Consider the following 72089-nt stretch of genomic DNA (forward strand, 5'->3'; position numbering starts at 1 on the left):
CACTGATGTAACTGGACAACCTTTTCGTGGAACTCACATCTGTGGAACATCTGGGTATAGATGTCTGCCTTCACCGTCAGGGCTTTAACATACGAACATACGAATTAAGAGCAGGCTATTCGGCCCCTCGAGCCTGCTCTGCCATTTGATAAGATCTTGGATGATCTGATTGTGACCTCAACCCTACTTTTCCGTCAACCGACTGTAACCTTTGACTCCCTTGTAAATCAGGAATCTGTCTAACTTAGCCTTAAAAATATTCAATTACCCTGCCTCCACCGCTCTCTGGTGAAGGGAGTTCCACAGACTCACGATCCTCTGATAGAAATGGTTTCTCCTCATCTCCTTCTTCATTGGGAGACCCCTAGTTCTAGTCTCTCCCACCAGGGAAAACATCCACTCAGCATCCACCACATCTAGTCCCCTCAGGATCTTATATGTTTCAATAAGATCACCTCGCATTCTTCAAAATTCCTCGAGAACGGAAAACGGACCGATAATCTGGCGGGCGAATCCAGGCAGGGAAAAGAGCCCAGCTGATTGACCTTCCCTTTAATTTAATGGAAGGAAAATCGGGAAGGTTCTATAACCAGCGCCTTATTCTCACTGCTAAAATTCCCTGTCTGCTCTCCGCCCAGGCAGAAAATCCAGAAATTTCCCCCTGACCAACATCATCTTTTCTTCTCGCAAATATCTTAAGGTTTATACGACCAAACCTTGTTGTTTGGTTCCCATTTACCTCACGTTCTTCCTTTCTCTTTGTAACTTGGACGGTGTCCCGCAGTTTGGGTCATATTCTAAATGTCTCTATAAAGTGTTGATGTAGATTGGTCACATTCCTGCTTTGTTTTACAGGCCAGGACAATCGTGCTGTCAGCGTCAGCTGAAAGAACGAGAAAAATGTCATCCATCTGGACATGGCACCAAACTCTGCAGCTTACATATTCACCCAGAGTCCGGAATCGGATGAAATCGCCATTAACTACATCCAGGCAGAGAGAAATAGAAGTCAAAAGTTTGATGAAGTTTGGAAGATTGCAGAAAAAAACATGAAATGCAAAGTACCGAGTGGACTGAAAAGAGAGCACATGTTAGCGGTTTATGCCTATACTCTGCAGGACCCGAAGGGAAACGGGTTCCACAGCATGTTCAATGAAGCCGTTAGGCGGTACGGAGCTACCGACTCAATCTACGATAAGAGTTTCAACTTCAAAAGTTTTCATTATCTTCTATCCACTGCCCTCCAAAAACTAAGAGTCGTTTCCGGCAATACAACATATCACACTTACAGAGGGATTGGCAAGCTGGTTAAGTCTATAAAGGGAGCAACGGTCCGATTTGGATACTTTGCTTCTTCTTCTCTTGATGAACAGGTTGCTCTTGGCTTCATTGACAAGAGCAAAAACATTAACACGATATTTGAGATAACCACAGATTACGGTACCCCAATCTATAACTGCTCGAGTGAACCTCATGAAAAGGAGATTCTGATTCTACCTTACGAGATGTTTCGAGTCGGAAGGATATCTCAAATGGAACATGGCACTAAGATTGAACTCACGGGGGACGGGTTGCAGGGAACCAATGTTAAGGTGGAATTGGGCGAATATGGGAAGCTAGTGTTGGTGCGGAGTGGGGTGCGGGGGGGGGGGGGGGGCTCGTATTTCAGCATTAGGGGGATTGTGGATTCTGGCAGCGCTGGTTTCCATCTCGGTGTAAAATGTTAGTAAATTCCTGCACCTCGCTGTAACTTGCACTAAACTTTCGTAACAAAGGGTAAAATGGTTTGTTGATGAATAACTGTCGCTTCAGCCCGCAACTAATAATTCTACAATGGTCACAGCACAGAAGGAGGCCATTCGGCCCTTTGAGTCCGTGCCGGCTCTCTGCAAGAGCAAACCTGCTTGTCCCACTCCTCCGCCCTGCAATTATTTTTTTTCAAGTCTTTATCCAATTATATTTCGAAAGCCACGATTGAATCTGCCACCACCACCCCCGCGGACAGTGCATTCCAGATCATAACAATTCGCTGTGTAAAAAAGTTTTTCCTCATGCCGCCTTTGGTTCTTTTCCCAATCACCTTAAACCTGTATCATCTGGGTCTTGACCCTTCCGCCAATGGGAACAGTTTTTCTCCAGCGACTCTGTCTGAACCCTTCATGATTTTGAACACCTCTATGAAATCTCCTCTCAAACTTCTCTGCTCGAAGGAGAACAACTCCTTCTTCTCCAGTCTATCCACGTAACTAAAGTCTCTGAGATCTTGACATCCTTCCAAAAGTGCGGTGCCCAGAATTGGACACAATAGACAGTTGGGGCTGAACCAGTGTTTTATAAAGGTTCAACATAACCTCCTTGCCTTTGTACTCGATGCCTCTATTGATAAAACCCATCATTCCGAATGCTTTCTTAACCGTTTTCTCAACTTGCCCTGCAACCTTCAAAGATTTGTGCACATATACCCCTGGTCCCATTGTTCCTGTACGCCTTTAGAGTTGTGCCCTTTAGTTTATATTGCCCCTCCTCATTCTTCCTACCAAAATGCATCAGTTCACACTTCTCTGCGTTAAATTTCATCTGCCACGTGTCCACCCATTCCACCAGCATGTCTATATCCTCTTGAAGTCTGCTATTATCCGCCTCACTGTTCTCTGCATCTCCAAGTTTTGTTTCATCTGCAAATTTAGTAATTGTGCCCTGTACACCCAAGTCCAAATCCTTAATACATATCAAGAAAAGCAGTGGTCCTAGTTCTGACCCCTGGGAAACACTACTCTGTACCTTCCTCAAATAAGAAAAATAACAGTTCACCATTACACTCTGTTTCCTGTCACTTGGCCAATTCTGTATCCATGCTGCCACTGTCCCTTTTATTCCGTGGGCTTCAACTTTGCTGACTAGCCTATTATGAGGCACTTTATCAAACACCTTTTCGAAGTCCATATGCACCGCATCAACCGTGTTGCCCTCTCTGTTACCTCGTCAAAAATCTCAATCAACTTAGTTCAACACGATTTGACTTTACCAAATCCGTGCTGATTTTCCTTAATTAATCCCCACTTGTCCAAGTCACTGTTAATTTTGTTGCGGAGTATTGTTTCTAAAAGTTTCCCAACCACCGAGGTGAAACTGACTGCCCTGTAGTTGCTCGGTTTATCGTTACACCCTTTTTTGAACAAGTGCGTAACATTTGTAATTCTCCAGTCCTCCGGCACCACCCCCTTATGTATGTTTGTTTGGAAGATTATGGCCAGTACCTCCACAATTTCCACCCTTAATTCCCTCAGCAATCTAAGATGCATCCCATTCGGACCGGGTGATTTATCTACTTTAAGTACAGCTAGCCTTTCTCGTACGTCCACTTTATCAATTTTTAGCCTATCCAGTACCTCAACTACCTCCTCTTTTACTGTGAATTTGGCAGTATCTTCTTCCTTGGTAAAGACAGGTGCAAAGAACTCATTTAGTACCTCAGCCATGCTCTCTGCCTTCATGAGTAGGTCTCCAATTTGGTTCTTAATCGGTCCCACCTCTCCTCTTGCTCTGAATTTCAAAGAGTTTGTTCCTTAGGCCGAATCTCAATGTTTGATTATTAACTGTAAGTCACATGTATGGACTGTTCAGAAACAACAGAGGACATATCAGCACAGCAATTAATAACTGACTGAAAATGTCAATTAATTCTCAGTGATATCCAAAATTGTACAGCTGAAACAGTCGAATAAAATTAACACGGAACAAATTTATAATATCGAATAAACATGAATGTTTGAAAGTTGAACACCAATGTGCCATTTCCGTGTTCTTAATATTTAACTGAATTAATCAAAATGTATCAAAATTGTTGTAAATTTTACATAAGAACATAAGAACATAAGAAATAGGAGCAGGAGTAGGCCAATCGGCCCCTCGAGCCTGCTCCGCCATTCATTAACATCATGGCTAATCTGATCCTAACCTCAAATCTAAATTCATGTTCAATTTCCTGCCCGCTTCCCATAACCCCTAATTCCCTTTACTTCTAGGAAACTGTCGATTTCTGTTTTAAATTTATTTAATGATGTAGCTTCCACAGCTTCCTGGGGCAGCAAATTCCACAGACCAACTACCCTCTGAGTGAAGAAGTTTCTCCTCATCTCAGTTTTGAAAGAGCAGCCCCTTATTCTAAGATTATGCCCCCAAGTTCTAGTTTCACCCATCCTTGGGAACATCATTACCGCATCCACCCGATCAAACCCCTTCACAATCTTATATGTTTCAATAAGATCGCCTCTCATTCTTCTGAACTACAATGAGTAGAGTCCCAATCTACTCAACCTCTCCTCATACGTCCGCCCCCTCATCCCCGGGATTAACCGAGTGAACCTTTTTTGCACTGCCTCGAGAGCAAGTATCTCTTAATTATGAACACCAAAACTGTATGCAGTATTCCAGGTGCGGTCTCACCAATACCTTATATAACTGCAGCAATACCTCCCTGTTATTATATTATATCCCCCTAGCAATAAAAGCCAACATTCCGTTGGCCTTCTTGATCACCTGCTGCACCTGCATACTAACTTTTTTATTTTCTGGCACTAGGACCCCAAGATCCCTTTGTACTGCAGTAAATTTATTATTGTCACTTTCACAATCGTTACTATATCCCTTATATTCAGATTATTGGCGATTTTGCACGCATGACGGTAAGTGCTTATGGACATGTGAAGCAATGAATGCTCTTTTCTATCTCTCTTACTCCAGATCCCTCGGTTTCTGCACTTCACATTTTTGCCTAACGTGAGTTTTAGCTCCTTCCAGTCTCGGTGTTATCTTCACACAGTGTTACCTGGGTAAGTTTCTGATACTCGTCCAGAAACTGAAACTGATCTGCTTTGCCAAAAGTGCTTCCTTCCCCGGATCTGACAGGTATCTCCACAAAAACGTTCTGCCATCTTCAAGATGCAGATATGGATCACAGAATTAAAGCTGGTTTACGAAACGTCCTCCCTTTAAGGTCCAATGTGTTGATATAATTTATGGACCCCATTTTACAGGAGGTGAATACTATTCCTCCCTATGTCACTTCTGATATGAACACCGTTCCTTTCCAAGACCTTCTGCATTTGGTCCATTTTGCCCATCACAGTGACACCTGGGAGAAAACACACTATTCAAGGGTTGCCTTTCATGGTTTTGAATCAGTCTGTCCAATCTTCTCGTTATTAAATCGCCCACTCCTTCTGATATCTTGCTCATAGCTCTCGCCCAGCTTGTGTAATCCCCCTGCCAGGGAATTTCGTGGCTGCCCTGTCCGATTCATCATTCTTGGAACAAGTAGTCTTTTATCAAACGGATTTGCTAAGAAAATGTCCCCGGGCGCCTGCACGTTTTTGCTGCTCCTCTCCCACCTTTATAGCAGGTCTGCCGTGTCCAGTCCTTCTTCTCCATCGCTGTATCTGCTATGAAGTGACCTCCTCTGTGAACATGTCAAGCAGTGAATGCTGTTTCACAAGAAATATCTGAGGCAAATACCATTGTATATTTTAAGAAAAGAGTTGGTAAACATTTGAAGCAGAGAAAGAACTAGGACTTTTGGGAGCGAGCAGGGAGGTGAGATTAGTTTGAATTCTTATGGGTTATATGTAAATAGTGTCTATGGAATGGGGATCTATGAAGTGAGCAAACCATGGTCTTGCAATGAACTTTAACAATGGAGTTCGATTGTACTGTACCTAATGATAACGATGAAGACAAGGGAATGAGGGACGAGCCTGTTTACTGGCAGAGGATATTGCGTTATCCAGCTTTTGGGAACAGGGACATTTTACATTGCAAGGTCACATGTGTAGCTCGTATTCCTATTGAAACCACATGAATAGCGATTTAGTCAGCAGCTTTATTTCAGCAGATGTACGTTTATCAATGTAGGCGAGGTAAATGTTCACTTTAATCAGTGCCTTTATAACAAACTTATATAAAAACACCGATAACTTCTACTTAGATGTGCTCTGGGAGGAGTGATAACCGGGCTGGTTTTTTTCTAATAAGACTGGGTGGATTGGATGATCTGCAGGATAAAAATCGGGCGGACTCTGAAATGAATGTGTGGTTCTCACCGCCCGATTTTCCTCTGTGTGCGCAGCGCACAGACTACCTGGTTTACAATAACAAGAAAATCGGCCCCTTGGTCTCTCCAAACAAGACTCGCCGTCAAAGGTCAGTTTATGATTAGAGCAAAACAATCCTTAACCGACCTTGGCTCCCAACACGTCGTGGGTGAATAGCGAAATAATTTAACTTTGTGTTCTGTTTCAAAGGCACTCATCGCAAACGCTTTTGGTGAAGTATCGATCCGCTCAGTGTCCAGTGGGTACGGAGAGATTAGACTTTTATATTAAGGGGTGCTGGTCAGATATTGGGATTCATGCACGAAATGGTTATTGGTTTCAGTCTGCATTTAAACTTACTGTGCTTAATTCGGAAGCTATAATGTGGAGAGGCATTGTAAGGAGAATGTCGAGAGAGCTCTGAAATATATTTGACACGTGCTGTAGCTGAGCTGGGAGTGCTGGATGTGGAAGTGCAGAGGGAGCTTTACTCTCTATCTAACCCTGTACCTGCCCTGGGAGTGTTTGATGGGACAGTGACGAGGGAGCTTTACTCTGTATCTAACCCGTAGTGTACCTGCCCTGGGAGTGTTTTATGGGACAGTGTAGAGGGAGCTTTAGTCTGCATCTAACCATGTACCTGCCCTAGGAGTGTTTGATGGGACAATGTGGAAGGTCTAAGATTTTATGTCCAGTTGTCGGTAATTGACATGACTCCAATTTAGTAAAAAGGTGCTTTATTTAAATTCATGAAAGGACCAACACACGCAGTGGTTTAGAACTCAGAGCAAGCGATGTCACCAATTCCTCAATGCGTCGAGTCGTGTCTGCCCAGGAGTCTTGAAGAAAGCGCGCTTTCCAAACCTGCCTGGGGTATCTTCGTCGATTCACACGTCTTCTGCCCCGCCTGGGGTGACCTCTTGGATACCTCTTCTTCAGTCCTGCTCCGCCTGGAGCCTCTTCTATTCATCCGGATCGTTTGTCAAAGTTACGTTACTCCTACTAAGTCTCTACAATCTGATATCAAGGCAGGGTGCTCTTTTTATATCCCTTTTTGGGGGTGGACACAATGTTAGCTATTTCCATGGGCCCTTGTCCTATTGTAGTCTATCATAAAAGTCAAGGTGTCCAATGGTGCCTCGAGTTATTTGCTTGCCCACTATCTTCCACCTTTCAGGGGTCTGCACAAACAAATTGTGTCCCACCTCTGGCCTGAACCAAACATCACCTTACACGGGGGCTTAAGACTGTTTTGCCTCATCTTATCTGATCCTGCCTTTGCGTCAAAGCTGGGAATCCATGGTCCCCCAGACCTTCTTTGACTCCTCCAAATTCCAGGCCAGGTGTCCTGGACCAGCCTTTGAGGTTTCATTGTTTTCCGACGTCCCAGCATCGGATAAGAGTCCCATCCCTAACTAAGTCAAGATTGTTTGGTCTTTCATCTTTTAGATTTTTCATATAATCCGGTCAGAAGGTCGAATTCTAAGGCTGCCTCTCCTGCAAGTTCATGGTTTTAAGAGCTTACTGCCCTGATATCCGTCCTGCTCTATTTAAACATTCAGCACCAAAGGATTTAACTACACAAAATCATATCTATATCTATCCATATATCTATCTCTCTCTCTATATAAAGAGATATAAATACACACACCATTGTAGCTATTGCACGTGTCCACTATACTAATGAGCAAGGGAACAATATCACAGGGTGAATGTTGCCTGATTCGGTTATCGAACTGTCTTGCGTTTAACCCAGTTTGGATCAAAATAAATGTAATTTACTAACCCTCGATTAGGTTATCCTCAAACTCTTTCTTCCCAAACCATCAAGGAAGAAGCCAGGTCAAAGTCATACACTAAACACTATTTCACTGTAACAAATCACAACTTACAGTAAAATTTGGGCACATGGACGATTAATAGACATAAACACATGTCATCAGAGTTATGTAGCAATTGAGTAGCAAATAACTACGGGCAGAGTTACATAACAAGGTTAAGTAGCAACGGTTGAAAAAGCATTTCCATGTATCGCAGTAAATCAACACCAAAGGATGATGAGCATTGACTACAACATCGACCAGAGTCTGTGGTTATAAATTGGTGTGATTAGTTTAAGAGTACTTCCTAAGATAGTTAAAGTTAATAACTTTGAATAACCCGTTTACTATAAAGCTCAAGACCACGTGTGAATAATTACATTCAGAGCTTACAGGACCTTGTCTTTACCAACGGCGTCATAGATTCAACCTCCTTCCATCCCTGGGGCGCAGCTTTTAGCCTCTGGAGTGATGATTCGATGAGCCACCTTTCAGCAGAGGGGTTATCCATTTACACTTGGATCTCTACTCTTCACGGGCCCTTACCTTTCAATTTCCCATTAAAGCTACTGGTTGGACTCCTACATACATCCGATAGATGCAAGGCACTGCGATAAAAATACAATCCTGCTGTTCAAAATAAAACTCATTGCAAGCCAATAAATGCAGAATAAATTTAAACCAACAGAACAATCAATATCTGTGGTGCTCATCAATCACAGAAAGCGTGTCCAGATCGAGCGGACTTAACGCTGTCTGTATTCTAGGTGTAACACGGTGTTGTGAAGAGTAAAGTGGACACATTCAAAGATATCTGATGATATTACACATGCTGCAGTGTGAACAGCGGATTTGACCCGTCCCGGGAGCAGCCTCCCCTCAACATCTTCCAATCTGTAACCATACACTGCAGGATAAATTGGGAACGAATTTGATCCGAGGTACAGCAACTGGCAGGTGACAAAGTTTTATTAAATTATCTCAAGTTTTCACCTGATGCCTTTGCACCGAGCAACGTTCTCAAACCCAGGTCTCCAGTGGTACCAGACGGAGCTCCGATACACAGCCTCGCACTGCGGATGCCCCGTAAAAATAACAGTTGGTAAAAGGGCAGAGGTTATTGCATGTTACTGTCTGTACACAAAAACACAGAGCGGATTATTCAATCTCAATATCTGAGAGTGTTGATTGCAGGTCCTGGCCAGCAATATCCCGAATATTAAGGTTATTATAAATTCTTACCAGTTTCACCGTTCGCTGATTCAGATTACTAGCAGTCAGATTCCCCATGATGCATTCAGTGACAACAAAGAACAGCTTGATTTAAAGTTGCTGAGCAGCCTGCAGCTATTTCTCATTAACGAGATATCAGAAAAAGAAGGTAAAACCACGCAACGACAGTTAACACTCAAAGATGGTGAAACCCTGGAGAATAATCATCGTGTTCATCAAATCTCCGAGGAAAAAGTAAATTGACCAGGAGTCCTAAACGATCGAATCTTTCCCTAAAACGGGTGGATTTTCCTGTCAATTACACGGTAGAATTGAATTCCCGCCCTCGCACAGTGATATTAAACTCGTTGATCAAATATTCTATTCCAATATTAAAGTTCACTTCATCACTGACACGTTTCTTACTTAAGGGGGAATGTCCTTATTTGTCAGGAGTCACTCGGCCAATGAACTTTCGAAACTGTCGAAACCCACGGTCAATGTTGGCGTTAAATGCCACAAAGGGCATGAAATATCGTCGCCGACCTGTGAGTTTTTACAAGAACCATCTTTATGTAGCGGTAAGGAGAGGGAACCTCAGTCTAAACTGGAATAGGGGCTGAAAGTGAAATCTAATGTCCCAAAGGGAGCTCTAGTTCGCATTTCGTTCATTTTTAACCAATCTTAGAATCAGTGTCCAGGGTGATTTCAGCAGCTTCTGCAGCTCTTCTCCGAATTTTCTCTTGGTAGCTGCCAATGGTAAACATGTGTTTGGACCGGAACTCAAATGCTTCAGTGGCGATATATCCTGGGTTTGTGCGGTCGCCTCGGTAATAATTGGTGTTTGTCAGTCTCGTAGTTGCAAAACTGACGACAGCTGCCAGCCTCAATAGTATAAAACTGACCGATCTCGCCCCAATTCACTTTGTTAATGATTTGCTGAGGTTCGTATACAAACAAAATGGGGATGCCCTTTTAAAAAAATCGGACCAGAGAACGTTTTTATACCCGGGCCGCACTGCTCTCGATGCAATACCTCGTTTTAAACTGCTGGTCGCAGAAACTCCAATTCGGTCTAATGTGAAGGAAACGATGAACGAAGTAACTGATTTAAAAATAAATAAATAAATGAATAAATAGTGTTTTACCAGAATATTTAAATTGGGTGAGAAATAAAAACAGCTGTCAAATCAGTAAGTGCGAAGTTGGGGATAGTTCCCGCGAAACAGAGAAAATAGGACAAAGAATCGGCCATTCGGCCCTTCGGGACTGCTCCGCCATTCAAAATGACGATGGCTGATCGTCTCAATCCTTTTTCCCCATATCACTTGATCCCTTGAGCATTAAGAAATATATCTAGCTCCTTCTTGAATACATCTAATGACTTGGCCTCCACTGCCTTCTGTGGTAGAAAAATCCACAGGTTCACCACTCTCTGAGTGAAGAAATTTTTCCTCTTATCAGTTCTAAATGGCATACCCCCTATCCTGAGGCAGTGACCCCTGGTTCTTGACTTCCCAGTCATCGGGAACATCCTCCCTGCATACAGTCTGTCTAGTCCTGTTAGAATTGTATATGTTTCGATGAGATTACCTCTCATTCTTCCAAACTCGAGTGAATATCGGCCGAGTCGACGCAATCTCTCCTCATACGAGAGTCCTGCCATCCCAGGAAACAATCTGGTAAACTGTCGTTGCACTCCATCCATGGCAAGGACATCCTTCCTCAGATCAGGAGACGAAAACTGCACACAATACTCCAGATGTGATCTCAACAAGGCCCTGTATAACTGCACTAAGACATCCCTGATCCTGTACTCAAATCCTCTTGGAATGAAGGCCAACAGACGGTAGCATAGTGGTTGTGTTACTGGAACAGTAATCCTGAAGCCTGGACTAATAATCCGGAGTCACGAGTTCAAATCTCTGCCACGCCAGCTGGGGAATTTAAATTCAATTAATTAAAATTCAATTAATTAAAATAAAATCTGGAATTCAAATGCTAGTATCAGTAATGGTGGCCATGAAACTCCCGGATTGTCGTAAAAACCCATCTGGTTCACGAATGCCCTTTAGGGAAGGAAACCTGCCGTCCTTACCCGGTCTGGCCGAGATGTGACTCCAAGCCAACAGCAATGTGATTGATTCTTAATTGCCCTCTGAAATGGCCGAACAAGCCAATCAGTTGTAAAATCTCGCTACGAAAAGTCATAATAAGAATAAAACCGGACGGACCACCTGGCATCGGACCACGAGGCACCGGTACATGACGACGGCAAACCTGGCCCAGTCGACCCTGCAAAGTCCCCCTCACTAACATCTGGGAAATTGTGCTAAAATTTGGAGAGCTGTCCCTCAGACTAGTCAAGCAACAGCCTGGCATAGCCATACTCACAGAATCATACATTTCAGCCAACGTCCCAGAATCTTCCATCACCATCCCTGGTATGTCATGTCGCACGGGCAGGACAGACAGAGCAGAGGTGGCGGTACAGTGATATACAGTCAGGAGGGAATGGCCCTGGGAGTCCTCAACATTGAGTCCGGAACCCATGAAATCTCATGGCATCAGGTCAAACATGGGCAAGGAAGCCTCCTGCTGATTACCACCTACCGCCTCTCTCAGCTGATGAATCAGTCCTCCACCATGATTGAGCACCACTTGGAGGAAGCACTGCGGGAAGCAAGGGCACAGAATGTATTCTGGGTGGGGGACTTCAATGCCCATCACTAAAAGTTGCTTGGTAGCACCACTACTGACCAAGGTGGCCGAGCCCTGAAGGACATAGCTGCCAGACTGGGCCTACGGGAGGTGGTGAGCGAACCAGCACGAGGGAAAAACCGACTTGAACTCATCCTAACCAATCTACCTGTCTCAGATGCATCTGTCCATGACAGTATTGGGAGGAGTGACCACCGCACAGTCCTCGTGGAGACGAGGTTCCATCTTAGCACAGAGAACACACACCATCCAACGTGTTGTGTGGCACTATCACCGTGCGAAAAGGGATAGATGCAGAACAGTTCTCGCAGCTAAAAATGGGCACACACGAGGCGCTGTGGGCCATCAGCAGCAGCAGAATTGTATTCCAGCACAATCTGTAACCTCATGGCCCGGCATATTCCTCACTCTACGGTGACCAACAAGCCAGGGGATCAACCCTGGTTCAATGACGAGTGCAGAAGAGCATGCCCGGAGCAGCAACAGCCGTAATTAAATTGAGGTGCCAACCTGGTGAAGCTACAACTCGGGACTACATGGGTGCTAAACAGAGGAAGCAACATGCTATGGACAGAGCTAAGCGATTCCACAACCAACGGATCAGATAAAAGCTCTGCAGTCCTGCAACATCCAGTCGTGAATGGTGGTGGACAATTAAACAACTAACGGGAGGAGGAGGTTCTGTAAACATCCCAATTCTCAACGATGGCAGAGTCCAGCACGTGAGCGCAACAGATAAGGCAGAAGCGTTTGCAACCATCTTCAGCCAGAAGTGCCGAGTGGATGATCCATCTGGGCCTCCTCCCGATGTCCCAACCATCACAGAAGCCAATCTTCAGCCAATTCAATTCACTGCACCTCAGATCTAAAAGCGCCTGAGTGCACTGGATGCAGCAAAGGCTCTGGGCCCCGACAACATCCCGGCTGTAGTGCTGAAGACTTGTGCTCCAGAACTAGCCGCACCTCTCGCCAAACTGTTCAAGTACAGCTACAACACTGGCATCTACTCGACAATGTGGAAAATTGCCCAGGTATGTCCTGTCCACGTAAAGCAAGACAAATCAAATCCGGCCAATTATCGTCCCAGCAGTCGACTCTCAATCATCAGCAAAGTGATGGAAGGCGTCATCGACAGTGCTATCAAGCGGCACTTACTCACCAACAACCTGCTCACCGATGCTCAGTTTGGGTTCCGCCATGACCACTCGGCTCCAGACCTCATTACAGCCTTGGTCCAAACATGGACAAAAGAGCTGAATTCCAGAGGTGAGGTGAGAGTGACTGCCCTTGACATCAAGGCAGCATTTCACCGAGTATTTCACCAAGGAGCCCGAGTAAAATTTACGTCAATGTGAATCAGGGGGAAAACTCTCCAGTGGCTGGTGTCATACCTAGCAAAAAGGAAGTTGGCAGTGGTCGTTGGAGGCCGATCATCTCACCCCCAACAGATTGCTGCAGGACTTCGTCAGGGCAGTGTCCTCGGCCCAACCATCTTCAGCTGCTTCTTCAATGGCCTTTCCTCCATCATAAGGACAGAAATGGGTATGTTCGCTGTTGATTTCACAGTGTTCAGTTCCATTCGAAACCCCTCAGATAATGAGGCAGTCCGTGCCCGCATGCAGCAAGACCTGGACAACAACCAGGTTTGGGATGATAAATGGCAAGTACCATTCGCGCCAGACAAGTGGCAGACAATGACCATCTCCAACAAGAGAGAGTCTAACCACCTCCCCTTGATATTCAAGGGCATTACCATCGCCGAATCCCAAACCATTCTATGATTCTATCAGATGCATGGGTAAGATGGGTATAGAGGGATATGGGCCAAGTGCAGGCAATTGGGACGAGCTTAGTGGTATAAATTGGGCGACATGGACATGTTGGGCCGAAGGGCCTGTTTCCATGTTGTAAACTTCTGTGATTCTATGATTCTATGATTCATCATAATTCTGGGGGTCACCATTGACCGGAAGCTTAACTGGACCAGCCATATAAATACTGTGGCTACATGAGCAGTTCAGAGGATGGGTATTCTACGGCGAGTGACTCACTTCCTTACTCCGCAAAGCCTTTCCACCATCTACAAGGCACAAGTCACGAGTGTGCTGGAATACTGTCCACTTGACTGGATGAGTGCAGCTCCAACAACACCCCAGAAGCTCGAAACCATCCCAGACAATGCAGCCGGCTTGATTGGCACCCAATCGACCACCCGAAACATTCACTCGCTTCACCACCGCCGTAATGTGGCTGCAGTATGTACCATCCACAGGATGCACTGCAGCAACTCGCCAAGGCTTCTTCGACAGCACCTCCCAAACCCGCGACCTCCACCACCTAGAAGGACAAGGGCACGTTCCACTCCAAGTCACACACCATCCCGACTTGGAAATATATCGCCGTTTCTTCGTCGCTTGGTCAAAATCCTGTAACTCCCTACCGAGCAGCACTGTGGGAGAAACTTCACTAAACGGACTGCAGCCGTTTAACAAAGCGGCTCACCACCACCTTCGAAAAGAAAATTAGGGATGGGCAATTCATGCTGGTCTCGCCAGCGTCGCCCGCATCCAATTAAAAAAAAAACACCAGTGAACTGTTGATATGCTCACCACCAGTGTAGTGATTATAGGTCACCACTAGTGAAGTTAGTATAGGGTCACCACCAGTAATGTTAGAGTAGGATCAACATCAGAAATGTTGGAGTAGGGTCCCCACCAGTAATGTTAGACTACGATCACCACCACTAATGTTGGAATAGAGTCACCACCAATAATGTTAGAGTCGGGTAATACCAGTAATGTTAGAGTAGGATCACTATCAGTAATGTTATAGTGGAGTCACCCCCAGTTATGTTAGAGTTGGATCACCACCAGTAAGGTTATAGTAGGGTCACCACCAGTCATATTAGAGTAGGATCACCACCAGTAATGTTAGAGTAGGATCACCACCAGTAATGTTAGAGTAGGATCACCACCAGTAATGTTAGAGTAAGATCACCACCAGTAATATTAGAGTAGGATCACCACCAGTAATATTAGAGTAGGATGACCACCGGTAATGTTTGAGTAGGGTCACCACCAGTCATATTAGAGTAAGATCACCACCAGTAATATTAGAGTAAGATCACCACCAGTAATATTAGAGTAGGATCACCACCAGTAATGTTAGAATAGGGTCACCACCAATAATGTTAGTGCAGGGTGACCACCAGTAATATTAGAGCAGGATCAGCACCATTAATTTTCCAGTAGGATCACCACCAGTAATATTAGAGTAGGATCACCACCAGTAATGTTATAGTAGGTTTACCATCAGTAATGTTCGATTAGGTTCACCATTTGTAATGTTAGAGTAGGGTCACCATCAATAATGTTAGTGTAGGTTCACCATAATTAATGTTATAGTAGGGTCACCCCGATTAATGTTGGGCTCGGTTCACCACCAGCAATGTTAGACCAGGGTCACCACCAGTAATGTTCGAATAGGATCACTACCAGTAATATTAGAGTACGTTCACCACCAGTAATGTTAGAGTAGGGTCACTAACAGTAATGTTAGAGTAGGATCACCACCAGTAACTTCAGATTAGGATCACCACTAGTTATGTTGTAGTAGGTTTACCATCAGTAATGTTAGAATAGGATTACCATTAGTAATGTTTGAGTAGGATCACCACCAGTAATGTTAGAGTCGGATCACTACCAGTAATGTGAGACTAGGATCACCACAAGTAATGTTAGAATACGATCACCACCAGTAATGTTGGAATAGAATCACCAACAATAATGTTAGAGTCGGGTTATACCAGTAATGTTAGAGTAGGATCACCACCGGTAATGTTGGAGTGGGGTCACCACCAGTAATGTGAGACTAGGGTCATCATCAGTAATGTGAGACTAGGGTCACCACCGGTAATGTTAGAGTAGGGTCACCAACAATCATGATAGAGTCCGATCACCAACAATAATGTGAGAATAGGATCACCATCAGTAATGTTAGAGTAGGGTCACGGCCAGTTATGTTAGAGTAGGGTCCCCACCAGTAATGTGAGAATAGGCCATCCACCATTAATGTAAGAGTAGGGTCTCCACCAGTAATGTTAGACTCGGGTCACTACCAGTAATGTTAGACTAGTGTCACCACCAGTCATGTGAGAATAGGGTCAGCATCGGTAATGTGAGAGTAGCGTCACTACCAGTAATGTGAGAATAGGGTCACCTCCAGCAATGTTATTGTCGGTTCATCAACGCTAATCGTACACTATGTTTAGCAAAAGTAACATTACTCGTAGTGAACGGAAAATATTTACACCGCTTAGGGGAAAGGGCTGTGGAGTTGGAATCGTTGGGCAGCATTTTCAAAGAGGCAGCATATGCAGGATGGGCCGTAAAGCCTCCTGTGATGATAATGTTGGAATCATGTCACGAGCCGCATTTTTAGAGTAGGATCACCAAAAGAAATGTAAGCGCTGAGTCAACACAAGTAGTTTGGAATGGGGTCACCACCAATAATGTTAGAATAGGGCGTCCACCAGTAATATTAGAGTAGGATCACCGCCAGTAATGTTAGAGTAGGATCACCGCCAGTAATATTAGAGTAGGATCACCACCAGTCATGTTAGAGTAGGGTCACCGCCAGTAATATTAGAGTAGGATCACCGCCAGTAATGTTAGAGTAGGATCACCGCCAGTAATATTAGAGTAGGATCACCACCAGTAATGTTAGAGTAGGATCACCGCCAGTAATATTAGAGTAGGATCACCGCCAGTAATGTTAGAGTAGGATCACCACCAGTCATCTTAGAGTAGGATCTAGGATCACCAACAGCAATATTAGAGTAGGATCACCAACAGTAATATTAGAGTAGGGTCACCACCAGTAATATTAGAGTAGGATCACCACCAGTCATCTTAGAGTAGGATCACCACCAGTAATGTGAGAATGGGATCACCACCAGTCATATTAGAGTAGGGTCACCACTAGTAATGTGAGAATAGGGTCACCATCAGTAATGTGAGAGTAGGGTGACTACCAGTAATGTGAGAATAGGGTCATCGCCAGTAAAGTTATTGTCGGTTCATCACCGAAAAGTAACATTACTCGTAGTGAACGGAAAATATTTACACCGCTTAGGGGAAAGGGCTGTGGAGTTGGATTCGTTGGGCGGCATTTTCAAAGGTGCAGCTTTTGCAGCATTGGCCGTAAGGCATCCTGTGATGATAATGTTGGAATCATGTCAAGAGCCGCATTTTTAGAGTCGGGTCACCAACAGTAATGTTAGCGCTGAGTCACCACCATTAATTTTGAATTGGGTCACCACCAATAATATTAGAGTAGGATCACCACCAGTAATGTTAGAGTAGGATCACCACCAGTAATATTAGAGTAGGATCACCACCAGTAATGATATAGTAGGTTTACCATCAGTAATGTTAGATTAGGTTCATCATTTTTAATGTTAGAGTCGGGACACCACCAGTAATGTTAGAGTAAGGTCACCATCAATAATGTTAGTGTAGGCTCACCATCAGTAACGTTAGAGTAGGGTCACCACCATTAATGTTACACTCGGGTCACCACCAGCAATGTGAGAATATGGTCACCATCAGTAATGTGAGAGTCGGGTCACCATCAACAAAGTTATTGACGGTTTATCACCACTAATCGTACAGTATGTTTAGGAAAAGTAACAGTACTCGTAGTGAACGGAAAATAGTTACACCGCTTAGGGGAAAGGGCTGAGGAGTTGTATTCGTTGGGCAGCATTTTCAACGAGGCAGCATATGCAGGATGGGCCGAAAAGCATCCTGTGATGATAATATTTGAATCATGTCGCGAGCCGCATTTTTAGAGTCGGTTCACCAACTGTAATGTTAGCGCTGAGTCACCACAATTAATTTTGAATTGGGTCACCACCAATAATGGTAGAGTTGGTCCACCACCAGTAATGTTAGAGTACGGTTTCCACCAATAATGTTAGAGTAGGGTCACCACCAGTAATATTACAGTCGGATCACCACCAGTAATATTAGTGTAGGTTCACCACCAGTAATGTTAGTGTAGGGTCACTAACAGTAATGATAGACTTGGGTCACCACCAGTAATGTTAGAGTAGGGTCACTAACAGTAATGATAGAGTTGGGTCACCACGAGTAATGTTAGAGTCGGGTCACCACTAGTAATGTTAGAATGGGGTCACCACCAATAATGTTGAGCAGAGACACCACCAGTAAAGTTCGATTAGGGTCACCACCAGTAATGTTAGAGTAGGATCACCACCAGTAATCTTAGAAAAGGGTCACCACTAGTAATGTTAGAGTAGGGTCACCACTAGTCATTTTGAATAGGTTCACCACCAGTAATGGTACAATGTGGTCACCACCAATAATGTAAGAGCAGTGTCACCACCAGTTATGTTAGAGTCAGGTCACCATCAGACAATGACTGCAAGATGTCAAAGGCTGGAACCTAAATATTCCAGGGTACTAGACATTTCGGACGGACAGGAAGCTAGTAAAAGGTGGAGCGGTAGCTCTGTTAATTAGGGATGACATCAGTATAATTGAGAAAAATCACCTTAGTTCTAAAGACCAAGATGTAGAATCAGTTTGGGTGGAGATAAGTAATAGCAAAGGCAAGAAGTCACGTGTGGGTGTTGTTTATAGCCCCCCTAGCAGTAACCACTCTGCAGGACAGGGTGTACAGGGAGAAATATTTTTTGCTTGTGAGAAAGGAACAGCGATAATCATGAGTGATTTTTATCTGCATATAGATTGGAAGAATCTGATTTGCAAAGGTAGCCAGGAATATGAGTTCATTGAGTGCTTTCGGGTTGTTTCTTGTAGCAGCACGTTCCAGAGCCAACCGCAGAGCAGGCTATTCGAGATTTGACAATGTGTAATGAGACAGGATTAATTAATAACCTCATTGTAGGTAACAGAGATCAAAATATGATTTAATTTCAGGTTCAGTTTGAAGGAGAGAAGAGTAAGTCTGAGACTAGTGTTTTAAACTTAAATCAGGGCAATTACGAAGCCATGAAGACAGAGCTGGCTGAAGTGAACTGGGAAATTAGTTTAAGGGATAGGTCAGTAGAGATGCAGTGGCAGACTTTTAATGAGATATTTCATAACACGCAGCAAAGATACATTCTAGTGAGAAAGAAAGACTCTAGGGAAAGGAAGTACCATCCGTGGATATCTAAGGAAGTTATATATAGCATCAAATTGACAGAAAAAGCATACAATTCAACGAAGATAAGTGGCAGGTCAGAAGATTGGACAGAATATAAAAAAAACAGCAAATAATGACAAAAAGAATAATAAGGAGGGAGAAATTAGAGTACGAGAGAAAGCTAGCTAGACATATAAAAACAGACAGTAAGAGTTTAGACAGGTAGTTAAAAAGGAAAAGAGTAACTAAAGTAAGCGTTGGTCCACTAGAGACTGAGTCTGGGAATTAATCATGGAGAATAAGGAAATGGCAGATGAATTGAACAGATATTTTGCGTCCGTCTTACCTGTCGAGGATACAAATAACATGGCAGAAATAATTGTGAATCAAGAGATGACACGGAGGGAGGAACTTAAAACATTTACAATCACCAGGGAAAGGATTCTGAAAAAAATTTAGAACTAAAAGCTGACAGGTCTCCAGGTCCTGACGGACTTCATCCTAGGATCTTAAAATAAGTGGCTGCAGAGATAGTCGATGCCTTCGTTTTAATTTTCCAAAATACCCTAGATTCTGGAAGGGTTCAATTAGATTGGAAAAAAAAAACAACTATAACTCCTCTAATCAAGAAAGGAGGGAGACAGAAAGCAGGAAACTACAGGCCAGTTAACTTAATATCTGTCATGGGAAAATGCTCGAATCTATTGTTAAGGAGGTAATAGTAGGGCATGTAGAAAATCTCAATGCAATCAGAGTCAACGCGGCTTTGTGAAAGGGAAATCGTGTTTGACTAATTTATTAGAGTTATTTGAGGAAGTGACAAGCAACGTGGATAAAGGAGGCCCTGTGGATGTGGTGTACTTGGATTTCCAGAAGGATTTTGACAGGTTGCCACATCAAAGGCTACTACAGAAAGTAAGAGCTCATGGTGCAGGGGTAACATATTAGCATGGATAAAGGATTGGTTTACTTACAGGAAACAGAGAGTAGGCATAAATGGGTCATTTTCAGGTTGGCAAGATGGAATGAGTGGAGTGCCGCAGGAATCATTTCATGGGACTCAACTGTTTACAATCTATATCAATGTCTTGGTTGAAGGGACCGAATATATGGTTGCTAAATTTGCTGATGGCACAAATATAGGTAGGAAAGTAAGTTGTGAAGAGGACAGAAGTGTCTGCAAAGGGATATAGATAGGTTAAGTGAATGGCAAAAATTTGACAGATGGATTATAATTTGGGAAAATGTGAACTTGTCCACTTTGGCAGGAGGAATAGAAAAGCAGTATATTACTTAAATGGAGAGAGATTGCAGAGCTCTGAGGTACAGCGGGATCTGGGTGTCCGAGTACATGAATCACAAAAAGATAGTTTGAAGGTACAGCAAGTAATTAGGAATGCAAATGGAATGTTGTCATTTATTGCAAGGGGAATGGAATATAAAAGTAGAGATGTATTGCTGCAGTTGTACAGGGCATTGATGATGCCACATTTAGAATACTGCGAGCAGTTTCGATCTCCTTATTTAAGATAGGATATAATTGCTTTGGAAGTGGTTTAGCGAAGGTTCACTTGACTGATTCCTGGAATGAGGCGGTAATCTTATGATTAAAGGTTGGACAAGTTGGGCCTGTATACAATGGAGTTTAGAAGAATGAGAGGTGATCTTATTGAAACATATAAGATCGTGAGGGGACTTGAAGGGGTAGATGCTGACAGGATGTTTGCCCTTGTGGGAGAGACGAGAACTAGGGGCACAGTTTAAAAATAAGGGGTCTCCCATTTAAGACGGAGATGAGGAGATTTTTTTTCTCTCAGAGTGTTGTGAGTCTCTGGAACTCCCTTCCTCAGAGAGCCGTGGAGGCAGGGTCATTGATTATTTTTAAGGCTGAGTTAGATAGATTCCTAATTAACAAGGAAGTCAAAGGTTATAATAGGTCGTCGGGAAAGTAGGTTTGAGATCACAATCAGATCTGCCATGATCTTATCATATGGCAGAGCAGGCTCGAGGGGCCGAATGGCATACTCCAGCTCCTAATTCGTATGTTCGTATGTTCATATCAATAATGTTGGAGGAGCGTCACCACCATTAATGTTAGAGTACTGTCACCACCAGTAATGTTAGAGTAGGGTCACCACCAGTAATGTTAGAGTAGGGTCAACACCACTAGTGTTACTGTCGGTTCACCACCAGTAATGTTGGAGTAAGGACGCCATCAGTAATGTTACAGCAGGGTCGCCATCACCAATGTCACGGTCGGGTCACCACCAATAATGTTAGAGTAAGGTCACCTTCAGTAATGTTAGAGTAGGGTCACCACCAGTAATGTAAAGGTGGGGTCACAATCAGTAATGTGAGAGTAGTCTCATAACCAGTAATCTTATTGTGGGATCACCACCAGTAATGTTAGAGTAAGATCACCATCAGTAATGTTAGAGTAGGGTCACCACCTGTAATGTTAGTTGAGGGTCATCACCATTAACGTTAGAGTGGAGGGTCCATCAGTAATGTTATTGTAGTGTCACCATCAGTAATGTTAGGGTGGGGTCACCATCAGTAATGTTACAGTACGATCATCACCAGTAATATTAGAGCCGAGTCATCACCAGTCATCATCAGGGTACAAAACAAATTGCAATATGCAATGAATGATCGAAGACTTCACCGAATTATTGGATGCCTCAAGAACCGAACGTCGAGTCTGGAAGGGATGCTCACTTTAGGTATCACTGAGCATGCGCACAGGTCATTTTCTCTTGGATTCCTTTCTGCTCATTGTTTTTATTCGACGGAGTTTCACAGACTGATGTGTACAATTTCCCCAATGACTTCCCAACGGACAGAAGGGAAAATCGTGCCTTGTTTGTTAAGTGACTGTAACAAATGCCAATTATTGTGTAACCTGATTTTCTCACCGGACACCGATTCTTCCATAAAGGGGGAATATTTACGGATCTCAGATACACTCCAATCGGAACTGTAAAGCCGGACAGAATTCACCCATTATTCTATAAAATGGAACTGCCAATAATTTTACAGATAAAAGATACCTACTACCCTATTCTCGCGGCCTTTGGTGTTCCCGGTAAGTCAATGAGTCCTGATGTTTAATAGCTGTTGACTGTCTCACTGTTAATGAAACAGATTCCGAGATTGTTCTCATTGTAGAGTCACTTATCGGGATAAGTTGGTGAATATCAGCAGGAATCTTACCGGTCCTCAAGGCCGGCGAGGCGCTGTTCTGGTCGATAGATTGTGGGCAACGAGCGATCAACTTTCTTCATCATACCGAGGGAGGGCGAGACTGATTCCCCGGCCCAATTAACAATACATCGATTATTAAAACGTGTTGCTTAGTGTCCATGGACACCATTTTATTTGTACCTTTGTTCCCGGTCCAGTTTAATTTGATAATTCCTCGGTCTGCAGCCACCTGCACCCAACAAGGGCCTTTGAAAGATAATTTCAGAAATAATTTCTTTCACGGAGCTGCTCTCCTCCCCTCGGCTGCAAAAAAACCTTCGCTGTTCCACTAGCTCCCGCTCTGGTACCGAGCAGCTCCCCCGGGGCGAATATAAATAGAAAAAACTCAGTCTCGACCTGAATTGAATGCATTTGCCTCAGCGGAATGTTTTATTTGAATTCATATTTTTCCAGTAATTGCTATGAAATGATATTTAGTACTTGACGATGTCTGACTGAAGGATACTGGAAGGACGGCGGTTTTAGTCCCTCTATTGTTCAATGATTGCTTCCTTTTAAACAAACTGTTGTCAATGTTCGCCTATATTAATAAAAAATAATCTGTGCTCAAAGCTTACGCAGGGACACATCTAAATATTTCTCCACAATATGCTCTGAGATTTATCTGAGTGTCCCCGGTAATTTCCTCTTGTTCCTCTTTCTTACAGCGAACCTGGTGACAATCGTGATTCTCTCGAGAGGAAATTGCGGCCTTTCCAAATGTATTTCTGTCTACATGGTGGCCATGGCAACAGCAGATCTACTGGTCATCATCTTCCATGTAATAGTGTATCACATTTTCAGTTATCACTTTCCATATTCATTCCTGTCCTACACTGCCGTTTGTAAGTTCATTCTTTACATGAATCCTGCTACGCTGGATATTTCGGTGTGGTTCACAGTCGTGTTCACATTTGACCGATTTGTAGCTATATGTTGTCATAAGTTTAAAACAAAATATTGCACAGTGAGAACTGCGTCTGCGGTTTTAACAACCGTCACTGCCCTGTTCTGTTTAAAGGACATCCCCTTTTGCTTTGCATATGAACCTGAACGAATAATTAACAATGTTCACTGGGGTTGCCGCTCCAGAGTGGACTTTTTTTCAAAGCCTGCAGGCGTCGTCTACTCTTGGTTACAAAGTATTTTAATTCCATGGCTTCCTTTTGCTTTGATATTACTGTTTAATTGTTCGACAGTCAGACGTATTGTCGTAGCCAGTAGAGCCCGGAGGGGAATCCGCGGTCACAGCACTGAGAATCAGAGCGATCCAGAGATGGAGAACAGAAGGAAATCAATCGTTTTACTCTTCACGGTTTCGGGCTGTTTTATACTGTTGTGGCTGACAGCTGCAGTGAGCTTTTTAGCTACCAAATTGACAAACACCGTGCATTATCTAGGCGATTATGGAACCCCTGCGTTTATCAGCACTGAAACCGGATATCTGCTCATGTATTTGAGTTCCTGCACAAACACGTGTATTTATGCAGCTACCCAAACTAAATTCAGGGAAGAACTGAAGAAGATGATGACATTTCCTTGGACGTTTATTCTGACATTGGTTAAATGAATGAAAAATCTAACCCAAGCTTCCTCTCCTAACTAAAGCTCAAATATAGAATTATAGAATCTTGCAATCCATCGTGACTGTGCCTGTTCTTGAAAGACCGATCCAATTAATTCCACTCCTATGTTCTTTCCCAACTTCTCTTCATTTTTTTACTTTTCAAGTATTTATCCAAATGCCTTTTGAAAGTTACGATTGAATCTCCATCCGCCACCCTTTCAAGCAGTGCATTCCAGATCAGAACAACTCGCTGCTTCAAAAAATCCTCATCTCCCAACTGCTTCTTTTGCAAATGTTCTTAAATCGGTGTCCTCTGGTTATGAATCCTTCTGCCATTGAATCCAGTTTCTGCCAATAAACCCTTTCAAACCCATCATCATTTTGAACACCTCTCTTAAATCCCGCCTCCACCTACTCTGTTCTAAGTAGAACAATCACAGCTTCTCCAGTATCCCCACATAACTGAAGTCCCTCATCCCTGGTAGCATTCAAATAAATCGCCTCTGCACCCTCTCGAAGGCCGTGACATCCTTCCTATAGTGTGGTGCCCAGAATTGGACAGAATACCCCAGCTGAGGCCTAACGAGAAATTTATAAAGGTTCAGCAGAACTTCCTTGTTTTTGTAATCTATGCCTCTTTTTATAAAGTCCAAGGTGCCGAGTGATTTTTTTTAACAGCCTCATCAACTTGTCCCGCAATCTTCAAAGATTTGTGTACGTAAAGCCCCAGTTATCTCTATTCCTGCACGCCATTTAAAATTGTGCCATTCAGTTTATATTGCCACCCCTCATTCTTCCTTCCAAAATACATCCCCTCAGAATTCTCTGCATTAAATTATTTCGGTCACGTGTCTGCCCATTTCACCAGTCTATCAATGCCCTCTCGAAGATTGCCACTATCATTAGAATCACAGAAACGGAGAATCTTAAAGGACAGGAGGAGGCCATACGGCCCATCGTTCCTGTGATTTGGGACGTCCCGAGTTCATGAAAAGCAAGACATAAATGCAAGTCTTTCGTATCTTTCTTTCTTATTCGGTCTCCCCTTAACCTTCTCTGCTCTAAGGAGAACAATCCCAGCTTCTCCAATCTCTCCATATAGGTGAAATCCTTCATCTCTGATATCATCCTGGGATACCTTCTCTGTACGCTCCCCAAGGCCTTGCTATCCTTCCTAAAGTGTGGTGCCCAGAATTGTACAAAATACTCCAGCTGCGACCTAACCAGTGATTTATGAAGGCTTAGCATGAATTCCTTGTTTTTGTATTCAATGTCCCCATTTACAAAGTCAAGTATCCCATACGCTTTCGTAACCACCTTATCAACTTGCCCTGCCATATTCATGAGATTTCTGAACATGCAACCTCAGGGCCCTCTGCTGTTGCAGGTCCCTCCCCTCAAAATTGTACAGTTTATATAATACCGCTTCTCCACGTTATGCCTCCCAAAGTGCATCACTTCAAACTTATCCTCATTAAGGTGTACCTGCCATGTGTCTGCCCATTTCACGAGTCAGCCTTTGTCCTCCTGAGGTCTCCTACTATTCTGCTCACCATTAACTCCGTTGCCAAGTTTTGTATCATCCACAAACTTCGAGATTGTAGTCTCTATACCCAAGTCCAGGTTATTTATATATAACAACAATGCAATGGCCCCAATACCGACCACTGGGGGACCCCGCTGCATACCTCTCTCCAGTCAGAAAAACATCTGTTCACCACTGCTCTTTGCCTTCTATCCCTTAGTCACTGTTTCATAGATTTCCGAGTTTCGTGTCATCTGCAAACTTTGACATTATAACCTGCATGCCCAAGACCAGGTCATTAATATATATCGAAAAGATCAATCGTCGTATGATTGACCCATGAAAAAAAAACAACCGTTCATCAATGTTTGCTTTCTGTATCTTAGTCAAATTCGTATCCATGGTACAATTGCCCAAATAATCCCATAGACTTTAATTTTGCTAACAAGTCAATTTTGTGAGACTTCATTACAAGCCTTTTTGAAAGTCCATGTACACAACGTCAACCGTTCCACCCGTATCTCTATTATTTCATGGAAGAACTAAATCAAGCTTATCAGACAAGATTTGCCTTCAACAATTTTATGTTGGCTGTCATTTATTAACCCATTGCTGTCCATGTACAATTTAGAATTGGCTTATTTCGTTTATGAAGAAAACGGATTGTCCTTGTGAAAATGAACAGGTATCAGAAAACATTTCTTCCATTTTGTGCCATGCTTTTGATGTCTGCTGCTTTCTGCGGGTGAACAGAATCATTTATTCCGGAAACAGCGGAATTTCCGCTTAAGATTCAAAGAGAACATTCATGATTGAGATTCAGCAGTGAAGGGGGCGTCAGCGTTAACTGTCTGAGGCGTGTCAGATTAATCAATAGATAAAGTTTTCTGTAATGTAGAAATCAAAATGTGTTACAATCGTGGTCATTTGTAATTCGTCTGTAATTTTGTTGTGAATATTGCAGCCGCTGGTCTCCCCAACAGACTCCGCCAGCCTCCCCCCATTGTTTCCTGGCCAAATTGAACCCGTCCCGGCCCTCCTGATAAGTTAGTTGGAGGCAATTGGAAGTTAACTCGTCAATCCGACGTTAGGCATCTTAGTTTGCAGATATTTACTTGAAGTGTCAACTGACCATCAAAATATTGGAATATTATACAAGGGGAACAAGTCAATCGACCCAACCAGTCCTTGTTGGCGTTTTCCTTCCAACTGAGAAAATAGTTCCAATTACTTTACCCACTCTACCTCGACATCCCTTCAACCTATTTTTCCTTATCTAACTATCCAATTTAATCTTGTATATTGATCGAATTTCTGCTTCCATGAATTCGGCAACCTCCCGAATCTCCATGTATAGGTTTCTCCGACCCTCAGTTCTAAATCTCTTCAATGTATTCATTCACCTTTGGCCGTTAGTTCTTGATCCCTCAACGAATGGAAGCAGTCTGTTTCTATCAATCCTGCAGCATCCCTTCTTAAACTAAATCACCCGGACACGACTCGCTAATAGATATCAATATGCAGTCCAGTGAAAGTCAGGAAAGTCGGTAAGATAGTTAATTGTTATCTTTCTCTTCGAGATAGTTGAGTCCTTGCTTATATGGGAAAAATACATTTGATGTTTAGCCACTACCCGAAACATCGGGACCGTGCAGGGGGACATTCTAATCAAACACCTCCAGGCCCCACGATCTATTGAGAGAGATCCAGAAAGGGCAGGAATGGCTTGTATCGGATGTCTCGTGCTGCATGATCCTGGGATATCGCTGTGTACAGAAGTGACGTGTTACACATGAAACAGCCAGCTTTCGACATGCATGATGAAAATGCACTGAAGAACGGATCCAAGGCATGGTCAGTCTCCTGATAACAACACTACATGAAATGGGTAATGAGGCTCTGGACACATATGTAAAATCAGTAGGCAGAGACCCGCGCAATACAATAGATCGAGATGGATAAATGATGATGAGATATTGTTCACTGTTGACCTTAAATACAGTAACGTCAACAAAGAGTGTGCTCTATGAAAAGGTGAATCAGACTGTCATGAGATCTGATAATGTTTTACTGTATTGGTTTAAATTAATATTGTAGTATTCTTAATATTTAGCCTTTGCCTGAGAAGCATCGAAGTAAAAGTCAATTTCAAGTCCCACTGGGCTGTTGGGCCAGGGCTGACCCTGCAGCAATGGTCAGTTTCAGGATAAAGTAGTCAGAGATTTAATTAAACACATGCAATTACATGCTGATTGATCAATTTCAGAGAACATTAATGATTTGTTAACAGTGTGGGAAAGTAGGTAGTTCTGCAAATGGAAATAAACTGGGCATTCTTCATTCATTTTAATTCGCACAAATAATACAGAAAGAAAGGCAGACTTATATTTATAGATTTCACTTCGTCGAATTGCAATTAAATAGATCAAGAGTGAAGTTGTTGAAAAGATAACGAACTAAGTGAATTTTCGGAGTGAGACGAACTGGGAAAGAGGTTGTTAGGTAAGGGAAAATATCGTTCTTGAAAAACAACATCAAAAACATCAGCAACAACATGCAATAATATCGCGCCTTTAATATAATAAAACGGCACAAGGCGCTTCACAGGAGCGTTGGCAAACAAAGTTTATCACCGAGTCACATTCGGAGGTATTAGGACAGGTGAGCAAAAGCTTGGTCAAAGATGTAGGTTTGAAGGAGCGTCTTAAAGGAGGAGAGAGTGGTAGAAGGCGGAAAAGTTTAGGTAGAGGATAAAGGAAAAGTCAATTCAATTCTCCATGTGTGGATTTGTATTGTAACTGTTATATGACTATGAAATGCAGAATTGTGTAAATTGACACGCACAGTGAGTCAGAAAATGTATAAAAAGTGGCAAGTTGTGATGAGAATTCTTATTCGTAAAGGCCGAAGAGAATAAGCTCAGAACTGGAACAAGTTTGATCCCCAACCAACAGCTGTCGTTCTAATCACTATGTTTTAATTGTAGGTTTAAGCACTATTGGATGTTCTGTGTGTTCAATAAACCTATGACACCTCACTTCAATTTGAAAGAGCCTTGTCTAAAACCTTATACTAACGATAACCTTTATACTTTAATTATATTGTACTTAATTTACTAATTGTGACTAAGTGCCCAGTTTATCCGTCACTATTTAACCTTCGACAACAACCTGAGATTCTCCAAAAGCCAACTTCACATAGTTACAGGTCCTCGTGTATCCCAGGCTCTGCCAATCCGGCTAGCGTCCAGCTTTGGGAGGAAGTGGTGATGAGTTGCGGGCACTTCTGTGTAATAGGCATATTCTCATTTAACTGCATTCAGACGGCCAACAGTATTTAAGATAGGAGTCCGGCATCAGGCTGAGATTTACATTCCATCAGTCAGCGTAGCATCTGCAACCAGTTATAACCGTGAGAAAGCGATGTGCAAGGAATCAACGATAAATTGGAAAGCAAAGTATTCCCCTGACCCCTACTTCTACATTAATGTTTACTGCGTTCCGCTGCTCCCATTTCTAATTAAACAGTTACTATATTTTCTTAAATTCCCCTCTCCTCTATTCTTAATATAACAGTTGCATTGTCCCTCTAATTTCCCCTCTTTAATTCAGAGACTGGGGTAAGTATCAGACTGTGTGAGATTGTGTTTATAATAATTGGATGTCTAACACTGTACATTATTATTAGTATCAGTAATAGTGTTTTTAATAAACACTATATTGCTATTAGTATCAGTAGTAGTGTTATTAATAAACAATGTACATTATTATTAGTTCCATTCGCAACCACTCAGATAATGAAGCAGTCCGAGCCCGCATGCAGCAAGACCTGGACAATATCCAGGCTTGAGCTCATAAGTGGCAAGTAACATTCGCGCCAGATAAGTGCCAGGCAATGACCATCTCCAACAAGAGAGAGTCTAACCACCTCCCCTTGACATTCAACGGCATTACCATCGCCGAATCCCCCACCATCAACATCCTGGGGATCACCATTGACCAGAACAATAACTGGACCAGCCATATAAATACTGTGGCTACGAGAGCATGTCAGAGGCTGGGTATTCTGCGGCGAGTGACTCACTTCCAGACTCCCCAAAGCCTTTCCACCATCTATAAGGTACAAGTTAGGAGTGTGATGGAATACTCTCCACGTGCTTGGATGAGTGCAGCTCGAACAACACTCAAGAAGCTCGACACCATCCAAGGTAAATCAGCCCGCTGGATTGGCACCCCAACCACCACCCTTAACATTCACTCCCTTCACCACCGGCGCACAGTGGCTGCAGTGTGTACCATCCACAGGATGCACCGCAGCAACTCGCCAAGGCTTCTTCAACAGCACATTCCATACCCGCGACCTTTACCACCGAGAAGGACAAGAGCAGCAGGCACATGGGATCAACACCACCTGCACGCTCCCCTCCAAGTCACGCACCATCCCGACTTGGAAATATATCGCCGGTCCTTCATCGTCGCTGAGTCAAAATCCTGGAACTCCGTTCCGAAAAGCACTGTGGGAGAACCGTGACCAGACGGACTGCAGCGATTGAAGAAGGCGGCTCACCACCGCCTTCTCAAGGGCAATTAGGAATGGGCAATAAATGACGGCCTCGCCAGCGACGCCCACATCCCATGAACGAATAAAAAAATAGCATCAGTAATAGAGTTAATGATAAACACTGCACATTATAATTAGTATCAGTAATAGTGTTATTAATAAACACTGCACATTATTATTAGTATCAGCAATAGTGTTATTAATAAACACTGCACATTACTATTAATATCATTAATAGTGTTATTAATAAACACTGCACATTATTATTAGTATCAGTAATAGTGTTATTAATAAACACTGCACATTATTAATATCATTAATAGTGTTATTAATAAACACTGCACATTATTATTAGTATCAGTAATAGTGTTATTAATAAACACTGCACATTATTAATATCATTAATAGTGTTATTAATAAACACTGCACATTATTATTAGTATCAGTAATAGTGTTATTAATAAACACTGCACATTATTAATATCATTAATAGTGTTATTAATAAACACTGCACATTATTATTAGTATCAGTAATAGTGTTATTAATAAACACTGCACATTATTAATATCATTAATAGTGTTATTAATAAACACTGCACATTATTATTAGTATTAGAAAGAATGTTATCAGTAAACACTGTACATTATTAATAATTTCAGCAATAATGTCATCAATAAACTCTCTGCATTATTATTATCAGCAGTAGTATTATCAATTAACACTGCTTATTATTGTTAATATCGGCATTATTATGAATTAATCTACGCTTTGATTTACGCTAATATCTGTCATTTCTCTCTCTCTCTCTCTCTGATCCCCAGTCTGTATGATAACGATCTTGCAGATTCCTTTGTCAAGGATATCTGCTCCGCTCTCAATACAAACCTGTCACTAACGGTTCTGAACATGGGTAAAAATAAACTGGGAAACTCAGGAGTGAAACTATTATCTGCGGCTCTGAAGAACCCGGATTGTAAAATGCAGAAATTGGAGTAGGTACCAGACTGCGTGTTTTGAATGAGTGGATCTGATCTGAATTCTCTGCCGTCGTATCTGACATAACTTCTCCCTCCATATCAACTCTCCTACCCCGATTCACGGCCGCCCCTCGACCTTCCCATCTCGCATGGCCTCCCCATTCCCATCGTTTCAATCACAGATAAGGCCACAGTATCATCATCGGTAAAACACAGGAGGAGGCGATTCGGCCCATTGTGCCTGTGCCAGTTCTTGGAAAGAGCTATCGAATTAATCGTACTCCCTGCTCTTTCCCGATCGCCCTGTATTTTGTTTTCCCTTCAAGTATTTGTCCAATTCCCTTTTCAAATTTTCCATTGTATCTGCTTCCACCATTCTTTCGGTCAATGCATTGCAGATTATTACACCTCGCTGTGTAAAAACATGTTTCCTCGTGTCGGCTCTGGCTCTTTTGCCAATCACCTTAAATCTGTGTCCTCTGGTTACTGATTCTTCTGCCACTGGGAACAGTTTCTCCTTATTTACTCGATCAAAACCGTTCATGATTTTCAACACCTCTATTAAATCTCCACTTGACCTCCTCTGTTCTAGGGGGAACAATCCAAGCTTGTCCGGTCTCTCCACATAACTGAAGTCCCTCAACCCTGGTACTATTTTAGGAAATCTCCTCTGCACCCTCTCTAAGGTCTTGACTTCCGTCTTAAAGTGCGGTGCCCAGAATTGAAAACAATACTCCAGCTGAGGTCTACCAGTGTTTTATAAATGTTTAGCGATCTCTGGTCGCTTCCTTGTGTCCCTCACCACTCACAAACCCTCCTCTCTCCCAAACCTCAATTCCTTCTGCATCCATCACTGGAAAAAGCTTTTCCCCAAGTCACTAGCAACGACACTTTCAGATTCTGAACTTAGACCTTTGGCCCTCCAGCCACCACGATATTTCTGCTGCTGCCAATCTGCTCAATCGCATCCTCACCTCCACCTGTGATGACGTTGTCCCCGTTAAAACCATTACTCTCTCTGACCCTGGCTGTTCCCTGTGCTCCCCACCACCATCAACGCTCCCTTGTCCAAGGGCCAAAGACTTGAACGCTTATTCCGGACAACTGTTTCAGCCATTCTGGCTGGATCGCATTAAACACTGTCGAGTCCCGCTCTCCTCTGCCAGAACTCCTCACAACTCCAGGATCATCACGGAATGCAAAGATAAAGGGGTGGATAAAGGGGAACCAGTGAACGTAGTGTATTTAGACTTCCAGAAGGCATTCGACAAGGTGCCACATAAAAGATTATTACTTAAGATAAAAAATCACGGGATTGGAGGTAACATTCTGGCATGGGTGGAGGATTGGTTATCGAACAGGAAGCAGAGAGTTGGGATAAATGGTTCATTTTCGGACTGGCAAACAGTAACCAGTGGTGTTCCACAGGGGTCGGTGCTGGGTCCCCAACTTTTTACAATCTATATTAAAGATTTGGAGGAGGGGACCGAGTGCAACATATCAAAATTTGCAGATGATACAAAGATGGGAGGGAAAGTCGAGAGTGAGGAGGACATAAAAAACCTGCAGGGGGATATAGACAAGCTGGGTGAGTGGGCGGAGATTTGGCAGATGCAATATAATATTGGAAAATGTGAGGTTATGCACTTTGGCAGGAAAAATCAGAGAGCAAGTTATTTTCTTAATGGCGAGAGACTAGAAAGTACTGCAGTACAAAGGGATCTGGGGTCCTAGTGCAAGAAAATTAAAAAGTTGGTCTGCAGGTGCAGCAGGTGATCAAGAAAGCCAACGGAATGTTGGCTTTTATTGCTAGGGGGATAGAATATAAAAACAGGGAGGTATTGCTGCAGTTATATAGGGTATTGTTGAGACCGCACCTGGAATACTGCATACAGTTTTGGTCTCCATACTTAAGAAAAGACATACTTGCTCTCGAGGCAGTACAAAGAAGGTTCACTCGGTTAATCCCGGGGATGAGGGGGCGGACATATGAGGAGAGGTTGAGTAGATTGGGACTCTACTCATTGGCGTTCAGAAGAATGAGAGGCGATCTTATTGAAACATATAAGATTGTGAAGGGGCTTGATCGGGTGGATGCAGTAAGGATGTTCCCAAAGATGGGTGAAACTAGAACTAGGGGGCATAATCTTAGACTAAGGGGCTGCTCTTTCAAAACTGAGATGAGGAGAAACTTCTTCACTCAGAGGGTGGTAGGTCTGTGGAATTTGCTGCCCCAGAAAGCTGTGGAAGCTACATCATTAGATAAATTTAAAACAGAAATAGACAGTTTCCTAGAAGTAAAGGGAATTAGGGTTATGGGGAGCGGGCAGGAAATTGGACATGAAGCTGAGTTCGGATCGGTCAATGCCCTGTGGGTGGCGGAGGGGGCCCAGGGGCTGTGTGGCCGGTTCCTGCTCCTACTTCTTGTGTTCTTTAGATTTATGGTTGGGATCAGATCAGCCATGACCTTATTGAATGGCGGAGCAGGCTCGAGGGGCCGATTGGCCTACTCCTGCTCCAATTTCTTATGTTCTTATGTTCTTATAACATCGACTTCTCTTCACTATAAACCAACTATTTAAACCCTTCGCCCCTGTCTCCTCCACCCTTACAACAACAAGACGGACAATTTGCATTTATATAGCGCCTTTAACGCAGGAAAACGTCCCAAGGTGCTTCACAGGAGCGATTATCAAACAAAAATTCTCACCGAGCTACATAAGGAAATATTAGGACCGGTGACCAAAAGCTCGGTCAAAGACGTAGGTTTTGAGGAGCGTCTTAATGCAGGAGGGAGAGGTAGGGAAGAGGAGAGGTTTAGGGAGGGAATTCCAGAGCTTCGGGCCGAGGCAGCTGAAGGTGAGGCCTCCAGTTGTGGAGCGATTAAAGTCAGAGATGCGCAAGAGGCAAGAATTGGAGGAATGCAGAAATATCGGAGATTTGTAGGGCTGAAGAAGTTACGGAGATAGGTCGGGGCGAGGCCATGGAAGGATTTTAAAACAAGGATGAGACATTTAAAGTCGAGATGTTCCAGGATCGGGAGCCATTGCAGGTCACCGAGCATAGGGGGTGATGTGAGAACGGGACTTGGTGCGAGTTAGGATACGGACAGCAGAGTTTTGGATGAACTCTAGTTTATGAGGGTGGAAGATAGGAGGACAGCCAGGAAACTATTGGAATAGTGGAGTCTGGAGGTAACAAAACATGGATCAGTGTTTCAGCAGCAGATGAACTGAGGCAGGGGTGGAAACGGGCAATGTTACTTGGGGGGGAAGCAGGGGTTCTTTGTGATGGAGCGGATGTTTGGTCGGAAGCTCTTCTCAAGGTCAAATAGAACGCCAAAGAGGCGACCGGCCTGGTCCAGCCTAAGACAGTAGCCAGGGAGAGGTATGTAGTCGGCGGCTGGGGAACAGCGTTTACAGCAGGGACCAAAGACAATGGCTTCAGTCCTCCCAATATTTAGTTGGACGACATTTTTGCTCATTCAGTGCTGGACGTCGGAAAAGCAATGTGAGAAATGAGAGACAGTGGAGGGGTCGAGGGTGAGGTAGAGCTGGGTGTCGTCAGTGTACATGTGGAACCTGACTTTGTGTTTTCGGATGTTATCGTTGAGTGGCAGCTTGTAGATGAGAAATAGGAGGGGGACAAGGATACATCCTTCGAGGACACCAGAGGTAACATTGCAGGAGTGGGAATAGATGCCATTGCAGGAGATTCTCTGGTTATAACTGGAGAGAATGGAATTGAACCAGGCAAAAAATCCACCCTTGATCCCTCTGTCCTTGCAAACTACTGTCCATCTCCAACCTCCCTTTCCTCTCCAAAGTCATTGATTGTGTTGTCGCCTCTCAAATCGGTGTCGATCTTTCCCGCAACTCCATGTTTGAATCCTTCCAATCAGGTTTCCGCCCCGATACTGAAAAGGCCCTTATCAAAGTCACAAATGACAGCTTATGTGATTGTGACGATGGTAAATTATCACTCCTCATCCTTCCCGACCTCTCTGCAGCCTTTGAAATGGTTGACCACACCATCCTCCTTCAACCCCTCTCCTCAATCGTCCAGCTGGGTGGGACTGCCCTCGCCTGGGTTCCATTCTTTTCTATCCAGTCGTATCCAGAGAATCACCAGCAACGGCTTCTCTTCACGCTCCCGCACTTTTACCTCAGGAGTCCCCCAAGGATCTATCCTTGAGCTCCTCCAATTTCTCATCTACATGCTGCCCCTCGATGACATCATCCGAAAACATACCGTCAGGTTCCACATGTTTTTTTTTATTCGTTCACGGGATGTGGGCGTCGCTGGCAAGGCCAGCATTTATTGCCCATCCCTAATTGCCCTCGAGAAGGTGGTGGTGAGCCGCCTTCTTGAACCGCTGCAGTCCGTGTGGTGACCGTTCTCCCACAGTGCTGTTAGGAAGGGAGTTCCAGGATTTTGACCCAGCGACAATGAAGGAACGGCGATATATTTCCAAGTCGGGATGGTGTGTGACTTGGAGGGGAACGTGCAGGTGGTGTTGTTCCCATGCGCCTGCTGCTCTTGTCCTTCTAGGTGGTAGAGGTCGCGGGTTTGGGAGGTGCTGTCGAAGAAGCCTTGGCGAGTTGCTGCAGTGCATCCTGTGGATGGTGCACACTGCAGCCACAGTGCGCCGGTGGTGAAGGGAGTGAATGTTTAGGGTGGTGGATGGGTTGCCAATCAAGCGGGCTGCTTTATCTTGGATGGTGTCGAGCTTCTTGAGTGTTGTTGGAGCTGCACTCATCCAGGCAAGTGGAGAGTATGTACGCTGACGACACCCAGCTCTACCTCAGCCCCACCTCTGTCGACCCCTCCACTGCCTCTGATTTATTACACTGCTTGTCCTACAATCAGCAATGGATGAGCAGAATTTTCCTCCAACTAAATATTGTGAAGACTGAACCCATTGCCTTCGGCCCCACCATTAAATCCGTTCCCCAGACACCGACTCCATGCCCTTCCCTGGGGTCTATCATTGGCTGAACCAGACTGTTCGCAACGTCAAGGGCCTATTTGACACTGAGCTGAGCTTTCAACTCAAAATCCATCACCAAGACCGCCTACTCCATCCTGTGGAATAATGTCCGTCTCTGCCCCTGCCTAAACCCATCTGCTGCTGAAACCTACAACCACGCTTTTGTTATTTCCAGAATCGGCTATTCCAATGCTCTCCGTCAACTTGAGCTCATCCAAAACTCTGCTGTCCATATCCGAACTCGCACCAAGTCCCGTTCTCCCATCACCCCTGTGTTTGCGGACCAACATTAGCCCCTGGTCCGTGAAAGCCTCAAATTTAAAATTCTCATCTGCACTGCATGGCCTCACCCATCCGTATCTCTGTAGAATCCTCCGAGATCTCCGCGCTCCTTCAATTCTTGCCGCTTTTGCGTCCACATTTTCCTCACCTCCACCACTGCAGCCGGGCCTTCAGCAGTCCAGACCGTAAGCTCGGGAATTCCCTCCTAAACCTGTGTACCTCTTTCTCCTCCTTAAAGACTCTCCTTAAAACTACCTCTTGTCCTAATATCTCTTTAGGTGGCTCGGTGTCAAATGTTGCCTGATAACTCTCCCGTGACCCACCTGGGGTTGTTTTACTACATTGAACGCCTAGTATAATTGGAAGTTGTCGTCGTTCTTGAATGTCTCACACGGTTCAATAATATCAGTGTAAGTTACAGTGTTTTTAATAATCACGGTACATTAATTTTAGTGTAAGTAATAGTGTTATTAATATCACTGTACAATGTTATTAATAAACACTGTATGTTATTACTAGTGACAGTAACAGTATTGTTAATAAAAACTACATTATTATTAGTGTCATTAATAATTTTATTAATAAGCTCTGTACATTTTATTAGTATCAATGATAGTGTTATAAATAAACACTACATTATTATTAGTGTCATTGATAGTGTGATTAATAAACACTGTACATTATTATTAGTATCAGTAATAGTCTTACTAATAAACACCGTATATTATTAGTCAATAATAATATTATTATTAATAAACACTGTACATTTTATTAGTATCATTCATAATGTCATTAATAAACACTATATTGTTATTACTGTCAGTAATAGTGTTATTAATAAACACTGTACATTATTATTAGTATCAGTAATCGTGTTATTAATAAACACTGTACATTATTATTAGTATCAGTTGTAGTGTTATTAATAAACACTGTACATTGTTATTAGTGTCAGTGATAGTATTATTAATAAAGACTGTAAATTATTATTGGTGTGAGTAATTGTTTTATTAATAAACTCTGTACATTATTATTAGTGTCAGTCATAATTTTATCAATAAACAATATACATTATTATTAGTATCAATAATAGTGATATTAATCAACACTATATTATTTTAGTGTCAGTAATAGTATTATTAATAAACACTGGACATTATTGTTAGTATCAGTAATAGTATTATTAATAAACACTGTATATTATTATTAGTGTCAGTAATAGTTTAATTAATAAACACTGTACACTATTACTAGTATCAGTAATAGTGTTATTAAAGCACTGTACATTATTATTACTATCAGTAGTAGTGTTATTAATAAACACTGTCCATTACTATTCGTATCAGTAATAGTATTATTAATAAACACTGTAAATTATTATTAGTATCAGTAATAGTGTTATTAATAAACACTGGCTATTTACTATGATTCCTGTTATATCTCTGTCTCTGTCTCTCTGATCCCCAGGCTGCATTGTAACGGTTTCACAGATCCTTGTACGGAGGATCTGGTTTCCGCTCTCAGTACAAACCGGTCATTGACGGGTCTGTCCCTCGGGTTAAACTCCTTCACAGACCGATCTGTCCCCGCTCTCCGCAGCCTCATACTGACCTGCAGGAGTCTGGAATGGATCCGGTCAGTGTTTGTGTTAAAGTTTAATGTAATAAATAAAATGTAGATGGGATTCAGTCACTATCATGGGTGATATTTGTCTGTAATTATTATTGAAATATTAAGCCCAGTCTCCCTGTTATTTACACTATTGTTCAATCTGCTTATTTCCTGTTTAATCTTTAATCTGTTTCAGGCTGGAGAAGAATCAGTTCAGTTCAAACGGAAAGAATCAGCTCAAGTCGCTGCAGGACACAAGACGCGGACTGAAAGTGGACTTGTCATCGTTTCAATTTATGAACATTAATGGTCTCATTATTTGGCCGATTTTCTGTCCCTCCCCTTTAAATGGCCGCGCTCCAGGTTTAAATCCGAACGGCCGTTGAACGGTTTCCAGCTCGAGCTGAGCGAGCGCCATCTCCCGTTGTGACGTCATGAGGCCAAGCAACAGGGTCACGAGACTCAGTCACCGAGGTCCCCAGCGCTGATTCTGCAGGATATCCGGGGCTGAATGTTCTCCAATGGGGCAATGGGTAAATGTGGAGAGAGGAAGGGCCGAGGGTGGGGCTCAGTCTGGGCTGCAGTGGGACACAGTGGGTAAATGTACAGACAGGAAGGGCCCAGGGTGGGGCTCAGTCTGGGCTGCAGTGGGACTCACTGGGGAAATGTACAGACAGGAAGGGCCCAGAGTGAGTCTCAGTCTGTGCTGCAGTGGGACTCACTGGGGAAGTGCACAGACAGGAAGGGCCCAGGATGGGACTCAGTCTTCGCTGCAATGGGGCTCACTGGGTCATTTTACAGTGTGTGTGTGTCTCCCAGTGACGTGCAGGACTCTATAACAAGTGTCCCTGTGTACCGTGTGTGTCTACCAGTGAGGAATCCGACTTTGTAACAAGTGCATAGTGTGTGTCTCTCCCAGTGAGGAGTCGGACTCTGTAACAAGTGTCCCAACATTCCTCCGAGATCTCTGCGTTCTTCCAATTCTGGCCTCTTGCCCATCTCCAATTTTAAACGCTCCACCATTGACCGCCATGCCTTCAGCTGCCTAATCCCAAAGCTCTGGAATTCTCTCCCTAAACTTCTCTGTCTCTCTGCCTCTCTCTACTCCTTTAAGATGTTCCTTAAAACCGACCTCCTTGACCAAGTTTTTTGTCACGTGTCCTAATGTTTTCCCAAGTGGCTCACTGTCAAATGTTGTTTAATAATCGCTCCTGTGAAGCGCTTTGAGACATTTTACTATAAAGGTGCGATATAAATGCAACTTGTTATCCTTGTGCTCTGTTAATGAGACTCCACCGATTGCTTCAACTCGGGCTTGATTTTGTCATTATTTTCAATAAACTGGTTTGATTGTTTTAAAATACTGATAAAAACGACATCCCACCTCCTCCAAACAGCATCGCAGATACAACCGATAAGTGTATTGATCCGTGTGGGTGCTGCTCGAGAGGCTGGATCTGCAATTGACACAAAATGTGAGACTGAGCGAAGGAGCTCAGCTGGGACTCAACAAAATGGCCGACATTAACCTGACACAAAATGGCCGACATGAACCTAACACAAAATGGCCGACATAAACCTGACACAAAATGGCCGTCATGAACATGACACAAAATAGCCGACATGAACCTGCCACAAATGGCCGATAGAAACCTGACACAAAATGGCCGTCATGAACCTGACACATAATGGCCGACATTAACCTGCCACAAAATGGCCGACATGAACATGACACAAAATGGCCGACATGAACCTGACAAAAAATGGCCAAGATGAACATGACAAAAAATAATGGAATGATACAGCACAGAATGAGGCCATTCGTGCCATCGTGCCTGTGCCAGCTCTTTGAAAGAGCTATCCAATTAGTCCAACTCCCCCCCCTTTTTCCCCATTGACCTGCATAGTTTCTACATTATTAAATATTTCTTCGATTCCCTTTGCAAAGTTATTATTGAATCTGCTTCCTCCGCCCTTTCAGGCAGCGCATTCCAGATCTGAACTCGATGAGTAAAATTTGGTCCTCTTCAATCCCGTGACATATTTGCCAATTATTTTAACTCTTTTTCCTCTGGTCGCCGGCCCTCCTGCCAGTGGAAACAGTTTCTCCTTATTTAGTCTTAACAAAACCGCTTAAATGGCCGCTGTCTTCCCTCAAGGCATCTCCCCGAAACACCAGCATTGCTCTAAAATTAGAATAAACCCCGAAGCCCATACATCGGTTCACGTTTCCAACTATAATTATCTCTCAGGCCCTGTTTGTGTAACATTGCAGACCGGGCTACTTTCATCACAGGCATTAACCTGTTTAAAACACAAGGGCCCCAGTTAATTTTCAACATTTTAAACCGAAACACCAAAACGAGGGCCCAGAGAGGCAATTAAACCCCGAGGTAATAAACAGACAGAACTCGTGGGTGCAGACTCCGGGGAGGCCCCGGCCCGCCCGCTCTGGGGGAGGCCCCGGCCCGCCGCCTCGAGGGGAGGCCGTTGTCCAAAGATTCCTCTTTGCTAAAACTTTCTCTCTGAATTTTCTTGTCCCAGTTTTTCAAAACAAATTCTCAGGAGCAAGAAAAGAAATTGATTGAAACAAAGTAAAAACATAAAAAAACACAGCAAGAGCCCAGGGCTCCCTCACTCCCTCAGTAACACAGCCAATTTGTCAGCAACACCATTTACAAATAATTCGCAGTTATAAACCAGTTACTCTATAGAGGCTAGAGAGAGATTGAGGACACAAGGCTGATCAAGACTGAGATGTTTTCGCTCCAGAGAGAGGGGAGGGTTTGGATTGGGACTGGGACCCCGCAGTTACCCTCAGGTGAGCAGTTTGTTAACTGTCGGCTGGAGCTCCTCTCCTGAGCCTTTGACCTGTTGGATGTCTCTATCTCTCTCTACCCCTGGCTTTCTGCTGATTGTCATGTTAATCTGGGCTTATCCTTCCCAGGTCAGGCCTAGTTTGCCCAGGAACACCAGGGGGCTGTTTGTTGGGATGTGCGACATTCCGGGGAGCTGTTGAGCTGATTTGAAAGCTTTAACTCGAAGACCTTGTTGGGAACATTACTTCAGATTGAAAATATCTAATACTGATCCCACTCACAGGCCCCACACAGGGCTGGGCAAAGGACAGGCCCGAGTGACACAGATCAATTCTACCCACAGCTCAAACCAAAACCCACAGACAGGGCTGGAAGGAGCAAGAGTGACATGGGGCAGACTGCTTCCCCATCACCTCCCCCCTCGTCTGCTCCAAACCCTCCTGTGTGTATTCCCAGCCTGGGGTCATCCCGTCCAACACTCCCTCCATCCCCTGCTCCAGAACCCCTGTGTGTATTCCCAGTCTGGGAATATCCCCTCCATTCCTCCTTCCCCTACTCCAAACCCCCTTTTGGTATTCCCAGACTTGGGATATCCCCTCTCTCGACCTCCCTCCCTCCCTCCCTCGCCTGCTCCAACCCCCACTTTGTGTATTCCAAGTCTGGGGATATCCCTTCCCTCCCCCTCCCTCGCCTGCTCCAAATCCCCCTGTGTGTATTCCAAGTCTGGGGATATCCCTTCCCTCCTCCTAACCCGCCTGCTCCAAACCCTCCAGTGTGTATTCCCAGTCTAGGTATATCCACTCCCTCTCCCTCCCTTCCTGCTCCAAATCCTACTGTGTGTATTCCCAGTCTGGAGTTATCCCCTCCCTCCCTCCCCCTCCCTCTCCTGCTCCAAACCCCACTGTGTGTATTCCCAGTCTGGGGCTATCCCCTACCTCTCCCTCCCTCTCCTGCTCCAAGAACCGTTGTGTGTATTCCCAGCCTGGGGATATCCCTTCCCTCGCTCTCCAGAAAGTGCTGAACTTTCCCTCTAAACTGGGAGATTAACCTGCTGATTCCTTTGGACGCTTTTTAAACTCACCGTTCCAGGATTTATATTTTTAACTCAGACATTCTGGAAGGGTGTGAGAGAGGCGCGTTTTTCCAGTGGCTGGGAACTGGGCAGGCTGACTGCACACTGGAGACATCCTGAGCCTGTGTCTCTCCCTCTGCGTTTAACCCGGTTACCTCCATTTGTGTGTCTTCTCTCTCCCCTTGTTTCTCCCTCTGTCTCTCCTGCTTCTCTCTTTCTCTCCCTTTCAGTCCATCTACATCTCTCTGCCTCTCCATTTCTTTCTCTCTGCCTGTCTGCCCCTCTGTCTCCCCCTCATTATAATGACACAAATTATGGGGATTCCAAACCCCTCTCACTCTCACTGCCCTGTACCCGCTTGGACCAAGATTGGTGCTGAGCGCACATTAAATGGTACAGGAAATATACCACTTCTGGTATTTAACCCAGTCACCTCCATCTGTGTGTCTCCCTTTCTCTCTCTCTCGATGTCCCTCTGTGTTCCTGTCTCTCCCCCGCTCCCTCTTTCTTTCTCGATCCTTATCTGTTCCTATTTAAATGCCTAGCTCTCACCCTCTTTCACTTTCTTTCTCATTCCCACAATATCTATACTTGTTTGAAAAGTATTCTGAAATATTCTGACACACACGGGCCGTACAGTACCAGACAGGAGTGAATCGTTCCCTTTTACCCACTATGTACTGTACATGTACAGGAGCTGACACTGAGACACACACGGGCCGAAAGAACCAGACAGCAGTGACTCATTCCTTTTTACCCATTGTGTACTGTACACGTACAGGAGCTGATACCGAGACACACGGGCCATACAGTAACAGAGAGGAGCGAATCGTTACCTTTTACCCACTGTGTAATATACATGCACAGGAGATGATACTGAGAGGCACACGGGCCGTGCAATACCAGACGGGAGTGAATTGTTGCTGGCGAATGGTATCTTATTGGCTCTGTTCTCGTGGACAGGAGGTTCAGAGCTCTCAGGCCATTTAATGGCTCACAGTGAATGAGTGTCTGACACTTCCACAATTGGCCCCTGTCCCACACTTCAGTCCATCATTACGTTTAATCCCCACAGGCTCCCTATAACCCAACGCGTCCGAACCCAACAATCCCCGATGGTCTAAAATATCCATTATGAGGAGTTCCTTAATCCGAACATGGATAACTTAAGTAACACGAGTGTGACACATCAGCCAGTGTAGGATGTCCAGAAAAGCTCCTTAAAGGAGGAAACGATCTGTACTCAAACCATGAGTCCGAGGGTGTGAGGGATGTAAGATGGAGGCAGACGATCTGATGTCAATATCATATTCTGTCAGTGGCCTCCATTAATGCTGACAGAGAATACCGGTCACCTCCCCTCGTCAGAGCGGAACCTCACTACCGGTCACCCCCCCGCACCCCCCCCCCACCTCACAGCGGAACCTCACTACCGGTCACGTCCCCCCCTCACCCCGCACTCGCCACACTGGAACCTCACTACAGGTCAAGTCCCTTCGTCACTGTAGAACCTCACTACCGGTCACAACCCCTCGTCACAATGGATCCTCACTACCGGTCACCGCCACTCGTCACAGTGCAACATTACTACCGGTCACCCCCTCCTCACAGCAGAACCTCACTACAGGACACCCCCCCCCGCCCTCGTCACAGCAGAACCTCACTACAGGTCACCCCCCCCCCCCCGCCCTCGACACAGCAGAACCTCACTACAGGTCACCCCCCCCCCCCCCGCCCTCGTCACAGCAGAACCTCACTACAGGTCACCCCCCCCCCCCCCGCCCTCGTCACAGCAGAACCTCACTACAGGACACCCCCCCCCCGCCCTCCTCATAGCAGAACCTCACTACAGGTCACCCCCCCCCCCGCCCTCGTCACAGCAGAACCTCACGACAGGTCACCCCCCTCGTAGCAGCGGAAACTCACTCGAGGTCACACCCGCTCGTCACAGCGGAACCTCACGACAGGTCACCCCCCGCCCCGCGCCTCGTCACAGCGGAACCTCCCGACCGGTCCCTCCCCCTCGTCACAGCAGAACCTCACTAGCGGACAACCCCCCTCTTCACACTGGACCCTCACTACAGGTCACACTCCCCCTTCTCACAACAGACCCTCACTACTGGTCACTCCCCCTAGTCACATCGTATCCTCACATCTGGCCATCCCCACTCCTCACTCTGGAACCTCACGACCGCTCACCTCCCCTCTTCACACTGGACCCTCACTACAGGTCATCCTACCCCGTCTAACACCAGACCATCACTACTGGACATTCCGCCTCGTCGCACAGTATCTATGCTACCTTGTTATTGACCCCTCCGATAAGGGAAATAGATCCACTCTATCTAGGCCCCTCATAATTTAGCACACCACAATCAAATCACACCTCAGCCTCCTCTGTTCCAAGGAAAACAACACCAGCCTATCCAATCTGTTATCATAACGAATATTCTCTCGTCCTGGCAACATCCTCGTAAATCGCCTCTACATCCTCTCCAATGCAATTACAACCTTTCTCTGATGTGGTGACCAGAACTGCACGCAATACTCAAGTTGTGGCCTAACTAGTGTTTTCTACAGTTCCAGCATAACATCCCTGCTTTTATTTTCGATGCCTCTGCTAATAACGTAAGGCATTCCATATGCCTTCTTAACCACCTTATCTCCCTGTCCTGCCACCTTCAGGGATCTGTGGACATGCACTCTAAGTTCCGTCACTTCCTGTACACCTCTCAGTATCCTCCCATTTATTGTGTATTCCCTCTACTTTGTGAAGACAGATGCAAAGTATTCATTTAGAACCATACCCACATCTGCTGCCTCCACACATAGTGTATCTTTTCCGTTTCTAAAAGGCCCTACTATTTCCTTAGTTATCCTCTTGCTCCTAATGTATTTTTAAAACATCTTTGGGTTTTCTTTGAATTTACCTGCTAATATTTTTTTCAGGCCCTCTGTTTGCTTTCCAAATTTCCTTTTTAGCTTCACACCTGCACTTTGAATAATCCTTTAAGCTTTCCGTGGTATTAAGTTCCCGGTGTCTATCAGAGACTTTCTTTTTCTGCCCTATCTTACCCTGAATGCTTCTTGACATCCAGGGGGCTCTAGATTTGGCAGCCCCTCCCTTTTTCTTTGTGGGAACATATTTATCCTGAACCCTTTGAATCACCCCTTTGAATGTCTCCCACTGCTCTGACACTGATTTACCTTCAAGTCGCTGTTTCCACTTTACTTTTGCGAAATCACTTCTCAGTTTCGTACAATTGGCCTTTCCTCAATTGCAAACTTTAACTCCTGCTCTGTCTTTGTCCTTTTCTATAACTATGCTCAAACTAACTGCATTATGATCACGACCACCAAAATGCTCTCCCACTGATATTCCTTCCACTTGCCCCTTTTCGTTTCTTTGAACTAAATCAAGAGCTGCCCCCGCCCCCCCCCCCCCACCCCCCCGCCGCCTCTCCCCCATCCCACCCCCGTCCCTCGTTGGGCTTGCTATATACCGGCTAAAAAAAAAATCTCCTGTGTTCAATTGAAGAATTCTGCGCGCTCTGCACCATTCACACTGAGATAAAGTAAAATGTACAACAAACTTTGTTCACAGTTGAATTGGCAGCACATTTTCAAACCTGTTGGATGTGATTTTACCAGAAAGGCCGCTCCCTGTTCTGAAGTTTTGAATAACTGAAATCCATCCTGCGGTTTGGCAGTAGCTTTCACCCAGAGGGCCGAACTCTGAATCTCACAAAACAATGGTCAGGTCAAATTCTAAACATGTGACCTGTCAAAATGAACAAGGAGCCTGATTGGTTGTAATGAAATAAGGAAACAAGCTGAAAAATCTGCAGCGAAATAAAGAGACTGACAATCCTTGCGGGCTCGAGGTAAGGTGGATTTGGATTCCCAGCTTCTGCCCTGTGTTTTATTGCGGGCTCGAGGTAAGGTGGATTTGGATTCCCAGCTTCTGTCCTGTGTTTTATTGCGGGATCGAGGGAAGGTGGATTTGGATTCCCAGCTTCTGTCCTGTGTTTTATTGCGGGCTCGAGGGAAGGTGGATTTGGATTCCCAGCTTCTGTCCTGTGTTTTATTGTGGGATCGAGGTAAGATTGATGGAAATTCCCAGCTTCTGTCCTGTGTCTTATTGTGGGATCGAGGTAAGATTGATGGAAATTCCCTGCTTCTGTCCTGTGTTTTTTTCTTTCATTCCTCCCGTTCACCTTTCTCTCTAAAGCCTATTTCCAGCGGTCTGATCATGTTCTCCAGCGCCGGAGAACCGATAATTCTATGAGTATGAGATCAGACCGCGACTGAAGGCAGTCCATTTTACAACCGGGCTTTCAGGGCTAAACCCATCTGGTCCCCACGAGTGTCCCCACAAACACCTTTTAAGAGCGGTTGCGGGGCAGAAATCAAGTACACGGACATTGGGGATTTACCCATCCTGCTCCAATGGCGCTTCATTTAGAATTTGCAGTTCAGACAGCAGGCATTGGAACCTGGTCCTTCTCGCTCCAGACGGATTTTCACTGTAATACTCACTCAACCTTTTTGTTCCCAGAACATTTTTTTTACTATTCCTGGTTAACGTGGCATTGTCAGTTTCGGTCATTTAGAAACGGATGTGAATTGATTGGGAAAATTGAACAGGATCTCCTGTTCATGCTGAAATAAGTTGAGGTTAATGAGGCGTTTATTTTGAAACTGGCTCAACTTCAAAGCGAGCCGGCTCTCTTTTGAGAGAAATTGAATAAAATAATGTTTTAGTTCGAAACCGACCACAGGACAGAAATCAACTCCCACACAGACAGGAGGATCCTGGTTATTTTTTATATCATCAATTATTCAAAACAACTAATGTTAGGAGGGTTCATCACTAATGTTTCAATAAAAAGTAAGGACACGAATTAACAACAATTACGAGGGTCCATCAATAATCTTTAGAAAAAAAGTTACCTCAGAAATTACCAAAAGGTAGGAGGGCCCATCAGTAATCATTATACAGAAAGTAACCACTGAAATTACCAACAGGTAGAAGAGTCCACCACTAAGCTTTATATAAAAAGTAAATACTCAAATTATTAACAGGTAGAAGAGTCCCTCATTAAGCTTTATGTAAAAAGTAACTTCACAAATTGCCAACAGTTGGAGGGTCAATCACGAATCTTTATATAAAAGTAATTACACAAATTAACAACGGAAGGCGGGTCCATCACTAATCTTTATGTAAAAAGTTACTACACAAATTACCAACTACTAGGAGGGTCCATCACTAATCTATATATAAAGAGTAAATACTCAACTTTTCAAAAGTCAGGAGGATGTATCACTAATCTTGACGTAAAGATAAAATACTCAACTTACCAAAAGGTAGGAGGGTCCATCAATAATCTTTATACAAGAAGTAACTACACAAATTACCAACAGGTAGGAGGGCCCATCACCAATATTTGGATAGAAAGTAACCACCCAAATTTCAAACAAGTAGGAGCGACAATCACGAATCTTTATACAAAAAGCAACTACACAAATTACCAACGGCAGGAGGATCCATCACTAATCTTTAAATAGAAAGTAACCACGCAAATTTCCAACAGGTAGGAGTGTCCATCACTCATCTTTATATACAAAGTAAACACTCAAATTTCCAAGAGATCGGAGGGTCCATCACGAATCATTATATAAAAAGTAACGACACAACTTACCAACTGGTAGTAGGGTCCATTATTAATATTTGTATGAAAAATAACTACTCAAATTACCAACTGGTAGTAGGGTCCATTATTAACCTTTATATGAAATGTAACTACTCAAATTAGCAACAGGTAGGAGGGTCCATCATTAATCTTTATATAAAATGGAATCACTCAAATTACCAACTGGTAGGAGTGTCCATTATTAATCTTTATATGAAATGTAACTACTCAAATTACCAACAGGTAGGTGGGTCCATCACTAATCATTATATAAAAAGCAACCACTCAAATTACCAACAAGTAGGAGGGTCCATCACTAATCATTATATAAAAAGTAACCACTCAAATTGCCAAGAGGTAGGAGGGTCCATAAGTAATCTTTATATAAAAAGTAACTGCACAAATTTCCAACAGGTAGGAGGGTGCATCACTAATTTTAAAAAGAAAATTAGCTACTAAAATTGACAACAGTTGGGATGGTCCATCAGGCATCTTTATAGAATAGAAACTACTCAAATTAGCAACGGGTAGGGGGGTCCAACACTAATCTTTATACAAAATGTAACCACTCAAATTACCAAGAGGTAGGAGGGTCCATAACTAATCTTTATATAAAAAGTAACTATTCAAATTACCAACAGGTGGGTCGATCAATCATTTACATTAAAATAAAAAGTAACTACACAAGTTATCAAAAGGTTGGAGGGTCCATCAGTAATCTTTATATAAAAAGTAACTGCACAAATGTCCATCAGGTTGGAGGGTGCATCACTAATCTTTGTATAAAATTAGCGAATAAAATTGACAACAGGTGGGATGGTCCATCAGCATCTTTATATAAAAGGTAACCACTCAAATTACCAACAGGCAGTAGGGTCCATATCTAATCTTTATAGTAAAACTAACCACTGTATTACAAACAGGCAGTAGGGTCCATCAATAATCTTGTAAAAAAAGTAATTACACAATTTACCAAAAGGAGGAGGGTCCATCACTAATCTTAATATAAAATGTAACCACTCAACTTAACAACAGGTAGGTGGCACGTCACTAATCTTTATATAAAAATGAATTACTCAAATTACCAACAGGGAGGAGGGTCCATTACAAAGCTTTATATGAAAAGTAAATATTCAAATTATTAACAGGTAGGAGGGACCATCATTAATCTTTATATGAAAAGTAATTTGCACAAATTACTAACAAGTAGGATGTTCCATCAATAATCTAGAAATATAAAGTAATATCTCAAACTACCAACGGGGAGAAGGGTCCATCACTAATCTTTATATAAAAAGTAAATACTGAAAGTTTTCAAAAGGCAGGAGGGTGAATCACTAATCTTGAACTAAAGATAAACTACTCAAATTACCAATAGGTAGAAGAGTCCATCAATAATCTATATATAAACAGTAAGTACACAAATTAACAACAGGCAGGAGGGCCCATCACCAATATTTGGATAGAAAGTAACCACCCAAATTTCAAACAGGTAGGAGTGTCCATCACTAATCTTTATATAAAAAGTAAACACTCAAATTTCCAAGAGATAGGAGGGTCCATCACGAATCATTATATAAAAAGTAACGACACAACTTAGCAACAAGTAGGATGGACCATCACTCATTTTTATATAAAATGTAACCACTCACATAACCAAAAGGTAGGAGGGTCCATCACTAATCTTTATATAAGAAGTAACCACTCAAATTACCAACTGGTAGGAGTGTCCATTATGAAATGTAACTACTCAAATTACCAACAGGTAGGTGGGTCCATCAGTTCCATTTATATAAAAAGTAGCCACTCAAATTACCAACATTTGGAGGGTCCATCACTAATCATTACATAAAAAGTAACCACTCAATTTACCAAGATGTAGGAGAGTCCATCAGTAATCTTTATATAAAAAGTAACTGCACAAATTCCCAACAGGTAGGAGGGTGCATGAATAATTTTCAAAAGAAAATTAGCTACTAAAATTGACAACAGGTGGGATGGTCCATCAGGCATCTTAATATATGAAGAATCTACTCAAATTACCAACGGGTAGGAGGGTCCATCACAAATCTTTATACAAAATGTAACCAAGAGGTAGGAGGGTCCATGACTAATCTTTATATAAAAAGTAACTTTTCAAATTATCAACAGGTGGGTCGATCCATCATTTACATTAAAATAAAACGTAACTACACAAGTTATCAACAGGTAGGAGGGTCCATCAGTAATCTTTATATAAAAAGTAACTGCACAAATTTCCATCTGGTAGGAGGGTGCATCACTATTCTTTATATAAAATTAGCTAATAAAATTGACAACAGGTGGGACGGTCCATCAGTCATCTTTATATAAAAAGTTACCAGTCAAATTACCAACAAGTAGAATGGTCCATCACTAATCTTTCTGTAAAAGTAACCACTCAAATTACCAACAGGTAGGAGGGTCCATCATTAATCTTTATATAAAAAGTAACCACTCAAATTACCAACAAGTACTAGGGTCCATCAATAATGTTGATACAAAATCTAACCACTGAAATCACCAATAGGTTCGAGGGTCCATCTCCAATCTTGATATAAAATCTAACCACTGAAATTACCAAAAGGTAAGAGGGTCCAACACTGATCTATATGTAAAAAGTAATTACACAAATTACCAACAGGTAGGAGGGTACATCACTATTTTTATATAAAAAGTAACTACTCAAATTACCAACAGGAAGGAGAGTCCATCACAAATCTTTATATCGAAAGTAAATACTGAAATTCCCTACAGTTAGGAGGGTCGCATCACTCATTATTATGTAAAAAGTAACTCCTCAAATTACCAACACGTCGGAGGGTTCACCACTAATCTTCATATAAAAAGTAACGACACAAATTTCCAACAGGTAGGAGGGCCCATCATTCGTTTTTATCTTAAAATATTCTACGCAACTTACCAACAGGTAGGTGGTTCAATCACTAATCTTTATATAAAAAAAAATACTCAAATTATCAACAGGTCGGGGCGTCCATCACTATTCTTTATATAAAGAGAAACTACTCAAATTAACAACCGGTAGGAGGGTTCATCAATAATCGAGATATGAAAAGTAACCTCTCAAATTATCGACAGGAAGGAGGGTTCATCAATAATCGAGATTTGAAAAGTAACCTCTCAAATTATCGATAGGTAGGAGGGTCCAGCACTAATTTTGATATAAAAATTAACTACTCAGTTACCAACAGGTTGGAGGGTCCGCTCTAACCTTAATATAAGAACTATCTACACAAATTACCAACAGTTAGGAGGGCACATCACTAATCATTATGTAAAAACTAACTACACATATTACCAACAAGTAGGAGGGTCCATCAATAATCTTTATATAAAAATATCCTCTCAAATTACCAACAGTTAAAATTGTCCAATACCAGTCATTATACAAAAAATATACTCAAATTACTAACAGGTAGGAGGGACCATCACCAACATTTATTAAAAATATGTAACCAATCAAATTACCAACAAGTAGGATGGTCCAACACTAAAATTTATGTAAAATTAAGTACACAAATTACAAACAGGTAGGAGGGGCCATCACTCATCCTTATATTGATAACTAACCATTCAAATTGCCAGCAGTAAAGATGGTCCATCACTAACCTTTACAGAAAAAAATAACTACTCAAATTGACAACAGGTGGGAGGGTACGTCAGGCATCTTTATATAAAAAGAAACTATTCAAATGACCAACAGGTGTGGAAGGTCCATCACTAATCGTTACATGACAAGTAACGACACAGATTACCAACAGGTAGGTGGGCCTAATCATAAATGCTACGCCTTAAGTAACTGTTTAAAGTTACATGATTCATAACATTACGCATTAGTGTTAATATGAGTAGAACAGTGGTAAATATCCTCACAACCTATAAAGTTAATAAGTATTATTATTAAAATAGTGGTAAATCTCCTCACCTCCTGCAAAGGTCATTAGTCTTCATAATAGAACAGTGGTAAATCTCCTCACCTCCTACAATGCTCGTTCTTGCCAATATTAGAACAGTGGTAAATTTACTCACCTCCGACAGTGCTCATTATTGATAATATTAGAACCGTGGTAAATCCCCTCACCTCCTACATTGTTCATTGGTGTTAATATTAGAGCAGTGGTAAATTTCCTCACCTCCTACTGTGCTCATTATTGATAATATTAGAACAGTGGTAAATCTTCTCGCCTCCGACAGTGATCATTATTGGTAATATTAGAACAGTGGTAAATCTCCTCACCTCCGACAGTGCTCATTAGTGATAAAATTAGAACAGTGGTAAATCTCCTCACATCCTACAGTGCTCATTCGTGTTAATATGAGAACAGTTGTAAATCTCCTCACCTCCTGCAATGTTCATTATTCAAGTGCTGACACCATGACAGATGTGTTTGCTGTAATCAAATGAAAGCACCAACCAGGACACAGCTCCATAAATACACAGACAATGTCACTGTCCATACAGACCATGGAATCACTCCCACCTACATATTATGAATGTGGCTATAGAGCATATTGACCAAATGCATAATTTAAAAGCAAAACTTCACAAACGATAGCGTCCAACAAAAATATGTGAATAAAGTAATACAACAGTGCCAGTTTGTATAAAACCTAGGGAAGAATGTTTTAATTCCATAATGACCGTCCCGCTTCGTATTTCCCTGCAGAATATTCACTACCTCAGGAATAATGCTGGTGCTGGCCTGCACTGTGAGTGAATTTTATCAATGGCCGCTCCCAGTGCAGAGTCTCAGCCGACAGGAGCCCGTCTGGAACTGGGTTGTGGAGATCAGCGGGACTCACTGGGTTTCACTGGGCAGCTGTCTGTCTCACACTCGATGTGGAGAGTTGATGGTAACACTCGGGAAATGCTAATCCCAGAGCTAACAGCTGTTGTACTGATGGGGCAGGAGGGGCTTGATTTCATATTTAAAGAAATTTTCTCCTTCTCGCTTTAATATTTCCATCTAAACCTCCTATTAATATTGTATTAGATTTATTACAGAGCATCAGAATTTCAAAACTCCTGTCACCGCTAGGGCAGTATGAACAAACAGCTGGAAAATCAAAAATCTTCAACGAGAATGAAAATGGGCTTCGGTATGTGCACAACATTCTTTGAAATATCAATTCTGTCCTCACAAGGGGTCCATAATTCGATCAAGACCCTCCAGCTCCCACAGGGATTGAGAACAGGGCAGATAAACTGCAGAAAGAGTGACCATCTCGAGGGTCAGTGCAGTCACAGTTGGTGGGAGCCCCTGAGTACTGGAACTGTTCAAAAGTCACCTGGTACTGGGGACTGTAAGGTGGATAGAGACAGTGATCAGAGGAGTATCTTCCTCAGCAACAGTGTGGTACCAGGGAGCAGGGGGTCGCCCCGAGTATCGGGGGGAGGATGAGAGAAGTTTACCCACAGGAATAGGAGAACGATCGTGTTGTCAGGCTGTCGAGTTCGGGGAATAGGCAGATTCTGATGTCAGACGGAAGAATATCCTGGAACGCATGAGGTCTTTTCTGGGAAGGCGAGGAGAGCAGTTAATAGTCCTGGTCAGAAACAGTAACGTGAATAGAACTTCGTTTATTTTAATCATTGTCGGGACGTTCAAGGCCAGGATTAATTGCCCATCCCTGCTTGCCATTGAGAAGGTGGTCGGGGCCCTTCTTCTAGAAGCGCTCCATTCCAGGTCATTAGTCATCGAATCATAGAACAATAGAACATTTACGGCACAGAAGGAGGCCATTCGGCCCATCGTGTCCGTCCCGGCCGAAAATGAGCCACCCACCCGAATCCCACTTTCCAGCTCTTGGTCCGCAGCCTTCTGGATTACCGAATTCCATGTGCATATCCAAGTATGTTTTAAATGTGATGAGGGTTTCTGCCTCTACCACCCTTTCGGCCAGTCAGTTCCAGACCCCCACCTCCCTCCGGGTGAAAAAAACGTTTTCCTCAGCTCCCCTCTCATCCTTCTACCAATCACTTTAAATCTGTGCCCGATGGTTATTGACCGCACTGCGAAGGGAAATAGGTCCTCCCTATCCAATCTATCTCGGCTCCTCATCATTTGCACACCTCAATTAAATCTCCGCTCAGTCTCTTTGTTCCAAATGAAACAACCCCAGTCCATACAATCTTTCCTCATCGCTCCAATTCTCCAGTCCTGGCAACATCCTCGTAAATCTCCTCTGCACCCTCTCTCGTGCAATTACATCATTCCTGTAATGTGGTGACCAGAGCTATACTCAAGCTGTGACCTAACTAGTGTTTAATAAATTTCTGTCATAATCTCCCTGCTCTTATATTCTATCCCTCACCTAATAGAGGAAAGTATCCCGCATGCCTTCTTAATCACCTTGTCTACCTGTCCTGCTCCCTTCAGGGATCATGCACTGCAAGGAACCTCATTTCGTCCACACGTTTCAGTATCCTCCCATTTATTGTGTACTCCCTTGCCTTGTTTGATCTCCCCAAATGCATTACCTCACACTTCTCCGGATTGAATTCCATTTTCCACTTTTCTGCCCACCTGACCAGTCCATTGATATCTTCCTGCAGCCGACAGCTTTCCTCCTCACTATCAACCACACGGCCAATTTTGTATCATCAGCAAACTTCTTAAACATGCCTCCTGCATTCAAGTCCAAATCATTAATGTATACCACAAAAAGCAAGGCACAGAGTACTGAGCCCTGCGGAACCCCACTGGAAACAGCCTTCCAGTCGCAAAAACACTCATCGGCCATTACCCTGTGCTTCCTGTCACTGAGTCATTTTTGGATCTAACTTGCCACATTCCCTTTTATCCCATGGGCTTTAACATTTTTTACCAGTCTGCCATGTGGTACCTTGTCAAAAGCCTTGCTAAAAACCATGTAGATTACATCAACCATATTACCCTCATCGACCCTCCTTGTTACGTCCTCAAAAAAATTCAATCAAGTTAGTCAGACACGACCTTCCCTTAACAAATCCATGCTGACTGTACTTGATTAGTCCGTGCCTTTCTAAATGATGATTTATCCTGTTCCTCAGAATTGATTCCAATAATTTGCCCACCATCGAGGTTAGACTGACTGGCCTGTAATTACTCGATCTATCACTCTCTACCATTTTAAACAACGGTACAATGTTTGCAAGCCTCCAATCCTGCGGCACCACGCCTGTATCCAGTGAGGATTGGAAATGATGGTCAGAGCCTCAGCTATTTCCTCCTTTGCTTCTTTTAACAGCGTGGGATACATTTCATCCAGGCCTGGTGATTTATCTACTTTCAAAGATTCTAATACTTCCTCTCTCACGATATTTATCCCATCCAATATTCCACACTCCTCCTACTTAACTACAATCTCTGCGTTGTCTCTCTCTTTTGTGAAGGCAGACGCAAAGTGTTCATTAAGAACCATGCCCACATCTTCCACCTCCACACATACACTTTCCTTAGCTATCCTCTTGCTCTTAATGTATTCACTAAAAGTTCTTTGGATTTTCCTCAATTTTACTTGCCACTCTTTGCTTTCCTAATTTCCATTTTAATTTCACCCCTGCACTTTCGGTACTCCTCCAGGCTTTCTGCAGTATTGAGCTCTCGGTACCTGACATAAGCTTCCCTTTTTCCCTTATCTTACCCTGTATGCTCCTTGACATCCAAGGGGTACCAGATTTGACAGTCCAACCCTGTTTCTTTGGGAACATATTTACTCTGAACCCCTGGAAACCCACTTGAATGTCTCCCATTGCTCTGACGTTGATTTACCTTCAAGTGGCTGATTTCAGACTTTTTTTTGCTAAATCACGTCTCAGTTAAGGAAAATTGGCCTTTCCCCAATTGAGAACTTTAACACGTGTTCTATCTTTGTCCTTTTCCATAACTATGCTAAAACTAACTGAGCCATGATCACTACCACCAAAATGCTCTCCCACTGATACTCCTTCCTCCTGCCAAGCTTCATTTTCAAAAACTAAATCCAGAGCTGCCCACTCTCTTGTTGGGCTTGCGATATACTGGCTAAAGTTCTCCTGAATGCAATTTAATAATGTTATGCCTTCTACACCCTTCACTTTGTTTGTGTCCCAGATTAGTTGAAATCCACTACTATTACAGCCATATTGTTTTCGCACCTCTCCGAAATTTGTGCAGATATTTGTTTTTCTATCTCCCCCTGACGCTTTGGGCACAATAGTTAGAGATAAATGAAGAGAAGGATTGGGATCTGAAAAAGTTGCCGAGGTGGATAAATCACTGGGCCCAAAGATGACGCACCCGAGGCTGTTAAAGGAAGTCGGAGAGGAGATAGGAGGGACTCTGCACAATTCCTCAAACATTCTGAGATGTAAAATATACACTTGTGCATTGAAGGAGACCAAGTGATTTATCTGTTCAAGATTGGAGGAGAGACGATAAATAGGCTAATCAGAGATCGATTCGTGATGAATCTGTTCAAGATTGCAGGAGAGAAGTTAAATCGGGTAATCAGAGATATATTCGTGATGAATCTGTTCAAGATTGCAGGAGAGAAGATAAATCGGGTAATCAGAGATCCATTAGTGATAAACCTGTTGAAAATTGCAGGAGAGAAGATAAATCGGGTAATCAGAGATGGATTAGTGATGAATCTTTTCAAGATTGGACGAGAGAGGATAAATCGGGTAATCAGAGATCCATTAGTGATGAATCTGTTCAAGATTGGAGGAGAGAGGATAAATCGGGTAATCAGAGATCCATTAGTCTGCGCCCGTTAGGGGCAAACACATCGAATCCGAAATTTAAGCTCGAATAAGTGAATGTTGAGACACATCGGATGATCAAATGATGCTGGAACGGATTAGCTGAAGGCAAGTCCTGTCGGAGGGGATGTGCCGCGCTGTCGCGGGTGGTGAGGGCAGCGCTGAGGCAGTGCCGCGCTGTCGGAGTGGGGGTGGGGGAGCAGCGCTGAGGCAGTGCCGCGCTGTCGGAGTGGGGGTGGGGGAGCAGCGCTGAGGCAGTGCCGCGCTTTCGGGGTGGCAGGGTGGGCAGCGCTGAGGCAGTGCCGCGCTGAGGCAGTGCCGCGCTGTCGGGGTGAGGGTGTGTGGGGAGGGGGAAGTGCTGAGGCAGTGCCACTCTCTGATGCCAGTACGAAGGGAATGCTCGACTCTTGGAGGGGCAATGCCGAAGGGTGGAGGTGGTGTTGGGCAATATTGAGGGGGTGCTCTACAGTCAGTGGCAGTTGTGAGGGAGTGCTGTACTGTCCGAGTTGCCGTGTTTCTGATGAGAGCTGAACCAAATCTGGGGCAAGTCTGCCTTCTCAGGTCGACGTAACGGATCCAATGGCCTCAGTGCCCAGCCAATATTTATCATTAAACCAACGTCACTGAACCAGATGATCTGGACATTATCGAATTGCTGTTTGTGGGATCTTGCTGTGCGCAAGTTGGCTGTTAGGTTTCCTAAATTACAAAGTGACTACACTTCAAAAGTACCTCATTGGTTGTAAAAGCCTTTGGGTCGTCCTGAGGTGGTGAACGGCTCTATATAAATGCAAGTCTTTCATTCTTTCCCCCCCCCCCTCCCCATGGTTGACGCCATGTTCTCTTGTTCTAGACTCTGGGAAACATGTTGTTGATTTTCTTGACCATACTGTTTAGGATTTTGAATCTTTTATGAGACAAGGCCGAGCCTTCTCGTACCTTCATGAAGGAAAAGTTTATGGAAAGGCCTAAATTACAAAAAACGGCAACAGAGATTGTGGAATCTCGACACTAACTGACAGCAGTTACAGAACACAAATCACACCGGAAGGGTGGACAACGCACCACGAGCAGGTGGGACCTGTCCAACAAAGCTGACAGCTGAAAGCCAATGAAGCCACAATTGTTGCTTTCATCCGACTTGAATTAATTGGAGGCTGGAAATCCCTGGAACAAAGTGCCGACTGGTCAAGAGCACAATTCCTCTATTTGTATATTTGCAAAAGAATTTTATCTGGAAATCGTGTCACATATTTATGTTTTAAATACCATTGAAAGAGCAATGATGATATTGGCATGGTGTTCTTACAGGCGGGCGGTACTGATGTCAATCCTGGGCGGACTCTCTATGACTTTTCTTGTTGGATATTTTTGCCAGGGAGGAAATCTGTTCGTAAACTATTGGAAACCAGTTAAACTAAAACCGGGTTATGACGTGCGATATGCATCTCTCGATCTGTCAGAAATGAACTCGAGTTGCTTGAAGATAATCAGCGGTGACCCAGAATCCCTTGAAAAAGCTCTTATCAATTCGATTACAATCGCGAACAAGCATAAAGTCTTCACTGAAATCGATTATTTAAAAATGACCCGAGACTGCGATTCTTTTGTTAAAAACCGGAAATACATCACTTTCTCCTTAAGCACGGAGGAACGCGATTTTCCTCTGGCCTATTCCATGGTGATCTTTGAAAAGATCGAGATGTTTGAGCGGCTCCGAAGAAGCATTTACGCCCCTCAGAACGTGTTTTGCGTCCATGTGGACAGGAAGTCTCCAAAGCCGTTTCACTCGGCCGTCCAGCCCATCGCCTCTTGTTTCAGTAATGTCTTCATTGTCAGTAAATTAGAGACAGTGACGTACGCCTCATGGTCCAGGGTTCAGGCTGATCTGAATTGTATGGAAGAGCTGCTGAGGAGCTCAGTCCCCTGGAGATATCTCATCAATGTGTGTGGACAAGACTTTCCAATGAAAACTAACCGAGAGATGGTCAACACTCTCATGGCCATGAACGGCTCAAATGTGATAGATTCGGTCCCTCCACCGGGATATAAACAGGTAACTGGGCCAGCTTCATATTTGCCCAGCCGCCAAATGTAATCAAAAGGAACGGAATGGACATTTGAAGGACTGGATGATTGGAGCGTGCTCTTCATCAGACTGCAGTGACACCACACGTCACCTGAAGCACAAGGAATGTGACACGACCCCCGTCCGGTGGTCTCACATCTCCCGCTTCACTGCATTGGAGAATCAAGCGCTGACCTGAACTTCCAGTTCGGCGGCCTCATGCCTCACATCGTATGTTTGATATCATTCGGTATGGGCAGGAGAATAGGAGGATAACTTCATACTTAACGGTATTGGGCCTTCTTGGCAGGCAACTGAAGACGTGGCAGATGATTATTTGCTGTTTATTACTTTATTTTCAAAGCGTTGACATACTGTCCTTTCAGGTGTGTTTTTTGTTTGGCTTAATTAATTTCACGTGTCTAAATTCCAGGCTTGTGAGTGACCAGAGCAATTCTGGATAACCAACCTGCTAACATCTCCCATATCATTTCCCTTCAAGAGGCCATTTGTCGCAATGCAGTGTGCCTCCGCCTTATCATTACTGCTCGATATTCCTCTTGTGAGCCGCTCTATGTATCAGAATTTTGTAGGCCAAATTTATACAAGCAAAAAACATTAGCTAAAGTCTCAATGCATTGTTAATCGTTACTGCTGCAAGTTGTGGTGCGTTACAAAAATAGGATGAAGTCGGAAAATGAGAAATGATTGCTCTTTTATTGACTTTCAGAGACGATGGAAGTTTCATTATGATATCCGTGGAACTGTGGTCTTAACAGATCGAGAGAAGAGCCCCCCTCCCATACGTAGCCCCATGTTTGTGGGGGCCGCATACATTCTGGTCACCAGAGAATTTGTCAGTAATTTATTCGTGAACTCGGAAATCCAGGCGTTTTTCAAGTGGTCGGAGGACACCTACAGTCCCGATGAACACATCTGGGCAACTCTGCAGAGAATGCCCGAGGTACCCGGCTCCATTCCATACACTCCCGGGCACCGCAATGGTGACCCACCAATCCTTACTCGAGCAGTGAAGTGGTCATTTGAGGCTGGTGATGTAGAGAAAGGAGCCCTTTATCCGCCTTGTAGAGGGAGGATCCGTCATCAACTGTGTGTTTATGCTTCTGCAGATTTGCACTGGATCTCCCAACAGAAACCGCTTTTCGCCAACAAGTTTGATTCTGAACTGGACAACACAGCGGTGCAATGCATGGAGGAATATGTCCGACATAGAGCGATTCACGGCACAGGAAGTTAAGAGTGAATGGGGAGATATGAGCACCAGGCAGAAAGTAGGGCTGTAACAACGAATCGATAACTATTTCAGATGAAGCATTGTGCTGAATAATAATGGGGGAATATATCACACCTCAAAAAATAAATAACAGGGGACCTATTGTTAGGCCAATGAGGACCCTTGTAATGAATATGACCATGATAGTGAACGCATAATTAATTCAAACTGGAGTATTGTAAAGAATTGGACTGTGATAGAGGCTGCATCCATCGTTGGAATTGAAGCATTGTAATTAATAGGACTGTAATTTTTGCTGCATCAATCTGTGGAATTGGATCATTTTAATGAAAGGACTGTAATATTTGCTGCATCAATCGTTGGAATTGGAGCATCGTAAATAATAGGACTGTAATAGAGGCTGCATCAATCGTTGGAATTGGAGCATTGTAATGAAAGGACTGTAATAGAGGCTGCATCAATCGTTGGAATTGGAGCATTGTAAATAATCGGACTGTAATAGTGGCTGCATCATTCGTTTGAATTGGAGCACTATAAATAATAGGACTGTAATAGTTGCTGCATCAATCGTTTGAATTGGAGCATTGTAAATAATTGGACTGTAATAGAGGCTGCATCAATCGTTGGAATTGGACCATTGTAAATTATAGGAGAGTCAAAGTGGCTGCATCAATCGTTGGAACCGAATCATTGTAATGAAAGGACTGTAATAGAGGATGCATCAATCGTTGGAATTGGAGCACTATAAATAATAGAACTGTAATAGTTGCTGCATCAATCGTTGGAATTGGAGCATTGTAAATAATCGGACTGTAATGGTGGATGCATCAATCGTTGGAATTAGAGCACTATAAATAATAGGACTGTAACAGTTGCTGCATCAATCGTTTGAATTGGAGCATTGTAAATAATTGGACTGTAATAGAGGCTGCATCAATCGTTGGAACTGGAGTATTGTAACTTAAATGTTCCGATGTGTTCCCACTTCGGATAATGCACTTAGGATTTTTTGTAAAATTTAGGCAAGCGATGACGACACTTTGTTTCACAGAAAGGACACATTACATACTCAATACAGAGGGATTGAAAATCCGCCGTTCTTCCAGCATCCTTCAGTCAAACGCTGTCAAGGCAGCGGGGGGAGGGTCGCCAGGAATCAGTCTGGGGAATAGTAAGGGAGAGCGACCCCATGACTATCGACACCCAGGCACTGATGAGTCAACGGGGGGATTTTGAATTTGGGCGATAGTGTAAAACAGGCGACATCGGATCAGCCGTCCGTCATATATAGAATCATAGAAAATTTACTGCACAGAAGGAGGCCATTCGGCCCATCGAGTCCGCACAAACCGAAAACGAGCCGTCCAGCCTAATCCCACTCACTAACACCTGGTCCGTAGCCCTGTCGGTTCCGGCACTTCAGGTTCACAGCCAGGTACTTGTTAAATGAGTTGAGGATTTCTGCCTCTCAGGCAATGAGTTCCAGACCCCCGCCACCCTCTGGGTGATTATTTATTATTTAGCTCCCCGCTAATCCTTCTACCAATCACCTAAAATCTATGCCCCCTGGTTATTGACCTCTCTATTAAGGGAAATTGGTCCTTCCTATCCACTCTACCAAGCCCCCCCTAATGTTGTACACCTCAATTAGAACAACCCTCAACCACTTCCGTTCCAAAGAGAACAACCCCAGCCTATCCAATCTTTCCCCATAGCGAAAGTTTTCCAGTGCTGGCAACATCCTCGCAAAACTCATCTGCACCCTCTCTAGGGCAACTCCATCCTTCCTGTAATGAGGTGACAAGAAATCTACTCAGTACTCAAGTTGTGGCCCAACTAATGTTTTATACAGTTCCAGCATAACCTCACTACTCTTATATTATATTCCTCAGTTAATAAAGGAAGTATTCCATATGCCTTCTTAACCACCTTATCTACCTGTCCTGCTACCTTCAGGGACGTATGGACATGCACTCCAAGTTTCCTTACTTTTTCTACACCCTTCAGTATCCTCTCATTTATTTTGTACTCCCTTGCCTTGTTTGCCCTCCACAAATGCATGAGCTCACACGTCTCAGGATTGAATTCTATTTGACACTTTGTGCCCTCCTGAGCAATCCATTGATATCTTCCTACAGTCTACAGCTTTCCGCCTCGCTATCAACCACACGGTCAATTTTTGTATCAACTGCTAATTTCTTCATCATGCCCACTACATTTAAGTCCAAATCATGAATATATATCACAAAAATCAAGGGACCTAGTACTGAGCCCTGTGGAGCCCAACTTAAAACAGCCTTCCAGTCACAAAAACACCCGTCAACCTTTACATAAGAGCATAAAAACACAAGAAATAGGAGCAGGAGTAGGCCAACCGGCCCCTCGAGCCTGCTCCACCATTCATAAGAACATAAGAACATAAGAAATTGGAGCAGGAGTAGGCCAATCGGCCCCTCGAGCCTGCTCCGCCATTCAATAAGATCATGGCTGATCTGATCCCAACCACAAATCTAAAGAACACAAGAAGTCGGAGCAGGACCCGGCCACATAGCCCCTGGGCCCTCTCCGCCACCCACAGGGCATTGACCGATCCGAACTCAGCTTCATGTCCAATTTCCTGCCCGCTCCCCATAACCCCTAATTCCCTTTACTTCTAGGAAACTGTCTATTTCTGTTTTAAATTTATCTAATGATGTAGCTTCCACAGCTTCCTGGGGCAGCAAATTCCACAGACCTACCACCCTCTGAGTGAAGAAGTTTCTCCTCATCTCAGTTTTGAAAGAGCAGCCCCTTATTCTAAGATTATGCCCCCTAGTTCTAGTTTCACCCATCTTTGGGAACATCCTTACTGCATCCACCCGATCAAGACCCTTCACAATCTTATATGTTTCAATAAGATCGCCTCTCATTCTTCTGAACTCCAATGAGTAGAGTCCCAATCTACTCAACCTCTCCTCATATGTCCGCCCCCTCATCCCCGGGATTAACCGAGTGAACCTTCTTTGTACTGCCTCGAGAGCAAGTAAGTCTTTTCTTAAGTATGGAGACCAAAACTGTATGCAGTATTCCAGGTGCGGTCTCACCAATACCTTATATAACTGCAGCAATACCTCCTTGTTTTTATATTCTATCCCCCTAGCAATAAAAGCCAACATTCCGTTGGCTTTCTTGATCACCTGCTGCACCTGCATACCAACTTTTTGATTTTCTTGCACTAGGACCCCCAGATCCCTTTGTACTGCAGTACTTTCCAGTCTCTCGCCATTAAGAAAATAACTTGCTCTCTGATTTTTCCTGCCAAAGTGCATAACCTCACATTTTCCAATATTATATTGCATCTGCCAAATCTCTGCCCACTCACCCAGCCTGTCTATATCCCCTTGCAGGTTTTTTATGTCCTCCTCACTCTCTACTTTCCCTCCCATCTTTGTATCATCTGCAAATTTTGATATGTTGCACTCGGTCCCCTCCTCCAAATCGTTAATATAGATTGTAAAGAGTTGGGGACCCAGCACCGACCCCTGTGGAACACCACTGGTTACTGGTTGCCAGTCCGAAAATGAACCATTCATCCCAACTCTCTGCTTCCTGTTTGATAACCAATCCTCCACCCATGCCAGAATATTACCCCCAATCCCGTGATTTTTTATCTTAAGTAATAATCTTTTATGTGGCACCTTGTCGAATGCCTTCTGGAAGTCTAAATACACTACGTCCACTGGTTCCCCTTTATCCACCCTATACGTTATATCCTCGAAGAACTCAAGCAAATTTGTCAGACATGACTTCCCCTTCATAAAGCCATGCTGACTTTGTCCTATTAAATTATGCTTATCTAAATGTTCCGTTACTGTCTCCTTAATAATAGACTCCAAAATTTTACCCACCACAGATGTTAAGCTAACTGGCCTATAATTTCCAGCCTTCTGCCTACTACCCTTTTTAAATAACGGTGTTACATTAGCAGTTTTCCAATCTGCCGGGACCTCTCCTGAGTCCAGGGAATTTTGGAAAACTATCACCAAAGCATCCACAATCCCTACTGCCACTTCCCTCAAGACCCTAGGATGGAAGCCATCAGGTCCAGGGGATTTATCCGCCTTGAGTCCCATTATTTTACTGAGTACCATCTCTTGAGTGATTTTAATCGTATTTAGCTCCTCCCCCCCAAGAGTCCCCTGTTTCTCCAGTGTTGGGATATTCTTAGTGTCCTCTACTGTAAAGACTGAAACAAAATATTTGTTCAGCATTTTTGCCATCTCCATGTTTCCCACCATTAATTTCCCGGTCTCATCCTCTAAGGGACCTATGTTTGCCTTAGCCACCCTTTTTCTTTTTATATAACTATAGAAACTCTTGCTATCTGTTTTTATATTTTTTGCTAATTTCTTTTCATAATCTAACTTCCCTTTCTTAATCAATCCTTTAGTTACTTTTTGCTGTCTTTTGAAGAATTCCCAATCTTCTATCTTCCCACTAAGTTTGGCTACCTTATATGTCCTTGTTTTTAGTCGGATACTATCCTTGATTTCTTTACTTAGCCACGGGTGGCTGTCATTTCTTTTACACCCTTTTTTCCTCAGTGGAATATATTTATTTTGAAAGTTGTAAAATAACTCCCTAAATGAACACCACTGCTCATGTACCGTCTTACCCTTTAATCTATTTTCCCAGTCCACTTTAATCAATTCCGCTCTCATACCATCATAGTCTCCTTTATTCAAGCTCAGTACGCTTGTTTGAGAATCAACCTTCTCACCCTCTAATTGGATATGGAATTCAACCATGTTGTGGTCGCTCGTTCCAAGGGGATCCTTAACTAGGACATTATTAATTAATCCTGACTCATTACACAGGACCAGGTCCAAGGTTGCTTGCCCCCTTGTAGGATCAGTTACATACTGCTCAAGAAATCCATCCCTGATGCACTCAATGAACTCGTCCTCAAGGCTGCTCTGCCCAATTTGATTTGTCCAGTTAATATGATAATTAAAATCCCCCATAATTATGGCTGTTCCCTTATTACATGCCCCGACTATCTCCTGATTAATACTTCTTCCAGCAGAGTTGCAACTATTAGGAGGCCTATATACTACGCCCACTAATGTTTTTTTTTCCCTTATTATTCCTTATCTCCACCCAAACTGTTTCATTATCTTGATGCTTTGTCCCAATATCATTTCTCTGTATTACAGTGATTCCTTCCTTTATTAACATAGCCACACCACCTCCCCTTCCTTCCTGCCTGTCCTTCCTGATTGTTAAATACCCTGGCATATTTAATTCCCAGTCGTTGTCACCCTGCAGCCATGTTTCTGTAATGGCCACAAGATCATACCCATACGTAGTTATTTGTGCCGTTAACTCGTCCATTTTATTACGAATGCTACGTGCATTCAGATAAAGAACTTTCAAATCTTTTTTGTGACGCTTAGTTCCTGCGTTTTCCTTTTTTAACACTTTACCTATTACTCAATACCTTCTGTCCCTTCCTGTTACGCTTTCCTCTCTCTCCCTGCTCAGGTTCCCAACCCCCTGCCACTTTAGTTTAAACCCTCCCCAACAGCACTAGCAAACACTCCTCCTAGGACAGCGGTCCCGGCCCTGCCCAGGTGCAGACCGTCCGGTTTGTACTGGTCCCACCTCCCCCAGAACCGTTTCCAGTGTCCCAGGAATTTGAATCCCTCCCCCTTGCACCATTCCTCTAGCCACGTATTCATTTGAAATATCCTCCTATTTCTACTCTGACTAGCACGTGGCACTGGCAGCAATCCTGAGATTACTACCTTTGAGGTCCTATTTTTTAATTTACCTCCTAACTCCCTATATTCTGCTTTTAGGACCTCATCCCCTTTTTTACCTATATCGTTGGTGCCTATGTGCACCACGACAGCTGGCTGTTCGCCCTCCCCCTCCAAAATGTTCTGTAGCCGCTCCGAGACATCCTTCATCCTTGCACCAGGGAGGCAACACACCATCCTGGAGTCTCGGTTGCGGCCGCAGAAACGCCTGTCATTCCCCTTACAATTGAGTCCCCTATCACTATAGCTCTGCCACTCTTTTTCCTCCCAGCCTGTGCAGCAGAGCTACCCGTGGTGCCAGGAAGTTGGCTGCTGCTGCCTTCCCCTGATAAGTCATCCCCCCCAACAGCATCCAAAGTGGCATATCTATTTGAGAGGGGGATGGACACAGGGGACCCCTGCACTACCTGCCTGCATCTCTTACTCTTCCTGGTGGTCACCCATTCACTTCCTGCCTGTATACCCTTTACCTGCGGTGTGACCAACTCGCTAAACGTGCTATCCACGAGTTTCTCTGCATCGCGGATGCTCCACAGTGAGTCCACCCGCAGCTCCAGCTCCGAGATACGATCGGTCAGTAGCTGCAGGTGGACACACTTCCCGCACACATGGTCGGCAGGGACACTGGTAGTGTCCATGACTTCCCACATCTTGCAGGAGGAGCATATCACGGGTGCGAGGTCTGCTGCCATGACTTGCCTTAGCTGAGTTACCCCTTTTAAATTATGTTGAAATTAGAAAATGTTAACTATACTACGGACCTAGGTTCACTAAAAAAAACACTATCTGCTATAAAACCTGCAGATCTTCCCTTTCTTATTACTTTACTTACAGTAAAATGGTAGAAATACTCACCTGAACCTACTCACCAATCAGCTGCCTCCCCTGTGCCGCGTCACTTTCTGACTGGTGACGTCACCCCGAACTGCCGCTGGTCTCAGAGTCTCGCTCTCAGAGTAAGCTCTGGTCTCGCTCTCTCCGCGCTGTTTATATCTCCGCTCTGGTCTCGCTCTCTCCCGCCGCTCACCGCTCTCAGGTCCACTACCGCTCTGCAAGAAAAGCAAGGCAAAGCAGCACCTCCTTCCCCCACTTCACCTAACTCCCACACGTACCGAACTCTCAGCACACTGTGTAATATCCGCATTCAACAAGATCATGGCTGATCTTCCAGCTCAACGTCATTTTCCTGCACCATCCCCATATGCGGTGATGCCTTTAATGTCCAGAAGTCTTTCTGTCTCTGTTTTGAATGTCCTCAATGACTGAGCATCCACAGCCCTCTGGGGTAAAGAATTCCAAAGGTTCACCACCCTCGAGTGAAGAAATTTCATGTCATTTCAATCCTAAATGGCCTACCCCTTATTTTGAGACTGTGACCCCTGGCTCTAGACTCACCAGCCAGGGGAAACATGCTCCTTGCATCTACCCTGTCGAACCCTGTAAGAATTTTGTATGTTTCAATGAGATCACCTCACATTCTTCAAAACTCGAGAGAATATAGGCCAAGTCCACTCAATCTCTCCTCATACGACACTCCCGCCATCCCAGGAATCTTTCTGGTGATCCTTCGTTGCACTCCCTCTCTGGCAAGTATATCCTTTCTCAGGTAAGTAGACCAATATTGTACACAATACTCCAGGTGCAGTCTCACCAAGGCCCTATATAATTGCAGTAAGACAACTTTAGTTCTACACACAAGTCCTCTTGTAAAAAAAGGCCAACACACCATTTGGCTTCCGAATTGCTTGTTGCACCTGCGTGTTAGCTTTCAGTGACTCATGCATTTGGACACCCAGGTCCCTTCGACCATCAACATTTCCCAATCTCTCACCATTTAAAAATACACTGTATTTCTGTTTTTCATACCAAAGTTGATAACTTCACATTTTTGCAAATTATATTCCATCTGCCTTGTCCTTGCCCACTCACTTGGGCTGTCTATATGGCTTGAAACCCTTTTCATAGAATCATAGAATAGAATCAAAGAAGTTACAACATGGAAACAGGCCCTTCGGCCCAACATGTCCATGTCGCCCAGTTTCTACCACTAAGCTAGTCCCAATTTCCTGCACTTGGCCCATATCCCTCCATACCCATCTTACCCATGTAACTGTCCAAATGCGTTTTAAAAGGCAAAATTGTACCCGCCTCTACTACTGCCTCTGGCAGCTCGTTCCAGACACTCAGCACCCTTTGAGTGAAATAATTGCCCCTCTGGGCCCTTTTGTATCTCTCCCCTCTCACCTTAAATCTATGCCCCCTCGTTAAAGACTCCCCTACCTTTGGGAAAAGATTTTGACTATCGACCTTATCTATGAACCTCATTATTTTATAGACTTCTATAAGATCACCCCTTAACCTCCTACTCTCCAGGGAAAAAAGTCCCAGTCTGTCTAACCTCTCCCTATAAGTCAAACCATCAAGTCCCGGTAGCATCCTAGTAAATCTTTTCTGCACTCTATCTAGTTTAATAATATCCTTTCTATAATAGGGTGACCAGAACTGTACACAGTATTCCAAGTGTGGCCTCAGCAATGCCCTGCACAACTTCAACAAGACATCCCAACTCCTGCATTCAATGTTCTGACCAATGAAACCAAGCATGCCGAATGCCTTCTTCACCACCCTATCCACCTGTGACTCCACTTTCAAGGAGCAATGAACCTGTACTCCTAGATCTCTTTGTTCTATAACTCTCCCCAACGCCCTACCATTAACGGAGTAGGTCCTGGCCCGATTCGATCTACCAAAATGCATCACCTCACATTTATCTAAATTAAACTCCATCTGCCATTCATCGGCACACTGGCACAATTTATCAAGATCCGGTTGCCTCCTTCTCACAACTCACATTTCCACCGAGTGTTATGTCATCAGGAAACTTGAAAATAATACATTTGGTTCCCCCATCCAAATCATTGACATAGATTGTGAATAGCTGGGCCCCTTTGCCCGCTGCTACTCAGTCAATTTTGGATCCATCTTGCCACTCTCCCTTGGATTCAATGGGCTTTTACTTTTTTGACCAGTCTGCCATGTGGGACCTTGTCAAAAGCCTTGCTAAAATCCATGTAGTACAACAAATGCATTACCCACATCGACCCTCTTTGTTACCTCTCTCCCGAATTTCATTTCCATCTCGATCGCCCCGAACACTAGTTTGAGGTTCCACTCACACTATAACTGTGCGGTCCAGGCTAAGCTGGAGCACCTCGCCGGGACAGTACAAGTGCAGATAAAAGCGCCTTAATGGGAATCTTTGGATGGTTCTATGACTTGTTCAATTTCGGCAGTCAATAAATAATTAGATTCCCTTACATGCATCCAAAGACACAAGAACATAAGAAATAGGATCAGGAGTAGGTGATACAGCCCCTCGATCCTGCTCCACCATTCAATCAGATCATGGCTGATCTTCAACCTCAACTCCACTTTCGCGCCCTATCCCCATATTCCTTGATCCCACTTGGACTTCAAAAATGTAAATCTCTCAGCCTTGCACATAATCAACGACTCAGCATCCACAGCCCTGTGAGGTAGAGAATTCCGAAGATTCAGCACCCTCTGAGTGAAGAAATTCCTCCTCATCTCAGTCTTAAATGGCCGACCCCTTATCCTGAGACGATGCCCTCTCGTTCTATGCTCTCCAGCCAGGGGCAAAAACCTCTCAGCCTCTCCCCTGTCAAGCCTCCTCAGAATCTTATATATTTCAATGAGGTCACCTCTTATTCTTCTAATTTCCAGAGAGTGCAGGCCCATTCTACAGCATAGTGGTTATATTACTGGACTAGTAATCCAAAGGCCTGGACTAAAAATCCAGAGTGATGAGTTCATAATCCCGCCACGACAGCTGGCGAATTTAATTTCAATTAATCAAATAAAAATCTGGAATTAAATGCTAGTGTCAGTAATGGTAGCCATGAAACTACCGGATTGTCGTAAAAACCTATCTGGGTGACTGATGTCCATTCGGGAAGGAAACCTGCCATCCTTACCCGGTCTGGTCTGAATGTGACTCCGAGACCCACAGCAATGTGGTTGATTCTTAATTGCCCTCTGAAATGGCCTAGCAAGCCACTCAATTATAAAATCTCGCTCCGAAAAGTCATAATAAGAATAAAACCGGAAGGTCCACTAGGCACCTGACACGACAAAGGCAAACGAAGGCCAGTCGACCCGGCAAAGTCCTCCTCACCAACATCTGGCGAATTGCGCCAAAATTTGGAAGCTGTCCCACAGTCAAGCAACAGCCTGACATAGACATACTAACAGAATCATACCTTTCAGCGAATGTCCCAGACTCTTCCATCACCATACCTGGGTATGTCCTGTCCCACCGGCAGGACAGACCCACCAGAGGTGGCGGTACAGTGATATACAGGCAGGATGGAGTGGCCCTGGGACTCCTCAACATTGACTCTGGACCCCATGAAATCTCATGGCATCAGTTCTAATTTGGGCAAGGAAACCGACTGCTGTTTACCACCCACCGTCCTCCCTCAGCTGATGAATCTGTCCTCCTCCATGTTGAGAAGCACAGAGGGCAGCAAGGGCACAAAATTTACACTGGGAGGGTGACTTCAATGTCCATCACCAAGAGTGGCTCGGCAGCACCACTACTGACCGAGCTGGCCGAGTCCTGAAGGACACATCTGCGAGACTGGGCCTGCGACAGATGGTGAGCGATCCAACACGAGGGAAAAACTTACTTGACCTCGTCCTCACCAATCTACCTGTCGCAAAGGCATCTGTCCATGACAGTATTCGTAGGAGTGACCACCGCACAGTCTTCGTGGAGACAAAGTCCCGTCTTTGCACTGAGGACACCATCCAACGTGTTGTGTGGCACGACCACCATGCTAAATGGGATAGATTCAGAACAGATCTCGCAGCTCAAAACTGGGCATCCATGAGGCGCTGTGGGCCATCAGCAGCAGCAGAATTGTATTCCAGCACAATCTGTAACCTCATGGCCCGGCATATTCCTCACTCTACCATTACCAACAAGCCAGCGGATCAACCCTGGTTCAATGAGGTGTGCAGAAGAGCATGCCAGGAACAGCACCAGGCGTAACGAGAAATGAGGTGCCAAACTGGTGACGCTACAATTCAGGACTACATTCATGCTAAACAGCGGAAGCAACATGCTATAGGCACAGCTAAGCGATTCCACAACCAACGGATCAGATCAAAGCTCTGTAGTCCTGCCACACCCAGTCGCCAATGCTGGTAGGCAATTAAACAACTAACGGGAGGAGGAGGCTCTGCAAACATCCCCATCCTCAATGATGGCGGAGTCCAGCACTTGAGTACAAAAGACAAGCTGACGCGTTTGCTACAATCTTCAGCCAGAAGTGCAGAGTGGATGAACAATCTCGGTCTCCTCCCGAAATCCCCACCATCGCAGAAGCCAGTCTTCTGCCAATTCGATTCACTCCACGTGATATCAAGATACGGCTGAGTGCACTGGATACAGCAAAGGCTATGGGCCCTCACAACATCCCGGCTTTCGTGCTGAAGACTGGTGCTCCAGAACTAGCTGCGCCTCCAGCCAAGCTGTTCAAGTACAGCTACGATACTGGCATCTACCCGACAATGTGGAAATTTGCCCAGGTATGTCCTGTCCAGAAAAAGCAAGACAAATACAATCAGGCCAATTATTGCCGTATCCGTCTCCTCTTAATCACCAGCAAAGTGATGGAAGGTGTCGTCGACAGTGCTATCAAGCGGCACTTACTCACCAATAACCTGTTCACCGATGCTCAGTTTGGGTTCAGCCAGGGCCACTCGGCTCCAGACCTCATTACAGCCTTGGTCCAAACATGGACAAAAGAGCTGAATTCAAGAGGTGAAGAGAGAGTGACTGCCCTTGACATCAAGGCAGCATTTGACCGAGTGTGGCACCAAGGAGCCCTAGTTAAATTGAAGTCAATGGGAATCAGGGGGAAAACTCTCCCGTGGCTGGAGTCATACCTAGCTTGGAGGCCAATCATCTCAGCCCCGGGGCATTGCTGCAGGAGTTCCTCAGGGCAGTGCCCTAGGCCCAACCATCTTCAGCTGCTTCATCAATGACCTTCCCTCCATCACAAGGTCAGAAATGGGGATGTTCGCTGATGATTGCAGTGTTCAGTTCCATTCGCAACCCCTCAAATAATGAAGCAGTCCGGGCCCGCATGCAGAAAGACCTGGACAACATCCATGCTTGGGCTGATAAGTGGCAAGTAACATTCGCGCCAGATAAGTGCCAGGCAATGATCATCTCCAACAAGAGAGAGTCTAACCATCTCCCCTTGACATTCAACGGCATAACCATCGCCGAATCCCCCACCATCAACATCCTGGGCGTCACTTTGGACCAGAAACTTAACCTGACCAGCCATGTAAATACAGTGGCTGCGGGAGCAGGTCAGAGGCTGGGTACTCTGCGGCGAGTGGCTCACCTCCTGACTTCGCAAAGCCTTTCCACCATCTACAAGGCACAAGTCAGGAGTGTGATGGAATACTCTCCACTTGCTTGGATGAGTGCAGCTCCAACAACACTCAAGAAGCTCGACACCATCCAAGATAAAGCAGCCCGCTTGATTGGCACCCCATCCACCACCCTAAACATTCACTACCTTCACCACCGGCGCACTGTGGCTGCAATGTGTACCATGCATAGGATGCACTGCAGCAACTCGCCAAGGCTTCTTCGACAGCACCTCCCAAACCCACGACTTCTACCACCTAGAAGGACAAGTGCAGCAGGCACATGGGAACAACACCACCTTCTCGTTCCCCTCCAAGTCACACACCATCCCGACTTGGAAATATATCGCCGTTCCTTCATTGTCGCTGGGTCAAAAT

General features: G+C 44.0%; 3 protein-coding genes across 3 annotated transcripts in view; all 3 read left to right on the plus strand.

Moving 5' to 3' along the window:
- Window positions 1-8702, plus strand: part of LOC137318112 (ecto-ADP-ribosyltransferase 5-like) — an 8946-nt gene extending 244 nt beyond the window's left edge. The window contains exons 2-3 of the mRNA XM_067981087.1: window positions 856-1532; window positions 8592-8702. Coding sequence (XP_067837188.1) covers window positions 918-1532; window positions 8592-8702 — 726 coding nt within the window. The 5' untranslated portion in view covers window positions 856-917. The remainder of the gene's footprint in view (window positions 1-855; window positions 1533-8591) is intronic.
- A 13328-nt stretch (window positions 8703-22030) lies between these two features.
- On the plus strand, window positions 22031-23828 carry LOC137318113 (probable G-protein coupled receptor 139). Its single transcript, XM_067981088.1, has 2 exons — window positions 22031-22100; window positions 22927-23828. The coding sequence occupies exons 1-2, from the start codon at window positions 22031-22033 to the stop codon at window positions 23826-23828; spliced, it is 972 nt and encodes a 323-aa protein (XP_067837189.1).
- A 3314-nt stretch (window positions 23829-27142) lies between these two features.
- Window positions 27143-59445, plus strand: LOC137318114 (beta-1,3-galactosyl-O-glycosyl-glycoprotein beta-1,6-N-acetylglucosaminyltransferase 3-like). Its single transcript, XM_067981089.1, has 6 exons — window positions 27143-27204; window positions 30733-30903; window positions 37628-37795; window positions 37968-38043; window positions 57498-58175; window positions 58918-59445. Exons 1-6 carry the CDS (start codon window positions 27143-27145, stop codon window positions 59443-59445), a joined length of 1683 nt encoding a protein of 560 aa, XP_067837190.1.
- The last annotated feature ends 12644 nt before the right edge of the window (window positions 59446-72089 follow it).

The sequence above is a fragment of the Heptranchias perlo genome, unplaced genomic scaffold, assembly GCF_035084215.1.
Source record: "Heptranchias perlo isolate sHepPer1 unplaced genomic scaffold, sHepPer1.hap1 HAP1_SCAFFOLD_65, whole genome shotgun sequence".
Taxonomy (NCBI): domain Eukaryota; kingdom Metazoa; phylum Chordata; class Chondrichthyes; order Hexanchiformes; family Hexanchidae; genus Heptranchias; species Heptranchias perlo.

Bases quoted from the DNA above. Each gene is read 5' to 3' on its own strand.
- LOC137318113 (XM_067981088.1), top strand. From the start codon at position 22,031: ATGGAACTGCCAATAATTTTACAGATAAAAGATACCTACTACCCTATT. The intron at 22,101-22,926 runs GTAAGTCAATGA...TCTTTCTTACAG, and splicing joins CGCGGCCTTTGGTGTTCCCG to CGAACCTGGTGACAATCGTG.
- LOC137318114 (XM_067981089.1), top strand. From the start codon at position 27,143: ATGAAACAGCCAGCTTTCGACATGCATGATGAAAATGCACTGAAGAAC. The intron at 30,904-37,627 runs GTAGGTACCAGA...TCTGATCCCCAG, and splicing joins TGTAAAATGCAGAAATTGGA to GCTGCATTGTAACGGTTTCA. The intron at 37,796-37,967 runs GTCAGTGTTTGT...AATCTGTTTCAG, and splicing joins AGGAGTCTGGAATGGATCCG to GCTGGAGAAGAATCAGTTCA.